The sequence below is a fragment of the Apodemus sylvaticus genome, chromosome 16 (assembly GCF_947179515.1).
Source record: "Apodemus sylvaticus chromosome 16, mApoSyl1.1, whole genome shotgun sequence".
Taxonomy (NCBI): domain Eukaryota; kingdom Metazoa; phylum Chordata; class Mammalia; order Rodentia; family Muridae; genus Apodemus; species Apodemus sylvaticus.
Genome location: NC_067487.1, coordinates 68,204,099 through 68,276,187, shown reverse-complemented (window position 1 = coordinate 68,276,187; position 72,089 = coordinate 68,204,099). Strand labels below are relative to the sequence as shown.

General features: G+C 43.4%; 1 pseudogene; it reads left to right on the top strand.

The window, feature by feature from the left end:
* Positions 1 to 63,097: 63,097 nt before the first annotated feature.
* On the top strand, positions 63,098 to 70,012 carry LOC127666692 (glyceraldehyde-3-phosphate dehydrogenase-like; annotated as a pseudogene).
* Positions 70,013 to 72,089: the final 2,077 nt, after the last annotated feature.

Below are 72,089 nucleotides of genomic sequence, written 5' to 3'. Positions count from 1 at the left end.
GACTTAAACCAGACATGGTGCTCCCAGCATCTCACACGTCTATCTCGGCTATTGTCGGAGAGTGCAGGAAAGAGGGGGATCCTTCAAACAGGGAAATGTGGGGTTGGCTGGAACACAGTACACAGGTGCTCAGGAATCTGGATGGAGCTGGTTCATGAGTTTCAACTGCCTTTCCACGAGTGTGGACAGCCCTTCTCTGTGGCTGGGAAGGAAATGTCAGAGGGTTGAAGCCTGTTCCTTCAGTCATTGCTGGAGTCTTTTTGCAAGCAAGTAAAGAGCCGTCTTATTGTCAAGAGCCCTTATCGGCATGCTATGTGTGCAAGTTACCCAGCCTTGTTTTGTATCTGATGTTGTTTTTCTGACCCACTTAAGACAAACGGGCTTCATGCCACTCATTCTAGCCTGGAGCACAAGAAAAACACATCATCAACATGCTACGGAAAGCCAATGAGGTCTAATCTCTGTGCCTAGCTCCCACTGCCTCAGTCCGCTCCCACCGCCTCAGCCTGCTCCCACTCCCACGCTCCCCCACTTTGCCCCACCATGGCTTAGAAGGGACATCAACTCTTCACACGGCATTCCTGTGTGAACTCTTCCCCCACAAGGCATTAGCACAGAGGTTTCCTTTGCCCCTTGGACAGTTTTCAAAGGGGTAAATTTTCTAAATAGTTCTGCAGAAATCACCCAAAAGATAGAAAACAGGAAATTAAATGAATTACCAGGAAGGTCTGCATATGAGTCTAATTTTGTTTTCCAACAAACAAAGATAGCACAGCCCGCATGCCACACAACAGTATAAACCACAGGCCAACACAGTAGCGGTTATAATTGATTTAGCATCAGAATTCATATTACGAATGTTCTCTTTTTCTCCTAGCACTTGGTGGAAAAGGACATTTTTCTTAAAAAAACAACAACAAAAAAAGCGCAACCAGAAATTTGTATGTTTCTGTCACTGGAATAAGCTTTTAAAAAGTTTCTTGTGACCTTGATGAATAGATTATGTATCTTTAGTTTGTAGAATAAAATGTACAAAATACCAAGAACAAATGGAAATATACTTTTGACTAAGTCATATTGATCCAAATACTGTTGTTGAGCCAGACACAGTTTTTTTCCCCTGAAAACTCCAAGTACAAAAACAAAACAAGCAATCAGACAACCAGTGAAACAACACAAAATCCCAGGGCAGACCTCAGCTGGAGGACCCAGGCTGTGACAAATGTCAGGCCCCCAAAGAGGAGGGGACACAAAGCCAGCATCCTGGGCTAACTGGCGGGCAATCGATAATTCTGAGACCTCCTGTGGTGTCCAGGGCTGTAAGGATAATCATCACCAATATTAAGACCAGCCATCTAGACTCGGAGTCTCTGTACCTGTCCCAAGGGGAGTCTAACCACACAAGTCCGTAACAGCCACCCCATGCTTTAAAAACAAAAACAAAAACAAAAACAAAAAAACAAAAAACACAACTTTTTAGTTTATTTGTGTGTGTGTGTGTGTGTGTGTGTGTGTGTGTGTGTGTGTGTGTGTGTCTGTGCATGTGCCCCGGCATCCTCATGTGTTGTGTCCAGGAAGGTCACAATAGGACATCACTTGTTAGCCTCTTGTTGTAAGTGCTGTAAGCTGAACCCCAGTCCTCTGCAAGTATTCTTAACTGCTGAGTCATCTCTCCAGGACCATCGCCATGTCTTTGGCACCCTGATTGGAAACACTACTGGATGTCCCTGTGAGAATGTTCTCAGGGAAGGCTTTCTCGGAATGTGGGTAGCAGCATCCTATTAGCGGGGATCACAGACTCAATAGAAAGGAGAGGTTGAGCAGAGCACCAACACGTGTCTCTCTGCTTCCTGGCTGTGGATGTAATATGCTAACAACGTGAAGCTCCTGCGACCAGGCTTCCCACCAGGATGAACTGTGTTCGAGAGCTGGCAGCCAAAACAAGCTCTTCCTTCCTTAAGTTGCTTTGTCGGGCATTTCACCACAGCATCAGAAGATTAATAAATACACCCACTTCCTACTTTGTGTCTGAAGGGTGAGGTGCCCAGCTCCAGCTGGCATGCTGCTCTTCCATCCCGGGCTCCACGAACACAGACCCAGGTATGGACAGACAGACAGATTTGGCTGTTACTTAAGAGATTCACTAGGGAGGCTCCGTGAACAATTGGTCTCCATTCCTGGAGCATTCCTTGCAACAAGTTGAATCGGTGTCACATTGGCATGACCAGCCAGGATGACAAGCCACCAGCTTCATGATAGGCCACCTGGGGAAGCCGTTACCTTGGTTTTGCCAACTCTGGTCACCAGATTCTTGACTACGGTAGTTGTTTGAGATCTGCTTAGTCAAAGATTCTTTTCAACACGTAGATTATTTTTAAAAACTGAGGATGTTACAATCAAACTAATTCAGATGGATTGTGCTTTGCCTTTGAAAGGAGAATTGTGGAGTTTTTTTTTCTTTTTAAATCATAGGCCATAGGCTTTTTTTTTTTTTAAAGCTGGGCCACAAGGTGGGCTATGGAATGGCAATGAAAATAATATTGTAGAAGAATATTTGTTGACTTAAAATAAACAGTAAGTAGTGCGTGATTTACAAAAGAAAATGACAGGTTCTGTAGGACAGGTTCTGTTTCAAGCCTTCGTTCCAAAGTGTGACCTGCGCCTCACAGTTTTCTTACAGTTTCTTTGTCTTCCCTATGATCTTGTTTAAGCATCCAGGCATGATCATATTGCTGTGAGGTCAGTCTGCAGACATCCAGTCTCTTGCCATTCCTCTACACGGAGAGCTTCTGATTTGCCTTCATCTAAGCTTTGTCTTGGATGCTAAATCCACAAAGACTAACCTGCTTGTCTACTCTTCCTTTAGCCACTCCCACGCAGGGAAGGCATCTGACCATGCTTCGCCGCGCAGGGCTGCTGAAGGACTCTGTGGATAGACAGTGATATTTTTAACAGATGTTTTCCCAACTATGCATCTCTTAACTTTATTGGTAGTATTTGTGGCACAGAAGTGCTCTGACATTCAGTATGCTTTTGATGGAGTGAGAAAGGAACCGCTGCTTAAGCAAGATTAATATCTACCATTGAGCACTAGTTCCGCAGGTGGGAGGAGCCTGGGCCTTCCCCATCAGGCTGGATGTTGTCAAGGGCAGTCTTGCTTGGGTATGGCACATGTAATTGCAACCAGCTGCTGTGAGCTCCTAATTGCAATGGTTGTACCCAGGAGATGGTATTTCACAGCTCTCCTTGCTGTCGTCACACTCTGAACATTCTCTTGGCCTCCTCTTCCACCGTGTTCCCTGAGCCTTGGGGGGGGGGGTTGATGGTATAAATGCCTTATTTAGAGTTGAGTGCTCAGCTGTCAATTATTCTCAATACCTTGAGCAGTTTTCAGTCAGTGAAGTCTGGTGGGGCCACCAGTCTCCAGTATATAGTGAGAAACTCATGGTCACACAGAAAGCTCTGGCCAAACTCAGTGGGCCACAAAACAAAACCACGTGGGTGTGGAGAAAGGATTTGTAGGGAGGGGAGATAAGAGAAAGGGACAGGGAGATAAGAGAATCGAGGGTTGAGAGTTATCAGACACATCACATTTGTGCTTTAAATTGTCAGTGAATAAATTCACAAATCAAAGCCCCGAAATATTTATACTTATGCTTCTATTAAGAATGTTAGTTTTTCCATCTGCTCCTGGATCTGACCCTGTGCCAAGGCTCTCTATACCCATATCTGGCCAGGAGAGAACTGGTCTCCTGAGGGCACAGGCAAGGCCACCGCTTCTGTTCAAATACCTGACCCAAGATGGACCTGCCTGGAGCCCTCAGGACACAGGAACCATGAAGAAGCCTTGGACAGGATCCTTCTGGATTCCACTTGAACCCAGAGCTGACCCTGTGCCACAGTGCTCCATACCCAAATCCCTCTGGGAGAGAGTTGGTCTCCTAGAAGTGTTGGCCCACAGGTTTACAGGAGGGACAAGCCACAGTCAGAGACAGCAAGACCAGCTAATAGCAGAGATAACCAGATGGCAAGAAGCAGGGCAAGAACATAAGCAACAGAAACCAAGGCTACTTGACATCATCAGAACCCAGTTCTACCACCACAACAAGCCCTGGGCACCCCAACATACTGGGAAAGCAAGACTGATTTAAAATCACAGCTCATAATGAATAGAGGACCTTGAGAGGGACATAGTCGGGTGGTGGTCGCACACACCTTTAATCCCAGCACTTGGGAGGCAGAGGCAGGTGGATTTCTGAATTCGAGGCCAGCCTGGTCTACAGAGTGAGTTCCAAGACAGCCAGGCTGACAAAGAGAAACCTTGTCTCAGAAAAAAAAAAGAGGGACATAAATAACTCCCTTAAAGAAACACAGGTAGAACACAGGTAAACAGGTAGAAACCCTTAAAGTAGAAGCACAAAAATCCCTTAAAGAACTACAGGAAAACACAATCAAACAGGCAAAGGAAATGAACAAAACCATCCAAGATTTAAAAATGGAAATTGAAACAATAAAGAAATCACAAAGGGACACAACCCTGGAGTTAGAAAACCTAGGAAACAGATCAGGAGTCATAGATGCAAGCATCATCAACAGAATACAAGACATAGAAGAGAGAATCTCAGGTGCAGAAGATACCATAGAAAACATTGTCACAACAGTCAAAGAAAATGCAAAATGCAAAAATCCCCTAACCCAAAACATACAGGAAATCCAAGACACAATGAGAAGACCAAACCTTGGGATAATAGGTAGAGAAGAAAGTGAAGGTTCCCAACTTAAAGGGCCAGTAAATATCTTCAACAAAATTATAGAAGAAAACTTTTTCCTCTTGTCATATAATAGTTAAAACACCAAATGCACAAAACAAAGAAAGAATATTAAAAGCAGTAAGGGAAAAAGGTCAAGTAGCATATAAAAGCAGACCTATCAGAATCACACCAGACTTCTTATCAGAGACTATGAATTCTAGAAGATCCTAGGCAGATCTCATAAAAACCCTAAGAAAACACAAATGCCAGCCAAGACTACTATATCAAGCAAAACTCTCAATTACTCTGAATGGAGAAACCAAGAAATTCCATGACAAAACCAAATTTACACAATATTTCTCCACAAATCCAGCCCTACAAAGGATAATAGATGGAAAATTCCAACACAAGGAGGGAAACTACACCCTAGAAAAAGCAAGAAAAAAAAAGAAAAAAAAGAAGAAAAAAAAAGAAAAAAAGAAGAAAAAAAAAGAAAAAGCAAGAAAGTAATCTTTCAGCAAACCTAAAAGAAGATATCCAAACATAATTCCACCTCTAAAAACAAAAATAACAGGGAGCAACAATCACTATTCCTTAATATCCCTTATCACCAATGGACTCAATTCCCCAATAAAAAGACATAGACTAACAGATTGGATAAGATCTTTACCAATCCTATGTACGGTCGAGGGCAATATGTACAATCCAATATATACAAAGAACTCAAGAAGTTAGACTTCAGAGAACCAAATAACCCTATCAAAAGATAGGGAAAAGAGCTAAATAGATAATTCTCAACTGAGGAAACTCAAATGGCTGAGAAGCACCTAAAGAAATGTTCAACATCTTTAGTCATTACAGAAATGCAAATCAAAACAACCCTGAGATTCCACACCAGTCAGAATGACTAAGATCTAAAACTCAGTTGACAGCAGATGCTGGCAAAGATGTGGAGAAAGAGGAACGCTCCTCCATTGTTGGTGAGATTGCAAGCTGGTAAAACTACTGTGGAAATCAGTCTTGTGGTTCCTCAGAAAATTGGACATAGTACTACCTGAAGACCCAGCTATACTACTCCTGGGCATATACCCAGAAGATACGCCAATGTGTAGTAAGGACACATGCTCCACTATGTTTATAGCAGCCATATTTATAAGCTAGAAGGGAAACAACCCAGATGTCCCTCAACAGAGGAATGGATACAGAAAATGTGGTACATTTACACAATGGAGTACTACTTACTCAGCTATTAAAAACAATGACTTCACAAAATTCACAGGCAAATTGATGGATCTAGAAATATCATTCTGAGTGAGGTAACTCAGTCACAAAAGAACCCATGTGGTATGCACTCACTTATAAGTGGATATCAGGCAAAGAGTGTGGAATACCCACAATACAACTCATGGACCATGGAAGCTCAAGAGGAAGGAAGACCAAAGAGTGGATGCTTCAGTGCTACTTAGAAGAGGGAACAATATAATCAAGGGGAGTAGAGTATGGGAGGAACTTGGGAGGAAGAGAAGAGAGGAAGGGGAAAAAGAGGGGAGGAATCGGGTATGGGAGGAGATGGAGGAAATGTGCAGAGGGTCAGGAAATTGAACAGAGGTATGTAACAATGGGGGATGGGGAACTAGGGGTAGTAGCCAGAAAGTCCCAGATACCAGGAAAGCAAGAGCCTCCCAGGACCCCACAGGGATGACATTAGCTGAAATACCCCACACAGGTGAGGGAGAACCTGTAGAGACCCTATCTAGAGGTTAGGCATGGCCCTCTGGTTAAGGGATGGGGCCACCCACCCATCTCCAAAATTTCAACCCAGAATTGCTCCTGTCTAAAGGAAATACAGGGACAAAGAGTGGAACAGAGACTGAAGGAAAGGCCATCCAGAGGCTGCCCCACCTGGGGATCCATCCCACATGTAGACACCAAACCCAGACACTATTGCTGATGTCAGACACTATTGCTAACACCAAGAAGTGCTTGCTGACAGGAGTCTGATACAGCTGTCTCCTGAGAGGCTCTGCCAGATCCTGACTAATACAGATGCGGAGGCTCACAGCCAACCACAGGACTGAGCACAGGGACCCTAATGGAGGAAGGATTGAAAGAGCTGAAGGGGCCTTATCTGGCATCAGTGGGAGGGGAAGCCTTTGGTCCTGTGAAGGCTTGATGCCCCAGTGTATAGGGATGCTAGGGTGATGAGGTGGGAGTGGGTGGGTGGGGGAGCACCCTCATAGATGCAGGCTAAGTAGGGGGGAGATAGGATAGGGCGCTTGCAGAGAGGAAACCAGGAAATGGGATAACATTTGAAATGTAATCAAATAAAATAGCCAATTAGAAACAATTTTAAAAAAAGTTGTAACAAGCTTGGAACCTGACACAGATTGCCTACCTCTAAACTTCTTGACAAATTTGTTTATATAGGCTTGAATGATTAAGACCTTGAAGAAAAAAAGAATGCTAGCGTTAGCCTGTACATTTTGATCTTTGATTCATTGTTAATTAATTTGTGTATTTGAAGTGAGATAATTGTCCTTGTTAGCCTGTGTGATTTTGTTAACTCTAGACATTCTTTCTCATAGATGTGGAGGCAGAAAAGTTCAATATGAAGATACTGGCAGATTTATTTCTTAGTGAAGTCCCCCTTGCCCGCTTACAGACAGCTGCCATTTTGTTATATACTGATACCAGTTCTTGTTTATACTGTTTATATGCAGAAAGAAGAGGGCAGAGAGAAGACATAAGCAGACACAAATAGAGATAGAGAGGCAGAGAGAAGGGGAGGAGAGAGGAGGGAAGAGGGAAAGGGAGGGGAGGAAGGGGGAGACTGGGTCTCTCTGTTTCTCATCTTATGACGACACCGTCTCATTAACCGGGTTCTGACTCCCAATCTCATCTAAACCTAAGCATCTCTCCAAACCTTCTTAATTCCACCATGTTGAAAGTTAAAGATCGAGAACATGAGGACATACTCGGTCTGTAGTAGTGAGGTCCCAACTATTTCCTTTGCATGGTCCCAGCACTGTTTGTTGAGAACACTATTCTTTCTACCACTCAATAGTCCTCACATGCACCTCTGCCTGCAGTGCCGAAACCTCCAGGACTGACATACGTGCGTGCGTGTCACAATCACTTTGTAGGAACTTTTGGAATCAGAAATTGTACAATCTCTATTTTTGTTTGGGTAGTTTTGGAGAATATTTTCCTATTCTGGGTCCCTTTTATTTCTACAGAAATTTAAGACTCAGCTGGTCAACTTTTGGGGGAGAAAGACACCTAAGACTTTTACAGTAATTGTGTTGAATCTGTTGACCTCCCCGCCCCCATTTGTCAAAATCCCAAAACAGAAGCATCTATTTGGAGTTTGCCTTTCATCTATTTGGGAGTTCTTTTTTTCCTACCAATGCTGGTTTCACGATCCTTTTGTTATCTTCATTGACCAGTGTTTTATTATTTTTTGATGCAACTGGCCTATTATAAATCAACTGGTTTATTAACTCTGGTTTTGTAGTGTTCAACGCTAGTGCACAGAAATACTATTCATTTTTATATACTGATCTTTTTCCTTATTTATTATTTCTAAACATGTTTGTGTGAATCATTTAGAAACTTTTTTATAGAAATAAAAATCCTGTCATTTGAAAATAGAAACTTTTTTCTTAGATTATAATAGGCTCATATACATCCTGTTGCTTTTGTTTCTTTGAAGCATCATCCTGCCAGACCAAATTCTGGCTGCTGGATTGGCACAGTGTTGCCTATGGCCTGTTCATGCGCGTCCAAATGCTTTAAATCATCTCTTGACAGCTTATGCCACCTAATGCAACACAATGCTACAGAATGATGCTGCAGAAACAGCTATAACGGGAGATTCTTTGGGGAATGATGGGCACAAGTGTCTGTTTGTGCTAAGTGTAGATGAAGGCTGTTCTTCCCCCTGAATGTTTTTGATCCATGACTGACTGAATGACAGATGAAGAGGTCACAGACACCAAAGGCCAACCGTGCTCGTAACCTACCATAAAAAGATGCAGTAGGATTTTGAGGTTAACCTCAACTGCCTCTTTTTATGAGGCTATGGTGAAGTTCTTGGGCGTGTGGTTAGAGCCAGACCAATTGGCCCAACTCAGGTTTCATCATCTGTTGTCACTCCTGAGCCCTTGCCTTGTGATTAGGGGTTTGCACCATGCTAAGGGGGTTGCAACAGTAGATTTTTTAAAAAGCTTTTTATATTTATTTATTTTTGTTTGATATGTTTGTGTGAGTGCCTGATGAGATGTGTGTGCCTCACTTGTGTGCTTTGTGCCTGAGGAAGCCAAAGAGTGGGGGTCAGATCCCCTGGATCAGAGTTGGAAGAAACCATATGGGCAATGGGAACCAAACCCAGGCCCTCTGGAAAAGGCAGTCTCTCCAGGCCCTCAATAGCAGAGTTTTATATCATGTTCCTCATAATCATTAAAGAGAATGCTCTCTCCTCTGTCTGGACTTTCTAAGGGTTCAGATTTATATTTTTTTAAATTCAATCTGAAATCAGCTCGTATTCTGTCAAGTCTATATTCATGTGAAAGTGTCAAATATGAGAGTCAAAGTCAGATATGTCTTTTTCTTGAGTAAAACAGCTGCTAGTATTTGCTTCTGCACAGTGTGACGTCAGGACCCACCCTGCCCCACCAGCCGGAGATCTGTCGTCAACCTCCCAGTGCTTCTGCACAGTGTGACTGCCTTTGCGTTTGCCAAATGCATCTGCTCATTCTTTCCAGTCTTCCCTCTAGACTGTAAATTCAGATTCTTCGTAAGTCCATGAAGGAGTGGCTCACACCGGAGCCCTGCTGCCCACCAAGCCCCGCCCACCGAGCCCCGCCCACCATCCCCCTCGCCCACCGAACCCTTGCCAACCCCACCGAACCCTCGCCCACCAGCCCCTGCCCACTGAGCCCCTGCCCACCTGGTTCCCTCATGTGGTTCTTCTACTTCTTTTGTCATGGGCCAGCTTCCCATGTTCTTCCATGTTTGTCCCGTTTTACCAGTGAAAATAGCCATTTTATTCCTCCTATAAGCAATACTTAATAACCCCAGCCCTGTTTATGAAGAAAAGTTTAAGAAATTGCCAGAAAGGTTTTAAAAAATTACCATCAAGAAACACAAAGGTTGAGAGAAACAGATTCAGTTATAATTCCACTTCTTAGACATAATTACTACTGATGACTTTTCTGTTGGAATTATCAGACCTTTTTTTAGTACCTGCATTTCTAGATGTCTACAAACATGTCTGTCACAAACACGTAGGTTTTCCTGAATGAAATGGATCACACTGTAGTTTTGCTGTGTGGTACAACCTGTCCATATTTGAACAAGGATGCCTGAGGCTCAGAAGAGCAGTTTCCCAAGTATCCCTGAGTCAGTCATAGGCTCGCTCAGCCTCGGGCACACCTGTGCTTTGTCCCTGTCGCCTGTAAATAAATGTCACTGTGGAGAATTTGGAGGCCATCCTGATCTTTCTTTCTTTTTGGTAACTTTTATTTCTGGGCAGGTGTTTAAAGAATCCTTCTGTGTTAAGTAACTATCAGTATCTATTGCTCCGTGTGTTTTTTGAGATGTAGACGCAGCCCTTCTGTGGGCGCTTGTCTTTCACTTACGGCGTATGTTCTGCACCCCCGTTTTGACAGTCTTCATAGTGTCCTTTCTTCCCACCCGTTGGGTTGTCTAGTTCACCAGAACCGATTTGTGCTGTGTTACCCGTAAGTCTGCCTGTTTCTGAATTGGTGACAGTTTCTTAGAAGCCTCAGGGTTTTCCCGATGCAGACGTTTGCTCAGTATTGATCACAGTGGCGCTGGGTACTGTCCTAGAAATGATGGAAGACAGTGCTCGAATTTTCTTCAGTTTCGCTGTCAATATGAGCCTCTGTTTCTTGTCTGATTAATGATGGATGATCTTGGGAGCCTTTCTCCATTTTTTTATGATAATTCACCATTTGTAAGACACCAAAGAAATGGATTGTTTTTTTCTCATTTGGTTTCTCTTAACCATTTTCACATGGGTGTCATTTCACCATTTGAGATGTATGTGTAAGAATTTTACTTACAAATACATTACTGATGGACATAGAAATAATTTCTTAATAATTGCTTAAAATAACTGTGCAGCTGTCATCTGGGCTTGGTGGTATATCTCTGTGTCCCCAGAACTTGGAAGGCAAAGGATAAGGTGCCCAAGGTCAAATTGGGCTACATAGCAAGAGAGTTTATTTCAAAAAGAAATACATACACATTGAAGGATACCAAGGGAAACATATAAATGGGAAAATATATTATCTCTAGAGATTTTGAGATATGTTTACTTAATATGCCTATTATCCAAAATTGACCTATAGATTATGGGCACTCTGTGTTAGCAGAATTTTTTAGAAATTATCAAAATTCATATATAAACAGGAGTGATGTAAAACAGCTTAAAATGATTCTGTAAAAGAACAAGTTTGCACATCTCACTAATGGGATGTCAAGACTTGCTTCAAAGTGAGTGTTGGGATGTCTTGTGTCTTGGTAGAGAGTGGGCGTAGAGATCAACGCTATAGAAGAAAGGCTTACAAATATTGGTCAGCTTACTTTAATCCTCGTTTTACAAAAGCTTAAGAAAAACTTGTCTTTTTAGGCAGAGTCCTGTGAGTTTTGACAAAGATTCAGTTACAGAAATCTGGCTGTAGTAAAGAGGCCATGAAGCTCATGTGGAGAGCGCCGCCTTCTCTGGAGGAGAGCCGCCTTTCTGTCAGCCGCAGTTCCCTTGCTTACCCTCTCTTGAGTTCTCTCAGGTTTTCCCATTGTTTCTCTGGAGAATCCCCTTGTCCATCTTCCTAACTTTTCTTTAGAAAATAATAACTGTTTCTTCTCTGAGCTGCTTTTATATGTTTTATCTTAGATTTTCTATGGTTTTGCTAGGATGTATCCAAGAATAGTTTCTTTATATTTATTTTTGTCTTTGAAATGTATTATGTTTATTATTATTATATTATTATTTTAGGGTTCACAGACTTTATTGGTTCAACAATGAACAGAAAAAAAAAACAAAAATAAAACATTAACTAGTACATTGGGGGCATCAATGTAGATGTGAAAGCCACCCTTGGAAAAAGGATGTTTATTATTAATAATGTGTTTATGAAAATATGTGTGTGTGTATATGCAGACACTAATGTCTTTTGTACTGCCACTCTCCCCTGGTGGCCAGAAAGTTTAGTTAAATCTGTTACAAACACAGACTTGGTCAGTGGTCACGGCAGAAGGGATCATGGCAGTTTTCAGTGTCCCAACTGGATGTAGTCAAGAGATGATATACGTATAAGAACTCAGGGCCAGACACTCAACTACTCCAAAAGGAACTTGAGAGACAGGGGCCGACTTCCCTCCCTCTCCCAGCACATTAAAACAGTAAAGTGTGTTAAGAGTTATCAGACTGAACCCTGCAAGTTGGGGGACGTCCAAGCTGCTGACACCCAGACAACCACTGGATTCCTCGTGGCTCTTTGTATACTGCCTTATTCTAGGTAGCTAGATATAGCAATGGCGGCTGTGGGCTCCAGCCTGAGGGTGGGATAGCTTGCTGACTTTCCAATGGCACTGGCCTCAGTGTCTCCTACGTCATTGGCAATGGCGACAGATCTCACCCAGACAGTGGTAAACACCAAGCTGTGGACCTCAGCTTAGGGAACTGAAGTTTCCTGGCCTCTGGGCTGTGCCTCCCACCTCTTATCATCCAAGCCAATAGCGATGACAGCCTCCTGATTTCCAGAACCACGATTACTTTGTTTCTGAAATGGTTCTGTGTAGTACCAACCATAAATTTTAGCAGTAAACAAATGTGTAAGCGTCTGAGGTTGGCTAAGTGATTCTAGCCTGCAGGCGGGTTGATCACTATCTAGGCTGTTTTTCCACTGTGGCAACTGGACTCCTAGGTAGCATGAGAACATGAGAGGGTGTTCTCATGGTGACCACAGGTCTGTGAGAGGACTTGGGTGATTATGAAGAGCCTCGTGAGCCTGGCTTCAGCATGCGCTCATTACGACTGTCCCGTAAGTCAGTTGCATTGAGTGGGGGTGTGTATTCCACTCTCACTGGAGGCAGCTCTAAGTCACAGGCCACGGGTCTGAACCGCAGGAGGCGTTAAGGCTGGGATCTAGGAGTGCTCTAGGCCTGCTCCACCAGGCCACACACCTCCCTGGTGGGTCCTCCAGCCCTTCTTAATGTGTCCATACCAATCTCATGCATTAAATCTGTTGTATCTAGAGTGATCTCCCATTTCCTGATTGGACGTTGTCTGCATCAGTTGCATCTTGTACATTCTGATTGGATGTTGTCAGAGTCAGTTACATCTTACATGTATTGCTGTGTTCATCTCCCTTTGTTGTCACTGGAAATCACCAACCCTTGGCAGCTTGAAACAATTCAGATTTATCTTACTCATTTCTAGGTCAGGACTCTGAGGGCTCAGCTGACTTCGCTGTGGAAGTTTCCTAAAGCTAAAGTCAGGGTCTTAACAATGGTATATTTATCCCTGCAGGCTCCCAGAAAGTTTCGGATCTGTGTCTTTTTGTTTTTGTTTTTGTTCTTGGTTTTGGTTTGGGTTTTTGGTTTTTCGAGACAGGGTTTTTCTGTGTAGCCCTGGCTGTAGGATCTGTGTCTTGACCATGCCGGTTATTGACACAGAACTCCCTGGGCTGAAGGACTGAGGCCTCTTGCAGGCATCCTTAACTTCTACAGGTTGCTCAGGTCCCTCAGCCATGGCTTCCCTCCTCTGTCCTCTAATCTACCAACAATGGTCAGCTCCCTCTCCTGATTCACATTTTCCCGTCCTCTCTTCTGCTTTGCTTGTCACTATGAGGTGATGTTGAGCTACTTTCTCTCCCAATAACAAGGTCGTGACACCCATTAGTGACACATCCACAGGTTTGGGGATTTGGGTGTGAATCTTTTTTTTTTTTTTTTTTTTTTTTGATTTTTAGAGACAGGGTTTCTCTGTGTAGCCTTAGCTATCCTGGAACTCACTCTGTAGACCAGGCTGGCCTCAAACTCAGAAATCCACCTGCCTCTGCCTCCCAAGTGCTGGGATTAAAGGCGTGTGTCACCACCGCCCGGCAGGTGTGAATCTTTTAGAGTCATTATTCACGTTATATTAACATTGTATTACGGCACTATTCATAATCGCGCCTCTTGCTAGAGAATCAGCCCTGTGAAGTCAGAGATCATGCTGAGTTTGTGGCGACATCTCAAGTACCTAGGGCAGCGCCAAACAGACAGTCAGAAGCACCGAATAAAGAAATGAAGCTTTTGAAGAGTCGAAGAGTTAAGTTGCTGGCATTTGTTTTACCATTAATATTCCTCCCTCTTGTTTTTTTTTCATATATAAAATATAGTTAATTGCACTTATTTCTGGGGCTTTTCTATTGTTGAGGGTTACATTAGACAACTTATATGGTGGATATTTATGTTTAGAACATAAAATGTGGTTCTCTCTCTGTCTCTCTCTCCCTCTCTTTCTCTTCCTCCCTCTCTCTCTGTCTCTCCATCCCTCCTCTCTCTGTCTCTTTCTCCCTCCCCCTCTCTCTGTGTCTCTCTGTCTCTATCTGTCTCTCTGTCTCTGTCTCTGTCTGTCTCTGTCTCTGTCTTTGTCTCTCTCTCTGTCTCTCTGTCTCTCTGTCTCTGTCTCTCTCTCTCTCTCTCTCTCTCTCTCTCTCTCTCTCTCTCTCCTCTCTCATATTAACCCCATTCAGCCAGAGATAATTATCTTTTCTATTCTGGAGAATTAAGTTTATTACAAATGATTGCCAAAAAGATGGGCAGTTATATAAAGCTTGTTATATTCCAAGTATGACTTGGACAGAAGAGTAAGACCTTTTAGGCTAGCCTTTGTTGGAAAGGAAAGAATTTCAAATACTTCTCAGGAGCATGACCCCAAGGACATGGCCACAAAGTGTCATGCCTGGATAGAGGGGCTCACTTCCCACAGTTGCCATTGCCCTGTGTGCCTTAGAACTTTGGGGAAGAAAGAGAAGATGACAATCATAAGAGACATGAAAGTGAGGTAAGAAGTTCACCCTTCCACTGCAAATATACCAGAGTGAGAGCCTGGGAGACAGAGGAGGAGGAGTGGGTGGGGGGAGGAGGTTTGGGGGAGAGGCTGAGTCAAAGCTCAGGGGAGGGGGCAAAGCTGGGGAGGGAAGACAGGGGTAGGTAGGTACCTGACCGCATGTTGCCCTGGGCATAGTTTGGTTGAAGCTGCCGTGTCTCTAAGACACTGTCCTATAGAACCTTCATATGAATCACACGCATAACTCTGATTGTTTCAACAGCTACATTTTAAAAGTAAAACAAAACAAATCATGCTTAGCTGTAAGAAAGAATAGAGAATATGTATATCTTTGCTTTAATGGTTTCTAAATGGAGCTAACGAAACAGGAGGGAGTTAGGAATGAACCAAACCTTGGCCATGTGCAGAGAGAACCACTGTGTGGCATTGACGTGAGCCACCAGTCCTTTGCTAGGGAACCCAACCATGACCACACCTTGTTTTGCTTCCTCTTGTGGCCTTTATGTGTATTAGATTAGCAGATCTCAAGACTTCAGGATGCAGGCATATCCTTAGGGCACTTCCCTAATGAGGTTTAATTATAAGTCTGCATAGGGAAATAGACAGGGAGTTAGTTGTCTCCGGCCACATGGCCCGCCTCTGTGGAAACTAGGGCATGGTCCAGGATGTAGCTATGTCCCCTCTGTCCTGCTGGGCTGCATGTCTGCCTCGCTGTTGGGGTGCCCAGAGTGCCCTGGCATGCTGCTCAGGGGAGGCAGAAGGTAGTCCATAATGGGGGTCCTCAGCCCATGTTATTCCAGAGTGGGAAACGGCAGAGTCTGGAATGATTGCTATGGATTCCCAAGTACTGTTGGGAGTCCATGCTTTCCCCAGGGCTCCTACACACCAGGAAGGGGAAGACTGAGCCCTGGCGTATGGAGGAGTGTGGTTTGAGACAGTCCTTCTTTGTTCAAATGGCTTTATTTTATGGAGGATGTGAATGCGTACACCCTATTCAGAGGGAACCAGGGATTAAATACCTTTTACTGGAAGGACTGCCCAGGAAGGAACGTTCATTGGCTGAACAGCCGAGGCCTATCTATATATCTCATTAGCATAGACAACTCCAGAGTTTTATGCTATGTGACTGACTGCCATGGTTCTCTCAGTGGGGTGTTGTGGTTAGCGTTCCAGAACCGGTAGAGTTAGGCAGGGAGCGGCCCCACTCCTACAGTCCTCAATTCTGAGATTCATGGGGTCTGAGCTCACTCAGCCTTCCTAGTCCACTTGTCCCGCACTGTCCCAGTAGCTGCTCTGGTGACATGGCTAGTCCATATCCAGTGGTTGACTTCAGTGAGCCCTGTGGGTCCCTGTGGGGCTCACCATGGGAGAGGCACACCTTCGCCTCTGTGCTACTTGAGCAGCCTATCTCAGGTGTCAGTGTGGGACGCTCTCTTCTGGCCTGTCAGCCTTCACCAGTAGAAAAGCCTTTACTGGTTTGGTTGCTGAGGCTGCCTCAGGCTTTCACTGGTCTATCAATGGCTTCTTTACTTTGATAGTGATGGGTCAAAAGTTGTCACTCTCGGTTACACTCAGGCAGGGATTGTCACTGAGATGGGCGCCAGGGGAAACTGCTGAAAAAGGCTGACCCATGGTGTGGTTCCAGATCATCTGCTGAGCTGGGTCAATCTAGGCCATGTTGGCATCTGAAATTGTTTTATTCTTTATGGTTATTCATTTTTCTATCTCCCTTCATTCAAGGCGATAGTCATCACTTTGACTACCCAGAATACCAAAAAACATCAAGACATGTAAGCAAAGGAAACCATCACTACCAACAAAATCCTAGCACAGGCCACAACAAACTAACAAAACAACAATAACAACAACAACAACAATAAGAAAGACATCAATTTCAGTAACACTTTTTATTTAAAACCCAGTATGTCCCAAATGATTTCATCATACAAGCAATTGAAAGCAAGGTATTTTAGTCTTTACTTTTGTCCCAGTCCTTGAAACCTGATGTGTATTTGATACAGCACATCTTGATTAAAAATAAACTCTTTTCTAATTCTTAATGAGGACCAGGACGATGGCATAGAAGATGGCATAGAAGGTGAGGCACTTGCTGCACAAGCCTTACGTCCCGAGTCCAGCCCTAGAACCACATAAAGGTAGAGAGACAAAGCTGTCCTCTGGCCTCTACTAGTGCGCCCTAGCATGCACACACTGATGACCACCACCACCACTGCTAACAACAACAACGATGGCAACAACAACAAGTTCTAATCTATAGGAAAGCTTCTAGAATCCCTGCATGGCACATACAGACTGTGTACTGGAAATGCAATTGTAATAAAGGCTTCGTATATGGTTTCCATCTAGAGGGTAAAGGCAGCACTGTTCCTGGTTTCCCATGACTTGGGCATAGTATGTAGGGGTTCTAGAAGCTCCCCTGTGTTTAAGTAAGGAGACAGAAGAGTGGTTTGCTGATTGAGTATTAGAGTCAGGCTTGGCAAACCCTGTGTCCATGGATACCATGACTGATAGTATGTATCGAGGACCAAGGAACCCAGCAGCAGATCTTCCCACAGCATCACAAAAGGCCCGACACCTCAGCAGTTGCCTGTCTAAGAGCTAACCCAGGGCATTCACAGTGTACCCAAAGCTGAAAGGATACAAATGCCATCTTGGACCCAATTCTCCTCATCTCTTCCTATATCCAGCTGTGTGTGGAAGGTGTGCCCAAATAGGCAGAACCCAGAACTCTTGCTCAAGTCTCCGAGGATTTGAGTCCTCTATTCTGTCACTGCATAGAGGCTTTGGGTCTAACCCCAAATAAATGGGGCAGAGGTAAAGGAGGGGGGTCTTTTTACTGCCAGTGTGCTTTGAAGAGCGAGAGTCATAAGGGAGAGTGTTTATTAACAGTGGCTCCGTACTGTAAGCTACAGAGCTCAGATTCCATTTGTTTTTTTCTCACACGATTCAATGGCTGAGAGCAAAGGTGTAGATTGTTAGATCAATAAAACCAATCGTGTGGGTGGCATTTTCATTACATATTTGAGTGTACTGTTTAAATTTGGTGCGAGTTCTAATGCATATGCATAACACCCTGAGACTTACTTAAGCTTAGGACTCAATTGATGACTTAGTAGTGAGCAAGTCGTGGCAACCACAGCCAAGCCTACCCATGTAGAATTTCCACAGACTCTGAAGTTTCTGGTCACCATTCCCACAAATATCCTGCCTCACATGTCACCTCCTGAGTGCCAGATGCCCCTTGCACTTTCTAACCAACTGGATAATTTAGAAGTTCTTCTGACCTCCTCAGACTCAGAAATCCCCTAGGTGACTCTGAAAACTCAAGAAATGGTACATTTGGATTATAGCTTTGTCATAAAGAACACAAACCAAAACCAACAGGACACAGTCCGGAACGGTCGCACGGGCACAGAGTCTCTGTCCTCAGAACTCGCCATTCTCTGGGCACCACTAGCAAGGAAGCCTAATCCAGCCTTTGTGTTGTTTATGCTCCCCAGATCCCAGAGGTTGGTCTATGCCACAGGCCTGAAGTTACAATCTTTGAATGGAGTGATTAATCTTTCTGGAAAAGTCAGCCTTCATGCTGAATCAATCACAAGCATACATTCAGGCACAGTCCCAGGTGCCCACCATCAACAATTACCTCTTGCTCAGGAAGCCAGTGAGTTCAAGGCTACCTCTCAGGAACTAGAAACAAAAGCCAGCCATATTCCTCACCACACAACAATGATGGTAGTAAAGATGACAATGGTATTGATATTAGTGTATCTCTCTCCTCCCACTTCAGAGATACACCACTTTGACCACTTAAATGCCCTTCTTTTGAGAGAACACCTAAAATGTAATTGTTTTAGGCACATCTATGCATAAGTGTGGATCTGCCCATAGATCCTGTTTGGATAGAGGAGGGTCAGGGCCTCCATCAGTTAAGAAGCTTCCTGGTTGCTTTATTCTCCCCCGGAAATACCCTGAAACTCCATTGAACTGTTCATTTATTTTCTTGTAAATGTTTCGGTTGCTAACCAGTCCTTGGGCATTTTTCCAGTGGAAAATGGAGTTATTGGCTTTCCCTGGTTCCTGTTCACCATCCAATAAGTTGAATAAATAATTACTGTAGCCCATGCTGGTGGAATACAGGAGGAGGACTGAAAGCACGAGAATATCAAACTCATCAGAAATCACTGAGATCAGTGGAGGGAACGAAACCTGCAAAGGAGATGCAAAGACTGAGGCAGGAAGACACAACATCTAAATAGGAGCTGCCTTAATGAGACTGTGTCGCCTCAGAGCCAACATGAAGTCTGCAGATGGGATGCACCTGCCTCCCGAGAACCTCACAGAGCAAAATCAAGCATTAGAGCCCAGAATGAAAGCAGGAAAATCCAATCAGACTCCTCAGAGACACTTCAGTAAATAACCTCTCAGCTTGCAAAACAACAGGTGCATCCCTAAAGAGATGTGGCCCCTGCCTCCACCCTGTAACTCCCAACTCCCGCATCCCTGAGACTGAAGCACTGCTCTGGACTCTCTGATTAAGCCTCTTCCTTTGGTTACTCTTGAAGTAGCTGGCTTCCAGCACTAACCTCACTCCTCCACTGAAATTAAATCTTAAAGCTTCGGCTGATGTTAAAACAGCTTAAGTCTCTGGGGCCTCTTTTGGGAGAGGATAATTTTAATGTAGGTGATAAATCCACCAGAATTTCAGGGCAAGAGGAGCCTGGTGGAGCCTTTAGTCAGTTGTTGAAGACAGGACATGGGAACTCTTGGAACAAAGCAGTTAGGAGAGGAACTAGTTGGCATTTCATAACCAACAGATGAACCCAACTCAGCCTGCAGTGCACAGTGCAAACACGTACTGAGACCAGCAATCTGAGGAGGCAGGAGGAAGAAGAGGTCTTTAACTGAAACTCTTGCCCTGTCAGCTCAGAACCCCACCTTTTTTACCCAGCATGCCTGTGTTAATCATCTCATTGCACAGAAGAACGATTTTGCAAGCTTCCATCCATAGGTGGTGGCCACATTCTCCCTTCCCCTGTAATAGAATTGCTGACCCCAAGAGTATACACAGACATCATCAGTAAGATTATTCCAGAAATTTCCCACTTCTTTTTTCAAATGGTGGTGTTCCAGGGACCAGTGTAAGCTTTCTGCTCATCACAACAGAAGCCAACCATGACCTAAGGAAGACGGGAGCCAGGGCACAGTAACAGTGATGACCAACCCCAGAGCGGAGCAGACAGCCACGTTCCCACCAGAAGGGAACTCCTGCCGCACTAGGGCCTCTGCTAAGATCTGTTACTGAGCGAAGAAGGTGTGGCTCCCCGCAGCTCTCTTCTCTCCACATCCTTCATTCTGCAAAGACAACAGTTGTTCCACTTTCAAGCCCTGGGATCTTGTTAGTCCCCTGAGAGGCTTCAGAAACACTGCTAGGAGAGGCATGCTGATCCTCGTCTGTTCACACTGCTGCTTAGTTACAAATATCCACGCTGTGTGGTAACAAAAACTGAACAGAGGCAGGAGGCAGGAGGCAGGAGGCAGGAGGCAGGCCTCAGACTGTTTCTATCCCTGAGGGAGTCTCAAAAGCAAGTGTGAAAAAGGATGACAAGGTTTGTTTGTTTGTTTGGTCATTTTATTGTTTTTGTTGTTTTGTTTTGTTGGGTTTTTTTTCCCCTCCAATCCCCATCTTTAAAAGTACCTGAAGGAGGGACTCAGGCCCAGGCTGAATGAACCCCTGAAAAGTGGGGGAAGGACGCTGGACATCTGCAGATCTACAGCTCTACAGTTAGCTCCCTTCCCTCTCCCTACCCATCCCTCCCCTCCCCATTGCTCATTCTTTCTCTCATTTTTCCAGAATTATACCACTGGGGAATTGTGTGAATGTCAGTGATTGATGTATTTCCCAATCCCAGAAATACCTGGAAACACTCTTGTAACAACAACAACAACAACAACAACAACAACAACAACAAGCTTCCATTCTGTATATTTGCAATGTCACTTGGTCATAATGACAGATTCAGGGAAAGCTGTAGATGTGAGACTACTTAGCTATTTATTCATTCAAAAAATAGTTATCAAGTACACATTATGCCCTGGACCCTGATAGAGTCAAGATGGAGGTGCCTAAGTCTTAATTTGAGGTCAGTCAACGTCAATGATGTAGCCATTTTCACTCTAGGGCAACAGTTACCACAGTGAACACTCACTCCTTTTTCCAAGTCAGCATATCCTGTTCCTACTGAGGAAATTACTAAGGCTTTAAGAAACATTTGGATGTTCTCGGGCCAAATGCTCTCACAGAGGTCCCCGTTCTAGTTGAGAATGACTACATATGAATCATTCACAGTTAACTCAGATTTATACGCTTGGATTGCGCACGCTCAGATGTCCTATAAGCACCTGTAACCTTGTGGTTAATGTCAAACTCACTAGCTTCCTTAAAAACTGGGTCTCCTCTAGATACTCCACCTCAGTGAACAGCCTCACTACTCCTGCCTAGTGGGCGGAGCCAACATCCTGGATATTGGTCCTAAAGAGTTCTTCTTGCTCGCTAAGTCAGTTGTCTTCTTGGTGTGATAAATACTTGGCAAAAAGGAATAAAGGTTCTGTTTTGGCTCAGGGAATGTGTTCCACTGTAGCAGGAAGGCCCAGTATAGAGTGAGGTCCTGCCCCTACTGTCTCCACCAAGTCCCCACCTCCTGAAGGTTCCACGACCTTCTGAACAGTACTAGGGATGATCAACTTCTCCCCCATGAGCCTTTGGTGGCATTCCACATAAAATCGCAACTCACATTTTCAGACCAATCCCCAAGTCACAGATAAGCACGAAGCTTTGCCACTTGTTTGGTTCACAGTCAATCGAATGCTTTAACCCTAAACATTTTACAAGGGAAAAAATAACTAGAATAAGCTGTCAGATGCTGTCTAACATAATGCTCTGGATGGCGGATTGCTTAATGTAATTACAGTGTTCACCTACAATTTATACAAGTGAATTTGCTTTCCATACCAAAACGTTTATGATTTAACTAAACAGCTTCTTCAGAGAACATTTTTTCTGTCCTCTGGGATTACTAAAGGCCTTTAAAGCTCATGTTTTGAGAGATTAAGTTATAGCTTTGCAAACAGTTGTATATCTTCACAGACCTTTTGTTCTTTCACACTGTAGGTCGTAACCACAGAGAAGCAGAGCTGTAACTCATCATTCAGAACATGTATATTTTAATCTTACCTGACACCGAATTAATTTTTCATTATATTCCTGTAGTAGCTAGAATGCAAATATTTCATAAATTTTTCTTTCTACTTTTGCTGAGAAGGGCAATAACTAACACATTTAATTTCTTAAAGTAGTCGTGTCAATGGTATGATCTATTTTTTTATAGAGATACCTATAAAACAACATTGGGAATTCAATTTTAACTGAGGTCAATAGGCACTTGAGACTCACAATCTTTATATTATTTCAATACAATGGTTTTATGAATTCCTTGAGAATTTTATACAATTCATTTTGATTATATTCATTCTTATTCCTCCCCCAACTCCTTCCAGATCCAACCCTTTAATTCCAACCCCTCTCTAACTTGATATCATTTATTTATTCATTCATTTATTTATATTTAACTATATCAATACTCATAGGTGTGGGAGCATCACTGTAGTGTGATCAATCTACCAGGGGCCACACCCCTAATGAAAGCCATCATTTTCCCATCACTCTTCAGTTAGAGATAGTCGCTCTATATTCTTAATGCTCCCTACTACACATCTTCCTCTAATGTCTACACTACCCTGGGATAGTTCGCCCAGAGCACTAACCAACAGACTCCCTGACAGGTTTACCCTTCCAGCCAAAGCTACTTTTGTTGCTCTTTATTCTCCTCCTCTTCCTTCTTTGTTTTATTTTGCTCATTGAAGACACAGACGCATTTCAGAATGGCTAGAGCTTTACCTCAAAGATCTGTCCTTTATGCAGATGGAGTCATAAAATCCCAACTATCTTCGACATGCTTCAATCTATGGGAAAACACAAATGGTTCCTGTCATCTGTCTTGTCACTAAACTGGAACCTAGATAGATATCACTCCCTGTGTCCACCATCTCCTAACAATAGCAATGTGTTGTCAGAAGAGGGCAGTGTGAACTGTTGCATGTGGGTGCTGGGAACTGAACTGTGGTCTTCTGCAAGAATAGCAAATGCTATTAATCAATGAGCCACTTATCCAGCCTTTGGTGAGGTATAATCCCTATCTCAAACATCTTTGTAGGACTTAGTAAGAAACTAATTAGCAAGAATTGTGGATGGATGGAAAAGGAAGAAGCACAGCGAACCTATCTCCCTGCATAGAAGAACCTACCTGAAATTAATTGGAACCTGTTTGAAGACAGTTTCCCTGATGAATGGTAACTCACAACTCGTAATATCAGCTCTTTGTATGAACACCATTCCTATCTGTGAGATTCATGTTAGGCAACTGTATACATAATCCCCAGCAGTCCACATGAGTCATGGGAACCCAAATAGGCGATAAAGACCCTGTTCTCCAAATATCAAAAGCCTCTGTTCTGACTGTTGATTGTGATTTCTGACTGGTCATATGCATACTAACCCACACTGCCATTTGAAAGGCTCTGATTCCTCTGATTCCAGCAACTTTTGAGAGACTCAAAGTAATCGTGTCTTTCCCTGTGTCTTGTTGTGTGTCCCACCCCCAATTCTGTCTCTGCCACTGTCTCCGTCTCTCTGTCTCTCTGTCTCTCTCTGTCTCTCTGTGTGTCTCTCTCTGTCTCTCTCTGTCTCTCTGTCTCTGTCCCTCTCTGTCTCTCTGTCTCTGTCTCTCTGTCTCTGTCTCTGTCTCTGTCTGTCTGTCTCTCTCTCTCTCTCTCCTTTTGAAAGCCAGAAGCATGAGGACTTAAGCAACCAAAAGAAAGTCACCATGCATGACAGAGAAGAGCTTAGCTCAGGAAGGACTAGGGTAGACTCTTAAGTTTGTATCTCAGTTTAATCTTGGATGTTCTGCACCAGTTTGAAAGAAGAGGAGAAGGAGAAGGAGGAGGAGGACGAGGACGAGGAGGATGAGGAGGATGAGGAGGACAAGGAGGAGAAAAAGAAGGAGGAGTAGGAGGAAAGAAAGGAAAGAAAGAACAAAAGAACAAAAGAAAGAAAGAAAGAAAAAGAAAGAAAGAAAGAAAAAGAAAGAAAGAAAGAACAAAAGAAAGAAAGAAAGAAATTGTAGGGAAAGGCTGAAAACAGAACACTAGAGTTATAATATTGTAAGATTCAAAAGCCCCATTTTCAAAAACAAAAATCGTAAGACATAGAAAGAAACTATAAATTATATCTTACTTAAAAAAAAAAAAAACTCAAAAGAAACTCTCTGAGAAAGACCAGATGGTGAATTTACTAGACAAAACCTTTAAACAATTGTTGCAAAGCTATCCAAAGGACTAAAATAAGACAGGGTAAAATGGTTTTTTTTAATGTTTGAACAAAACAGAAATATCAATAAAATATGAAAACTAGAAACAGAAGTGAAAAGGAAAACCTAGAGATAAAAATATACAAAATGAAATTTTTTAAAGAAGCAGATTTGAACAAGCAGCTGTGGGTCATGGAGCGTAAAGATGGCTCAGCTGGTTCGCCTCCTAGAGCATCACCAGGAAGAGCTGTGAGGTCGCTGGCTTGGGAAGCATGGTGGGTGTTTAGTTACTTAACTGTTTCCTAAGCTGTGCTTTTGTCTATTTCCTTAGTGTGTCCCATCAGTTGGAAGCTAAGTCTGATGGCTCAGATATTCAGGTCATACTTTGGGACAATAAAGCCTCATTGATTATTATTATCATAGATTATTATCTCAGGGGAATACAATTTGTCTCCCTCCAACTCATTTGAACAGTTTTTGTTTTGATATAATTATAATCATACTTATTTTATAATTATAAAAATGATAGCTAGAATCCCTCAGATTCCTTGCCTAGTTTCCCAGCAGACACCTAATGTTCCCATAATACAAAATCAAAACTAGGAAATCGGCTGTTGTATAATGCTGTTTATTGAACTACACACAGACTTTAATTTTTGCTGTGGTTACATGTGTGTGTATGTGAGCGCAAGCATGTGCCCAAATTTTTCTATGCAATTTGATCACGTTTGAATCCTCTTTTAATTCTTAATAGAATCCCAGGGAGATCCCATGGCAAGATGACTGCACCGCCCTGTGAAGAGAGAGCAATATCTGAGCACATGTGGATTGTGCCTGCCCCTCTACAGAACGAAGAATTCACATCTAGGAGAAAACTGCTTTGGGTGAGGGGCTCACTGAAAAGAACCTTCCCAGGGGCCTTCTGATTATCTCAAGCCATACACTTCATTTTGTAGAATACAGAGGTGAAGACAAGGAGGACAGAACACGCCCATGAAGCCCCAAGTTGGCATCTTTGGGGTACATATACCACTCAGAGTTCATTATCCTCTAACAAGAGGCTTCCTCCTTATTTCTGAGGAAAATAGAATTGGGAGTCTGAACCCAGAGACTCATGAGATGTTCAAAACAATGCCTGCCTGGAGAGGTTGTTTAGTAGCTAGAGACCATTTAGAGACTCTCTGTGAGGTGTAGAGCTTCCTAGAAGAATCATTTGATATTGTATTTTAAGTTGACTGTGTTTACCTCTCTTCTGCTGCCATTAGACTCCATGAGTCTATTTGTTACACCATCACCATTGGATGTTTGCTGTGCTTGGAGGAGTTAAGGAAGCTGTGTAGAGAGTCAATCTAGAGAAAATGCTCAAAGGCGGCAAGTGTGGTTCACAGTCTGGACACCTGTTAAAATGGGATGTAGCATGCCTGCACGGTGTTCAGTCCTTTAACAGGAATAAGTTAAGATTAGAACGGCAGTCCCCCCAAATCCAGTACTCCACACAACGTCACCATTACATTGAAAGCTTTGAGGTGCTGTCTGAAGAAGGCAGATGGGCTAGATACTGCATATATTCCTGTCAGCTTCAATAAATTAATGGTCTTCTACCAAAACAACCCACAAGCTAAACTGCCAAACTCAAGTGGACACTTGTATTTCTTATATTGCTCTCTTAATTCAATCAATAATTCCTTCATTAAAGATTCTGTATGAGTCAAGATTAAATAAGAAAAAGAGAAGCCACTTGATATTTTAAGCAAAAGGGACTTAATCTAGGGACCAAGTGCTTATTAAAATGCTGGGAGGTGTTAAAATGCAGCTGAACCTCCAAGAATATCCATCGTCAGTGGACTGCAAGGGGCAGGGTACCTCCATCCAAAGCGAGAAGATATGGGAAGGACTGGGAGCACACTACTATGGCTACTGTCTAAGAATGAGCAAACTGCTACTGTCACCATGACAACCAGCAGCCACGAAGCTACCTAGGAAACTGCTGTTGAAAAGTTCCACACCTCCACCTTGTGCCTGCCTAAAGATAACAGCCCCCAGCAGCAGGACTGCCCTCTACCTCAATCCCACCGTCTAAATGTTGAGCAGTGCTTATTGGTGCAATGCAGTTTGCACCCTGGCCTGTGATTGTGTGGTCATGAGTTATAATGGAATTAAAATAGAAAGGTTATAAGGTAGGACGTGCTCATTAACTGTGCCCAGCTTAGCACTCTCCTGCTTTCTGTTACAGCCCAACATCCCTGCCTACTTCCAACCCTCCATACCGTAGCTCCACATGTGCCACACACATTGCCTTTCCTCTGCACCACTCCTTTCTCTGTCACATTCTGTAGTTTCTTTCTGGGAAATTCCATTCATCCAGTGTGCAAGGTTTTCAAAATTATCATCTCCAGCCAGGCCAGTTTCCCCAGGTATATTCTCATCCATGGAATCTCTGCCTGGATATGTCTTAGGTATCCCAGAGTGAGCATATCCTAAACCAGACAGATCAGTTCCCCTCCCCAAAGGCATCTATCTATCTAGACTTCTGATTTCCCTATGACAATGGCAAATGGTTAGATATATTCAATCCAGTGTTCTCTGAGGGAAACCTGGAATCATCCCTAACTCTTCTTTTCCGTCACTGACCACATCCAATCGATTGTAGTCATGAGAATTATATGCATCAAAGCTCCTCTCCCCACCTGACCTCCTGAAGAGGCATTGAAGCTGCCTAGCCTCCAGCCTGAGTTTCCCTCATACATTCTCAGAGAACCTTGCTAGAAGCACAGCTCAGACCTCTGAAGTCCCAGTGGCTCCACATCCCCTTAAGATGGAGTTCAGAGCCATGAACCTGACTTTCTAGGGTAACATCCAACTTTGTGTTTCTTTGTGGACTATATTGTTTAAACACTGGAATTCTTCCATACTTTGAAACTAGCTTCCTACCTCCTATCAAGTAAAACATTACTACTGAATTTGTTCTGATTGGTTAATGGTTGTGCAGTCAGGTCCTTTAAAGGATGGATGGCTATACACTGACATTGTTTCCACCAGAAGAGGATTATCTCATGTCTATGCCCTGTGTCCTGGAACTCTGCTCCTCCTTGCCATTGGATTTTACTACATATTATACTGTTCTTCATTGACAAGACCAGCTCAGAAACTCCAATCATGTCCCCAATGAGGTCTCCTAAGTACAATGCTCTCAAACCTCGTGGTAAGCGGTAATTGTATCCTTGATAGAGGAGATGGTACTTAAGGTTGTGATCAACTACTATAAGTCAGGGCTCTCTCAATGTTGCCTGGCCACATGTAAGTGGGGTCTGTTGGACTGGTTCCTAGAATATGCAGCAAACAGTGAGACAGTAGATGGATATGCTATGCTTTGTGCAGAAACTAGTGTGTGTGTGGGGGGGGAGGTGTCTTCAGGAACAATCTGCACACTCAGGGGTGCCTGGGAGGCCAGTGTAAAAGTCATCTCTATCAAATTCTTCAGTTATTGCAAGGCTTGGCTAAAACCTACCCAAGGCTCACTTGGCCTGGGCATTCACAATATTAATTTAATTCCTGAAAGTGAGAGCTAATGGGCAGGGAGTGCCAGCTAGTAATGTACGTAAATTCAGTTGAGGACTATAGATGCAAAGATCTCCATCTTCTAAATGAGAAAACTGGGAGTGCATAGAGGTTAAGCTAAGTGACTGAGCCAAAATTCCAAGCTCCCAGCTCAGCACTTAACTGCCGGCTAGAAACCCTCATCCAACCAAGGCATTGCATTACTGTATTCTAATGTGAAAATTTCATGATTTAGTCAATATAGAGATATTAAATAGATAAAAATCTAAGACAGCATTATAAGGGCTATGAAATTTTGCTAACACAATTGTTAGTTCAGCCAATTCTGGCATCTTGAAAAGTACTGTTGAAGTCGGGTGAATTCTTTTCCTCCTGAGATGGCTTGTTATTTAATGCCTAGCAATTTAGTAGGAAATCATTGGAGCAGATTTATCAGAACTCAGGGGCATTGTTTATCTAGCGGCAGGTACATAGCTGAGAGAAAATAGACAAATCTATGAAAACTCTGTATGATGTCCTGGGACTCTCTTAGGAGGAGACTGAACAATATCTCGCATCTAGCCAACTTTGAGGGTGAGGTGGCATACATTTTAAACTTTGGAGTTTATGTGTTTATGAATTTGTATTCATGCCTCGGTTGTTAAATTTGTTGTTGTTGTTGTTGTTGTTATTCTTTTTGTCTCCGCCTATGTCTAAAGACTCCTCTCATCATCTTCCCATCCATTCTGTGTTCTAACAATTCTGGAATCTTCAGCTCCTAAAGGTCTTGGGGCCTCCAGATCCTGTTATCCTGAAGCCTTCTTGTCCCTACCACCTCAATGACAGTTTTAGATTCTGAATCACTGTCATTAGCTTACAAACAACTTCCTTCAGGAAGCCTTCCCAAGCCCTGATTGTACATTCACACAACCTTCTGGATGTCCTAAAGCAAAACCCTCATGAGTCATTTTGGGGGTCACTTTTGGGGGATCTGCTCTTCTTTCCAGACTACATGCCCCATAATGGAGAGGTGGCCTCTGTATGTATCCTGCTGAGTCCGCAGGACCCAGCAGAAGACTATGAACATGTGGGCAGCTTCATAGATCTCAGAGAAATGAACCAGACTCTATATGTAGCTCTACAAATTACTTTACATTGCTGTTAAGTTAATAAAGTATGTCTGTGTTTAAAACTGATCATTGACATTTTCCTAAAGTTCAGGTCAAATGATCGTTTAAATGGATTAAAATTGGGTTTGCAAGTATCCCAGGATTTTGATCTATTATTTTTTGAGGCAGGGGTCTTATTTTCTCATGCTGGCCTTGAATACCCTATTATTCTGAAGTTGACCTTGAACCTCTAATCCTCCAGCCTCTGCTTCCTGATGGATGAGTATTTGTTTGCTGTTTGGTTTGGGCTTCATATTTTTTGTTCTTGGTTTTTGTTCTTTTTTTCTTTTCATTTCTTTTTCTTCTTTAACATGCACATGTAGTGTTTGATTGATCTCTGGTTCAACATGTCTTAAAATTTTCAGACCTCAACTTGCTTATTATAGTGATCTCATAATATTTCCAATAGACTGTGTGTCATTCACAATCTAAGGATTGGTAAGAAACCCAGCTTTCAAATGACCCAGTGATTTCAGTCTGAAAGGTGATATGTCTGTTTTTCTAGAATCTCCTAGTCTCTGGAATGCACATTGGCAAGACTTTTAGACCAGAGTTCTTGGGACCTGACTCACTTGCCTCTGAGACACAGTTAAAGACACTAAAATCTTAACAAGCCTCTTGGCTACTTGACTTCAGACATCCAGATGACTGCTCTGGAGACAAGCATGTATATTAGCCTAGCGAGGCAGATGTCTGTCCAGAAGAGGATTGTCCATGTGATACAGATGCAAAGCTCTGGAAAGCCCCTGAAGAACACTGCTCAAACCATAAGCAGTGTGACTGTTGGCTGATGGAACTCAACACGTCCCCACTCATTTGCATTCTGCTCAGGGACCATGGGCTAGCTCCCAGCTCCCAGGTTGACCCGGAACCAAGGACCATGACGACCAGTGAAGACAACCACATGAATCTGATACAGTCTCCATCCTGGAGAAGTTTGGAGCTCAGTTGTGTACACAAGTGCACATTTACTTGCAGACAAGAAGACATGGGGGGTGTGCTTTATAAAGAGGAAGCAACAATCAGCCTTGCTCTGAGAGGTAGGGAGGGCTTCTTAAAGGAGGGTCTATTTGAGCTGGATTTGACACCTAAGTGGCAATATACCAACTAAGGAAGGGTGGGAAGAGAAACTAGAAGCACAACAAGATACCACCATCCTGCAGAGAAAGGAGACTCTGTGTTCCCAGTACCTGGAGGAATGTAATGTGGCTTTGATGGATTCCTCTAGAGAGCTTCGAGAACTTTGCTGCAGGAACATGGTGACTTGTCTTTCATAGGTTGATCCTAATGACCAGTACAGCTAATATCAGTGACTCCTGGGGCCCTTGTTAATTTTTACCTCAGACACCATGGGGGTGATGGGTTCCATTCAAAGACTCCGGGCTGTGTAAAGATCTACTTCCTTTTAGTGTTCAAAAATACTCCCTCAAATAATTCCCCTGCTGGGTGGTTTGTTCCTCTCTCTGTAACTGCAGTGCTCTGGCACTCCTACCTAACCTCCAGGAACCACACAGATAAAGAATGGATCTGAAAGACACCATTGAAATCCTGATAGGGCAGCCACACCCACCAAACAGCCCCAATCCAGCCTTACTTACCTTCACCAAACACCCACAGGTTCCACATTGCTTCCTTGTTACTCCAGTTCTCTCGGAAGACCTCCCTTGGTGTCAATGCTATTCTTTTCTTTGTTTATAAAAATAAAACCAGAAAATCAATTTAGGAAAGTACAGAGAGAGCTACCCTTGCCAAGTGACTTGTGGCAGCCAGAGCTAGGATGTTCTCCCCAGGCAACCACGAGGGATCTGAATCTAGGCTGCTGGTTAGAAGGATCTAGAAGCTAACTGGCATCATTTACAGAGAACCCAGTGTTCGTTTCCATACACACATGCCAGATTCTTGGACTGGTCCATCCTGGAGTCTAACTAGGTTTCTAGTCAGGAGTTGGCCCTACCAACATGAGACAGTAGACTCTTCTTCTGCCTTCTTTTGCCACCATAGCGGCAAAAAAATTATTGGAGGAAGGAAAACAAAATCTTGTAGGTAAAATAAAATAAAATAAATGATTCTACAAACAACTTTCTTGGGCCCAGAATCCTTTGGAGTTATGTCCTGAAACATTCTGCTTCCTATAGAAAACGGTCTGGAATTTGTAAAGGAAGGGCCTTAAAGGGTTGACATTTCTTCTTCCTGGAGGAAGAGGAGAATATGCTGGTCTGCCCTGAGTCCCTGCCCCTCCTTCGACTTTTGTCTTCCTTTGTCAGCTAATTCTTTCCCCATCCCTGAGTGATGTCATCCACTCCCATAGCACATAGGAGAACAGAGCAGGCTGGCTCCAAGGGAAGAGGCACATGGGAAATAGCTGGGCAGAAACAGCTTAGAGCACACAGCAGTAGAAAGCGGGTCAACGGGGTTGCTGAGGTATGTCAAAGGTGGCCACCAGAGGAGCATGTCCCCAAGGAAAAGGCTGCCTTGGCATCTTAGTCACACTCAGTGGCCAGGAGCTGCCCGCAGGAAGCATGACCCCAGTACAGAGGTGGTAATGGATCGTGGAGCACAGTAGCTGGGCCTTTTGTCAGTTAAGTTCCTTGTTCACAGTACTTGTCAGTACTTGGTCCCTGAAAGACAAATTTCAGTGAATGAACGGACGAATAAATGGCTTATCACTGGTACTGGTGGGACTGCTGAAACTGCATGGCAATCTCAGTGTCAAGAAAGAGGCCTTTGGAATAGATCGTTCTGGAAATAAGCTTTACTTTTACGTCTATTTAGACTCTCAGGCTGAGTTTTTAGGACCCTCAGAGGGAAGTGTTTCAAGTTAGGGCAATGTCTCTGAGTCAGAGTGGCTAGTGACTATCATGAGAGATGTGGGCACAGAGACATCCTGGGGAAGCCTATGTCTAGTCCTGGGTGCATGCTATCCATGAATGCTATTGGCTCTTTCTCCAAGTCAACCCAACTGTGGACTGTCTTGCTATTGCCCATGGGTGACAGAAGGAGATGGGAGGACTAGTGAGTGACGATGCTAATGGAACAATAGTAATTGTCATACTGTGCTTTAGAAGGTAGACAGAGGTCCAGAGAAGACAGTAGTAAAAGCATATCAGAGCTATCCAATGAGGAGGGAGGGGATATAAACCATGGAATCTCACCGGCATGACTTCTCATCAAGTGTGCAGTGGACACTGGACAGCCAGACTCTAAAATGACCAGTTAGTTCCAGCCAATATTCTTCACTGGGGAAAATGTAGACAGCTTTGTGTTTCGAAGCAGTGTCCTAACAGTGGATCTGTCGATCCACTCAGGATGCTTAGAACCATGGCCCTCAAGATGTCTAAAATGCCCGTGCCAAGTTGGCCAAGGCCTTAGGAAACATTACGTGCAGCTGAGAACAATGTGTTGGCAGAGCCTGTTGTGTTCTGTGTGTGCAGGCCAGTTGAGCCTCAGAGAACCACAGACAAGCTGGGGCCTCTGTCTGGAGACAAGAGAACTGTCAAAAGCACCTAGGGACAAGTGTGTTATCCTGAATCCCTGAAGTTTCCAGTCACATTGGCCTGAGTACTAATATCAAAGGACTCAAAAAGACCTGGGTTCGAAGCTAGACTCACCAAGTCGGTTCACGCGTGGCCCTGAGCTGTTTGCCAAGCTATGAGCTTTTCATCTGTAAAGTGATCTCGGGAAGCTTTCTCCCTGCTTGTTAGGAAGATTTCAGGTGTCATATTCCAAAGAGCCCAACATCAGGTACATGGGTATTCACCAATAACACCTATTATGACAATTACTATTGTTAAATTAGTATTATTATTGCTAGCAGACAATGTAAATTAGACTTGGCTTTGACATTTACTATTTTGCATTAACCAGATTATTTAGCCTCTCTGGACCTCATTTTTCTTATATTGAAAGTAGAGAAAATATTACTTAATCTGGCATAGTATTACACGAATCAGAGTGAATCTCAGAAAGCGCTTAATTATGCGCCTAGATCAAAGCAGTCCCCAGTAAAGGCCATCTATGATTAAAGCAAGCAAGAAAAAAAAATATCGATGTTGGTTCCTATAAATCAATTAAGGATCACAAGCTCTCGGAATTATTCTTTGGGAGATAAACGCTCTTTTGAATCTGGTTGCTTTATTCTGGAGGAACCTATGGGCCATAGAGGCTGAGGCTGGCTGGTGCCTCCTTCACCCTCCCCTTCTCTGGGAGCCTCCTCCCTCTGTGCACTTTCCAGGGAGACATTTCCCAGCCAGCCTCAGGTCCCCTGAGGAGAGCTGGAGCAACACGCCACTGTTCTTTAAAGTGCTGCTGAATTTTCAGACCATGAGACTCCAGTCTCTCTTCACTCTGGGCTGGCCCATCCTCAAGAAGAAAGCACGCCAGGAGGTGGAGGAGGTTATAAAACCATTTTGTATCCATCCTGTTTTTAATTGATTTCACAGCAGGGGAAGAAAAATCAGAATCTTTCCCTTGTAACCTTTCCATGAGGGAGGTCTTCTCTGGTCAGGAAACCCAGCTGGGGAGAGCGTGGCTCCAAATGTGAGCTCTCAGTTTTCTTCCCCAGTTTGTAAACCTCTCTTTGCCAATGTCATGATGCATGCTAATGGTTTCTAAGGGTTCTTTGGGGAACCGCTTTGCACACTAGCTCCTGGCAGAGGAAGCCCAGCCTCTATCCACACCTGAGCTGATCTGGTCTCCATCCAGGGATTGTGCCACCGGTCTGCTGGGGCACCCACCCAGTGCCTCACATCTGGGTCCTTTTCCTTTTGGCTCAAACCACAATGAATGCCCTGTAGGAACCCAAAGTGTCTGAAGATTTTTGTGGATTTCTGGGTGGGGGCAGAGATAATTACCTTTGGTCTCAAATTTTCTACATCTTGGGACAGGAACTTGGCCCACGAAATGGTGTGTGGAGTCTTTTGTGTGGAGTAAGAGGTTGGAAAGAGTCACCACGTGACTTGCCACAGAGAAAACAATGGAAACATGCGTGCTTGATTCTGTTCTTAAAAGATGGTTCCACCATCCAGCCTTGAGTGGGGGAATGGAGGGTTTTCTGTATTTACTAACTACATCCTAATATTAACATTACCTCTAGAGAAAGAGTTGGGCTATGGAGGACCCAGGGCACATAGACTGACTGTGTATCACCCCATCTTCTTGTATTTTGCACTATTTTACACATATAATTATATTACACATATGTGCAATATATTACCATATCCTATATGCTATCTTCTTTAATTCATCTAGATTGTCTTCTTGAACCCTCTTTCTGCTTAGCTAATCCATTAAGGGCCAATTTCAAAAAGTCTTAGCTACTTGGGAGGTTGAGAGACTGGGTGCCCTTCTCACCTGAGCCCAGAGGTTTAGACAAGCATGGGCAACACAGCCCACATTCTGTCTCTAAAACAATGTATTAATAATAATAATAATAAGCTTTTATTATTGTTTTGTCTCTTTTTCCTAATTATTCAAGCCTCTACAGTCCCCTTTGCCCTATGTGAGCTCTGACAGGATCTCCAGTCAGTCTTGCTCAGTTGGGCCTTGCTTACAAAGTGTCTCCCTCTAACTGTTTCTGTTTGCTGAAAGTAGCACTTGTCACTTCCTCATGGGTGAAGACTCACAGAACATGGCCCAGTGAAAGAATGAGAGATAAGGGGACATGAGACAGGTCTAGGGAAAGGTACAGCTAACACAGAATGTCCCTTAGAACTGAGTTAAGCCCCTCCTTCACTCTCATTGCTACTTGACCAGTGGGATTTCCAGTGTGAGAAGCTGCTTGTCAGTGAGCCCATCACAGTCTCACCTCTCCTCTATTGCCAAGAGCACTTGTGTCTTTTCCTGGATATGCACGTCGGACCATCAAAAATGATAGGAATGTAACTCTGTGGATCACTGTGAGCTAGGTGTCTGAGACCAAGATTCGGAACAGCTCATTTTCTTCACTTAAAGCACATGAAGAAGAAGAAGGAGGAGGAGGAGGAGGAGGAGGAGGAGGAGGAGGAGGAGGAGGAGGAGGAGGAGAAGAAGAAGAAGAAGAAAGAAGGAGAAGAAGAAGGAGGAGGAGAAGGAGAAGGAGAAGGAGAAGGAGAAGGAGAAGGAGAAGGAGAAGGAGAAGGAGAAGGAGAAGGAGAAGGAGAAGGAGAAGGAGAAGGAGAAAACTGCGAAGTGCTTATTTCTGCCCAGACTTTACTCTGAAGACATTTGAGGAAAGCAAATAGGAGGAAATCTTCAAGGAGGCACAGTGTTGGCACAAAGGGAAAGGGTGAAACCCCTGAAAGCCAAAGACCCTCATTAAAAAATCAGCTTCCAGGAGATCCCAGGATACTCCTCCCCTCTCATTCTGACAACTAAACCCTGTTCTGCTACTGAAGCATCCACCATATGCCTTGGAAGAGACCAGGAGGTCTCAGTTCCAGAAGAACCCCTGGATCAGTGGTTCTCAGCCTTTCTAATGTTGTAACCCTTTAATACAGTTCTTGAAGGTGTGGTGACCCCAACCATAAAGTTATTTTTGTGGGTATTCCATAACTGTAATTTTGCTACAGTTATAAATCATACTGTAGATATCTGTGTTTTCTGATGGTCTTAGGTGACCCCTGGGAAAGAATTGTTCAACCCCCAAAGGGATCAAATGTTGGAAGTCCATCCCCAAGAGATAAAGATTCTACTTCTTCTGTAGATAGATTCTTCTGCCACCAGCCCCTCAATCTGGGAGCTCTGCCTTCCAAATAAAACCTGGGTGTCTGTGTCCCCCCAGACTTAAATGAAGGTTCCTTTCTTTGGTGTTCAAACTCCCACCTGTCTACCATTCTTTCTCTGCCACTCCCAAGAGTCTCCCAGGGACTAACCCAAGTGGGCACTTGTATTTTTCCATTGCACTCCATGGGATGTGATTTGCCCATCCACATAGTTGCTAAATGGGGGAAGTTGTTGGAAGCCTAACTCCTCTGCTTAGCTAGGTGGTAGTGTTTTCTGATTGTTCTAGATGAATATTCACTGTTGCCTGGGGCTTGGAGATCCTCAAAGTCCAATCTCTCTGGCTGCCCCTACCTCCAAAGAAATCTTTATTATAGGTCAGACATCACAGAGTCTAGACTCTTATGGTTTAAATAGAATGTTACCCACTCCCTATGCCCCAACTTCAAACCCACAAAATCTCGTGTATTAAAAGTTTGGCTTCCAGCTGGTGGCCACCATACTGTAACCACAACTCCTGTCCCCGTGTCGGCACCTTCCGAGTACAGGGATTACAGGTGTGACCCCCCTGTCCTTATTTTGCTTTTCTCCCTCTTGTTTTTGAGGTTTGATCAAGGGTCTCATTACCAACTCAAGCAGCTCCAGATCTCAAAATCCTCCTGTCTCAGTCCTTGGCCTCCTGTGTGGTAGTCTTAGAAGCATGTTGCCAAGCCTAGAAATGTGTAAAAGTAGAGGACAAAGGCAAAAGAAGCACTGAGGAAAGGTTACACGATGATGGAAGATGGGTCAGAGAGATACTGCACAGACAGCTTTGAAGTGGCAACAGGCCAAAGAATCTGAGTAGCCTTAGAGATGGAGAAAACCATTTTTAGCGTACCTTAACTATAACCTTGTGAAATCCACATTAAACTTCTGACCAATCCAGCGAGTTCATGGTTCTTTGTTGCAGCAGCAAACAGTAACTGATACTCAAGATTCCAATGATCTAGGTTAAGTCTTTGCTTGAGAGGCTCTTCCTGTATCACTCTGCCTCTGCCATTTCACATCTCACACCAAGACTGCCACACTCCGGTGCGCCATGTCACCATTTTATTCTAAGAACAAGTTGCATTATTTTGGTATAACCATATTGTTTATCCTGGTGACTTACTAGTAGACAAAATTCGCTGTCCCAAGATAAAAGTGCCCATCTCCAGAAACCTAAATGACAGCTCTCCTTGCCAAGAACTCCAACTACAGCCCTAGATCCCTTGGCTAAAATAACGTGTACTTAGTGTCCTCTCATGATGGCACCTCTCAAGTGTGGGCACTTGGTGCCCTGAAAGGTTTATCAGTCATGGATGCTTATCCATTTCATCTTCTCTGTATCCCAGTCACCCACTCTGAAGGAGCATACCAGGCCACCTCCATTCCAGGTCTCAGAACTAGGGTAGGAGGAAGGATCTTTCTAGAGCCTGGCCACCCTCCTTCTGCTTATAAATGTTCAATGGTTTCCACTGCTGTTTGGATAACATACAAAATCCTTACAAGGTCTCCAAAGCCCTGTCTGATTCACCAAATGTCCAAATCTCTGGTTTATTTCCTCACAGTACCGAGGTAGTTGTGACAAAAGGATCTATGTAGGATCTTCAATGTATGGTGCTGTGGGATGGGCTATACAAAGCAGACCCTCTTCGTTCTGTGGCATTGTTTAGGTAGGATATAGTTGAGGCTGTCCTGGATTAAATTGTGTTATTCCAGTCCAACTAAGGTCATATGTTGAAATATTACCCAGTCCATGGACATATGACCTCCACTGGGAGTGTTGTGGCCAATCGTGAGTACATTGGGACGCAATTCAATCATAGGGATTCTTAAAAGTAGGAGTGAAGAGCAGATGTAATTAGTTAGATGATGTCATTCTGGGCTGCTAATACAAAGTGGCTGGTGTCCTTATAAAAGAGAAATCTGGACACACATTAGGATTATGTGTGTCCAGACACACACACTAGGAGTATGCCACATGCAGACTGAGTTTATAGTACACAAGCCAAGAACTAGTGGATCTAGGAGAGAGGCCAGATACAGATGCCCCTCCCTAGCACATCCTACCCACCACTGCCCCACATCCAGAGGTGGTGAGCCACATCCACCCTGAGTCTCAGAACTGCAGGGTGGTTTGTTTCTGTTGCACTAAGGTGTTTGATTACTGGCCTGTTGTTATAGCACTACAAGTAAATAAACAGTGTCCTCACTGCTTTCTCATTTGCTTCAGTTTCTCTACATTTTGATACTAGTGGAAGCATAGAGTTCTCCATGTGTAAAAGAATGTATATGTCAGTGTCAATCTGTGTAGCAGTCCATAAAAATTAAGTGACAACTGAGAGTACCAAAGTGGGCTGTTACAGACTCATTCAGAATGGCACGTTGGCCAGCTTGCCCCCATGGGCTGGGTTTGTTATCCTCCCCTTCAGACATTACAGTGAACGCTCAATAAATCAATATCCTCCAAACATTAAACTTCCCAATAAGAACAAAGCACAGCTTTAATCTCCTTCCTCAAATATCTTTCTCCCACCATTTATCCAAGCTCTGTGTTCTTTTAATTAAAACAAAAATGAGCTAGACTTTTTGCAACCAGTTAAAGAGAGGTGAAGTCAGCTTAGCATGTCAAATTCTCGTTTGAGAAAAGAGTTTTCCAGAGACCCCAAGCAGCTGCTCATCACTTCCTAGCCAAGTGAGCTCTTTCCGGCTGGGGAGGCAGCAGCTGAGTTTTCAGGGCAGAGTTTGCTGGGCTCCAGAGCTCCATTTTAGATGGGCAAGGGGGCATCGTGGGAAGCACTCAGGGGCCAGTGACAGGCTTGCTTCCAGAGTCCCAAGCCAGGAGGGGAAGCCTCAGGCCCTGGGACACTCAAGGGTTGGGGCTTTGTGTGAAGACCCAGCAGGGGAGAGGAAGAGGAAGTTGGAGCCAGGACAACTAAAAGGAGTAGGAAGAAACCAAAAAGGAAGAAGGGAGTGTAACAGAGGAAAAAAAGAGCCACCAGCATTCAGATCCTGTGTCCTCTGATCAAGCAGGAGAGACTGTCTTTAGGATCCTCAGGATAGCCCTTGCTGACACACCCACCCGCCCAGAGATGGCTTGTATTCCAGTAAGGTGAGATTTCCACACCTAGAAGTGCACATAAGGGATTGATTGGGTGACGACCAATCCACCTGATAAATAGGTTAGAAAGGCTTGCCATGTATCTGTTGGCGTAATCTGTGTAACAGTGTTGAGAAGTGTATGCAAGGTTATTGTTATGTCTGTATTTCAGAAGAGGAAACTGAGCCACAGAACAGCCAAGTGATCCGTCCACTGTCCTTAAGCTGGTAAATGGGAGAGAGAATTTGAACCCAGTCTGGCTGACTCAGAGACCACATTTTTCCATTGTGTACCACTCCAACCTCTGAAATGAAAACCAGTGCAGCACGAATTTACCACCGCGGCTGTCTCAGCCATGCGCTGCTCTCTAATTGGGGATTTTAGGCTGAGAGTTTGTTTTGAAGATAATTAATGAAAAACATTCAGAACACTGGCCTCAGAGCATCTCCCTACCGTCCTCCAATTGGGCTTACTAACAATTACCCTTGGCGCTCTGTGCCTCTAACTGGTCGCACCGTTCATCAAGTACCATTATCTAACTACAACTACAAAAAGATGGGGACTCTTGTCTGCTTTGTCACTTGAATTTATGGACCCCTTTCTCTCTCAGGAAAATACTATCCAAGCTTCTAAAAACCAGTGAAATTACATAATGGTGTTAGTAACAAAAACAACCATGGCAACTGCTACAAAAGCAGCCAGTCCTCTCTCAGGCAATTGTTATGGATTGGAATCAAAGACTACCTCTGCAAATTGCCTGCTTCCTGTTATGCTGAGGACACCATGACACAAGAGGGGTAAGGGTCAAATTGTTATTACAAAGTCAAAGTGTCTTTGCCACCACTGCTATTGTCATCATCTCAAACTCAACAAGCAAGGGCAGTTTCCAAATGCCAAGAAGACAATAGAAAAGCAAACCTGGAACACTGAGCAGACGCTACAAACGAATGGACCTCAGAAATATGGCATAGGTGCAAGGAACAAGAGACAGAACTGATCATGTTGAACAGAGCTAAAAGCCAGATGGGGTGTTCCCTCCACATAAGGACCAGAAAATAAGGACCAGAAAAACCCTGTCCCCTGGTGGAAGGCGGTGGCAAGAAGCTGACTGTCTGCCTGACATTGTGGGTGGCAGAAGAGGAGACCTCTAAAAATCAAACTCCCAAAATTGTGCCATGTGTGGGTGTTCGTCAGAGTTCCTTCTAACCATAACTGAAGAAAGTTATAGTCAAAAAATAAACATTAGAATTATCTAAGAATGGAGCCAGCAGAAGGAATGAAAACCAAGTCACGAAGACAGGCTCGTGGGACTCCACAGGAAGCGGTTCCTACTGCAGATGTGTCCAAGAAGAAATCCATTTAACCACGTGGAAAAAGATCTACCTTTAAATACAGTCATAGAGGATGAATCAGTAACTTGTACTGTCTATAAACTATACCTAATCTAACAGTATGAAATGGGTTTTAAATAAGGATCCTTATAACACTCGAAACCAGAGGGAAGAAAGGCATTATCAGGACAGTATGAAAAAGGAATTCAAATTCAAGAACACACAACCACCAGCAGCTACAGTTGAAAAGACATCCAGCAGATGAGTGAGGAATGTAAATACAGTGCATCAGTTGGGACAAAACTAATAAGAGGAACAGGTTTCCTACACAAAGCAGCATCACAAAAATATGAAGGACCTCTGAATATAGTAAGAAATGTTTAAGACCTGTTTGAGGAAATTATTTGAATGCTACTAAGAAATGCAAATGGACAGTTGAAGCAAAGGTGAGAACACAAGCTTGCTTCGTGAACATGAAGGTATAGGACCAGAAAAATGTTAAATCACCCCCAAAGGAACCTATAGTGGAATTTAAATAAATATCAACAGAATGTTCTTTTAATTGGACAAGATTTTGAACTTATTGCATGAAAAAGAGAGAAAACAATTAAGGAGAATTCACCCTGCTAGATATTAATTCACAATAAGTCACAAGTATTAAAGGTAGTTACTCGAGGAAAAAAACTATTAATCTAGAATATGCATCCAGCAACTGAACAATTTTAAGCAAATAAGCTATGCAGAGTCATCATCTCCAGGCATGCTTGCAGGGAAAGAAATAAAAGGGGATAATTTAAAAAAAAAAAACAGATATAAACAGTAGCAGAGGAGGATCTGGGTCTGTACACAGCAGTAAAGGAAGTTGGGCAGTAAATGTGTGAAATACAGAATCTGTAATTTAAGCCTTAAAAATAGGGTATTTGGATCATCCAAACTTCTTGGTAACAATGCATGTTACATGCATGTAACGTGTGGCAACAATGCGTGCAAGGTTTACATGTCTGTGTCACGTGTGACAAGGATGACGTGAAGATTGGAAGAAAGAAGCAGCGATACACAGCTGGGGGAACAAATTCTCTGAAGATATTTCTGAGAAGTTAAAATTTCACATTGTAGCAACCTTTACAAAATAAGATTAAAGGGGGAAAGTTATGACCAATGCCCTAACAGGGGAGAAAGAGTAGAATATGGGTTTCTTTAAGTCAATGAATTCAAAATTGAATATTAAAAATCAAAGAAAGAACAAAGATCAGTTGGGGCCATTAGAAAGCAAACATCAAGTTATTGTATTTTTAACCCAAGTATATCAATAATCTCATTAACTATAAATGACCTAAGTCTGGAAAGACAGATACTGTCAAACTATGGAAAACATCAAGCCCACAAATGTCTTCTATAGGAAACCCCATTTCTTACTTAAAAAAAAAAATAATAAAAACCTCCAGAGAAGTTAAAGGATAGACAGAAGGAAGGTGTGCCTGAAAAGCAGTAATTGTAAGAAACCTGATGGAGCCGCTCTGTATGTACTTCATTGTCAGGTGGAAGGGTTTTAAGATGATGCTTTTCACCAAAGACAAAAGAAACATTTCACAACTGAGCGGTCAACTGTCCCCGAAGACGGGACAATCCCACCAGAGTACACAGTAGTCAGTGGGTGTCTGTGGGGATTGTTTCCAGTGTCTCCCAGTGACACAGAAGTCTGTGGCTGCTCAAAGACCCTTGTAGAATACAAACTATACTTATGCCTGTGTGCTTTAGATTACCTCTAGGAATGACACAATTAAGATGATTTTCAACAATCACAAGTAAACAATCTTGCCTGTTCAAGTGAAGATATTGTTTCTCAGATATTTTTAACTTGTGGTTGGGCAAGTGCACAGATGCGTGACCCATAGATTCAGAGGGTTGTTTACCTGAAATCAGAACTTTAAAAAGAGACCAACAAGGAGCTGAGGCCATGACTCTGCGGTAGAGTGCTTCTGGCATGGGTGGAGCCCTGTGTGCAATCTCCAGTCCTGGGAAGGGGAGAGCAAAATGAAAACTTTTCATAAATGAAAAACTGTGACACATGCTCAGAAATTTACAGGAAACTGGGAGCAATATAAAGGTGCTGACCTCACCTGACTTAATAAACACTTATAACTTCATACTGACTTTATGTGAATTTCACACCAGTAGTCACTAGGATGACAATTGTATTGGTCATAAAACAATCCGTAATATATTCGATCTATTTAACAGAAACAGTTCTTATAATGTTTCATTAATAAATAATGAATAGACAATAAATAAATAATGAATAAAGGAATACATTAGAATTCAGAAATCAAAACTATGTATCTGGAAAAGGTCTAACTATTTAGACATTGGAAGGCTAGAGAGGTGGATCTGTGGTTAAGATCACTGGCTGCTCATTCAAAAGAGCCAGGTTACATTATGGCACCTATATGCATGGATCACAACCATCCGCAACTCCATTTCCAGGAAATACAGCATTCTCTCCTGTCTCCATGGGCACAAAGCATGCATATGGTACACAGACATACATGCAGACAAAACAACCATACACATGAATAAAAATTACCCTTTGAATAAATAAATAAATTTTTAGAAATTAAAAAAGAACACTTTAGGTTGTGGGTCAAACAAGAAGAAGGAAATTAATGAATATTTAGAACTGAAAGATATTAAGGACATAGTATATCAAAATATGTGGGAGTCAACTAAAATAGTACTCTGGGAATTTTTTATAGTTTTAAATGTTTATTTGAGAAAAGAAAAATGGGAAAAGACCCTAAAATCTATAGCTCAAACTTTCATATTAAGAAGCTGCCAGGGGAAGGGAGGTTAACGACAGAAGAAACAAACTTTAACCAACATAGAGTAAATCCATTGCAGTCTGTTACATTTAGCTTTATAACTAAAATCACTAGACAAGGGAAGAAGGCACAGGCCTGTAAAACCTACAGAAATCAGTCTCTGGGATAATATTCCTCCTTTTTAAGGAACATATTTTATACATTGACAATTTCATACATATAGACACTGTATCTTGATTCTATACACCTCAATTTTCTCAGGACACACTTGTAGTTCTTGCTACCCCACCTTAAGCTCCAGGAAGACCAAGCTAACAGCCCTGCCCAGGTTCCCTCAAATCCGAAGATGAAACACACACACACACACACACACACACACACACACACACACACACACACACACACTAGCTTATTTTTGATATATTTAGCTCAATGTCTGGATTCTTCTAAACCTTCCTCTGCTATCACGCCTTGCTTTTCAATCCCAGCTCAGCACCCTAAATCTGCCCTCAGCTTACGTTGCTCAGTTACCTTTAGTCAAGATCTCACATGGCTAATGATTCTTTCTCCCTCCAAAGCATGTTGAAATCTTTTTCTCTCCTCCTTTGTCTCTGCTAGCCTATATGTGGGAAAACTGGAAGGTACCATAAGGCACACATATGTGGTAGTCATACAGGCAAGCAGACAAAAATTCATACAAATATAATAAAAATTAAAAATAAAATTATCTTTTTTTGTTTTTTTGTTTTTCAAGACAGGGTTTCTCTGTATATCCATGGTTGTCTGTAAACCAGGCTGGCCTCAAACTTACAGAGATCTGCTTGCCTCTATATCCAGAGTGCTGGGATTAAAGGTTTGTGCCACCACCACCTGGCAAAGTTTCTCTGACCAAGGTTGAAAACAGCTCTAGTTTATAGGAATAACTGTGTGTGTGTGTGTGTGAGAGAGAGAGGGGGGGGGGAGGGAGAGGGAGAGGGAGGGTGACAGGGAGAGAAGGAGAGACGGGGTGAGAGGGAGAGGGAGAGAATAAGTGAAAGGGAGGGGAGAGAGAGATGGGGGTCAGTTACTTTACTTTGACAACATATCCATTTAATAATAGTAGTAGGTTTTTTGTTTGTTTTTGGTTTTGTTTGTTTGTTTGTTTGTTTTTTGCTTAGGGTCTATGACCCTCCCAGCTATGGACTTTAGAACATATTTACAGTGTAGGCATGAATTTCCTCCTGTAGAGTGATCAAGTCAGCTCAGTCAGTCAACAGGGACTTGAGAGAGGGGGTGAGGATTAAAAAGAAAAAGAACATAGACAACATTATAGTATGACCCCAGCAAATACTGACAAGGGTTTATTTAGTCCAGTTGGCTTTTATACCATTCTAGGTACATGCAAAGAATAGGGTCAGTTCTGGGTCAAAAACAAAGTATTTAAGGAACAAAGAAGGCATAAGCAAAGGTCCCATGGTTACTATATTCAAGGTCTTAACAAGACGCTCAAGATACAAAGAACACATTCCTCAGCAGCATTTGTCTTGAGCCTTGTACTAGCCCAATGTCAAATTCTTGCCTGAGCCTACTTCCTTGCCCTAGCCCCATGTCAAATTTTTGCCAATTTCCTAGAAGCAGCCCCAAGAGCTCTCCACATCCCTCCTTTTTTGTTTCATAAACAAGGCTTGTCCGTCTTAGGTTGTTCTGACAAGAATGCCTTACTGACCCATCATTGAAATTGCACTATCCAAAGCAATACATTTCTGTCTTAGGTTGGTAAGGGTCTGTGCAGAATCTTACCTGTCATTGACTGCTAGCCTGTTCAATTAATGGTTCTGTCTGGGGATCCATTTTAAGTTTCAAGCTATGTATTTTGGCTGCTAACATGGTGATGTTGTTAAAGGCAAATTTTATCAAAATAGACAGGAATAAAAGTATTCCCAGGAAAAGAAAGGCCAACATAATAAAACTATGTAAGCCCTTGTTGAAGCTCGGTCAAGACAGAAATACTGACCTTAAGCCATGAATAATTTTATCAGCAGTATCTGCAGCATCAAAACTCAGTGGAGCAGCATTCTTTAAATTCATAATCTTGGTATACAAAAATATCCAGAGAGGTGTTAGAATTATGCCAAACACCCTGCAAGTGTCTTTGAATTTTGTCCCAATTATGACTATCATTGCAAAATTTAGAAATGACACAAATCCAATGATATTTAGCGTGACACTTGAAATGGCTTCTTACTCTTAAACTCTGAACTTCTACTTCTTACTCTTAATTCTTACTCTTAAACTCTCCAGTAATTTGAATAATATTATGAAGAGCATCAATTTGTTGTTCCAAATACCTATCTAAATCTTCTTGAATACTAAGAGTATTAGTAACTTTTTTTGCTAAATGATTAACAAAAGTGGCTATCTTAACTTCTTGCATCACAGAAATTGCAGAAACAGTAGTGTTGCAGGAAATATTAAAAATAAGCCTTCCAACTCTCCATGAGGCTGGACCACACTCTCGCACCCCTGCCAGCCTGCCAACTATCTGTCCACATGGGATCACAGGGCTTCCACGGGGCCATCTCTCTGGTGCACGAGGGTGGGGGAGGGGGGCTCCTAGTTCGTCTCACTACCATGCAATGCCCATGCACCCCACAGTCAACCATCTTAACACCTAATTACCAGATAGAATCAAGACTCTTAAAGCTTAATTAACAATCAGATTTATATATCAAAAAAATCACAATTTACAAGATGTCAATACAGTCATTTCAGAGCCAATTGATAATGATAAAAGCATTATCCCAATATTTCTAACCTTGTAAAATCATAGCTACTTGTGGCTGTTTAAAACCACAAGGAACTTCTTCCTGTCCGTCTGCCTCTATCTTGGTTTCCCCTACTCTGAGACACTCTCTATCTCTGTAACTCTTAGCTTTTCCTTCCTTTTCCTTGTCCAATCACAGGCCTCCCACTGCCCTCATGTGATTGGACACAGAAAATCCTGAAACACAATGGTGCTAGCTATTAATGTCATCAAAGATGCTATACCAGCAATAATCAAGCCCACTACCCTCTTGCTTCTGTTTAAAGCCTGACTCACTTCTCCCAAATTTGTAAGCCTTTTTCAGAATACCAAGGTCCTGTCATGGTCATAGGCAATAGAACAAAAGCTGGCTGATAGACCACCATAAAAGACATGCCAGGTTTAAACACACTAACACAATTAGAAAGTTTATAATCAATACAACTTACATTAAATACCATAGAAGAAACAAAAATAATTTTAACATAGCCAATTAATAAAAAATTAGGAGCCTTAACACATGAACTAACACTTGCTTGAAATCCAGATCCTATCCCAATTTTGCCTATTGTTAACACAATTTCAGCGAGAGCTGCAGCTCCAAATATGCTACATGAAATATGAAAATGACTTGAACATAGTGGAGCATGTGTCCTTATTGCATGCTGGGGAATCCTCTGGGTATATGCCCAGGAGTGGTACAGCTGGGTCCTCCAATAGTATCATACCCAGTTTTCTGAGGAACCACCAGACTGATTTCCAGAGCAGTCAGCTTGCAATCCCACCAGCAGTGGAGGAGTGTTCTTCTTTCTCCACATCCTCGCTAACACCTGCTGTCTCCTGAGTTTTTTATCTTAGCCATTCTAACCAGTGTGAGGTGGAATTTCAGGGTTGTTTTGATTTGCATTTCCCTGATGACTAAGGATGTTGAACATTTCTTTAGGCGCTTCTCAGCCATTCGGTATTCCTCAGGTGAAAATTCTTTGTTTAGCTCTGTACCCCCATTTTTAATAGGGTTATTTGGTTCTCTGGAGTCTACTTTCTTGAATTCTTTGTATATCTTGGATATTAGCCCTTTGTTGGATGTACGGTTGGTAAAGATAATTTCCCAATTTGTTGATTGCCATTTTGTCCTTTTGACAGTGTCCTTTGCCTTACAGAAACTTAGTAATTTTATGAGGTCCCATTTGTCAATTCTTGATCTTAGAGCTATTGGTATTCTGTTCAGGAAAATTTCCCCTGTGCCTATGTGCTCAAGACTCTTCTCCAGTTTCTTTTCTATTAGTTTCAGTGTGTCTGGTTTTATATGGAGGTCCATAGCAGCCATATTTATAATAGCCAGAAGCTGGAAAGAACCCAGATGTCCCTCAATGGAGGAATGGATACAGAAAATGTGGTATATTTACACTATGAAATACTACTCAGCTATTAAAAACAATGAATTCATGAAATTCTTAGGCAAGTGGGTGGAACTGGAGAATGTCATCCTGAGTGAGATGACCCAATCACAAAAGAACACACATGGTATGCACTCGCTGATAAGCAGATATTAGCCCAGAAACTCGGAATACCCAAGAAACAACTCACATATCAAATGATTCCCAAGAAGAAGGAAGGAGTGGCCCCTAGTCCTGGAAAGGCTCAATGCAGCAGTGTAGGGGAATACCAGGACAGGGAAGCAGGAAGGGGTTGATTGGGGCACAGGGTGAGGGAAGAGGACTTATAGGACTTTTAGGGAGGGGGGGTCCACAAAAGGGGAAATCATTTGAAATGTAAATAAAGAATATATCGAATAAAACAAAAAGAAAATGACTTGAAACTGATTGACAAAGACCATGGACATCTTCTTTTGTCCAATGCTTGATTGATTCCCAGGCACTCCAAATGCCCAATTATTCCTTTAAATAATTGGTCACATTGAAGGAAAGAGAAGGGTCATAATAGCAACTTCTCTATTTGATTAATTTTCCAAAGGAAGTTTCCACAGTCTCCATGTTCTCTGTCCCACAAGGTCTGAACACTTGAAGCAAGGCAACTTGTCCAATATGGGACATAGGCAAGCACATGTGGGTCAAGAACATACGCAAATACAGCTTCCCTGTCACCATTGTCAGGGCGCTCAGTACGCTCACAGTCAGCATCATTTTTTTTGTCTCAGCATCAGCATGTCTCATCAATCGCTCTGGAAGCCACCACACTCCTTCAACATCCTGCAGGAGGGGAAAAACACAAACATGCCCTCTTCCCCATATCAACATCCGATCAGGACCATGCCATATGCCAGTAAGTGGATCCTTCAATTTCATCTGGACGTAAGTATGCTTAGTTGTAGGGTGCTACATATACTCAGCAGCAGAGTTCCTTGGCATCCAAGGTCAAAAGAATTCAAAATAAATTTTGTGGTAAAGGAGTATATACAACTTTACTCCCAGCCTTTGGTTTTGTTTTATGTAACTGATTTTTTTTTTTAGATTTATTTATTGTTCAGATGTGCCAGAAGAGGGAGTCAGGTTTCATTACATAAGGTTGTATACCATCTTGTGGTTGCTGGGATTTGAACTCATGAAAGAGAAGCAATCAGTGCTCTTAACCACTGAGCCATCTCTCCAGCCCATGTAACTGATATTTTTAGAGCTCCAATGGCTTGTTCCATAATTCCCTGTCCTTGAGGACAAGTGAATTAGAAATATAGTTAACAGGCAGTTAGACTTCTATTGTCTATAGTTAAACAACAGGAGTAGTCTTATGCCTTTGAGACCTAGCAAAAGCTATTGGTTTGGGTTAAAAGGCACAAAACATTTTTTCCTCAATCCAGATGACTAGATATACAGATTGAACAGAGATGTTTTTAGCATGATTTGTAACATTTTTAACGTTTATATTCAGAAGACAAAGGGAAATTAAAATCTTGAGCTTGTAACTGAATTGTAAACTGCCAATGTTCCATTAGCTTTATATATATTCAGCTATAATTTTTAAAAGTTTCTTTTCCAATACCATAGCATACCATAATTTTGGAAGGAAAACCCAATGTTTAATAGTGCAAATGATCTAGTCTGTCTAAAATCAATACCAAGTACATTATTTTCATGTTACAAAGTTTGGCTGCCAGTTTTTATATATGGATACATGACAGTGCAGCTTTTAATACTTCATTAAAGAAACATTGTTTTCAATCCTATCTTTTGCAAATATGGTTTTGAGGACAGGAATTACATAAAATATTCCAATTTAGAGGTCTCTTTAGAGACCTGTTTCCCTGGGTTGGCTCCTGCCATGTGTTGTTGCCTAGAATGATTCCCTCCTGAGTTGCCAGTTTTAGGCCAACTTTGTTTTACCAACGTTACAAATTTTTAACCGTGCCCAATAGCTATACATAGCCAATAATCTATAGACAAGACATGCAAAGCATTTTCATATATTTAGGACTAGTCAGAAACAAACATGAAGTGGCTAAACACATTAACACATTTTGGCTAGACAGACAAAATTTTCTTACTTTTCTAGCTATAATTTCAAACAAGGAGTACCTTGCCACCGGCTGAGCCCACATGTATCAGCAGATAAAGTTTTAAACATTTTTTCTTGAATATGAAACAGAGAACAACAATCAAACAATGAAATGGAACCATAGACATAAACTGACAGACATGGACAGACTGCCAGGCCAAGGACAGACATTAGACAGAGAAGGAAAAAAGCCAGATGTCCCATTAAAGGTACCCAGGACCAGGACTAGGCATTCACACATTGGGAGCCAGAGAGGAAGCCGGATGGGGTTTTTTTCTTTTTTTCTTTTTTCTCCCCCCCCCCTTTTTTTACTTATTTTTGGTCCTCTAGACTTTAGTATATTTCTAAGCATACATACAAAAAGCATTCTACTATCACCCTGCCCCATTTTTATAGGGTTTACTCACTGCTGGTCCACATTTTCTTTAGTTTTCTTTGTGTGCTCTTCCTTTTCCCTCGATGACCTTCACTGAATCCCTTACACTGTAGTCCCTACATTGAGGATGCCACCTGACCAAGCCCACTCAGTAAGCCAGCAGGGTCTCGAGGGAGGGAGGGAGGGAGGATTAAAGAGAAAAATAACAACTAGACTACATTATTGTATGACCCCAGCAAATATTGAAGTGGATTTATTTTTTCCAGTCTGCTTTTATACCATTCTAGACACATACAAAGAATAGGATCATTTCTAGGTCAAAACCAAAGTAGTCAAGGAACAAACAGGCATAAATAAAGTCCCCATGATTACTGTATTCAGGGACTTAACATGATGATCAAGATACAAAGAACACATTCCTCAGTTGCATTCATCTTGAGCCTTGTCCTAACCCAATGTAAATATTCTTGCCAACATCCTTGAAGTGGCACCAAGACCTCTCCACAGTGGAGTGGACCTAAAATACAATATTTAAAAAGTCTTTTGGTTACCTCAATACCAGCCATGCCACTATTGCATTGGTATGTATATTTTGATGAGAAGGTCAGTATTGTAGTATACAGTACCCAGTGTTGGGTGAAACTATTCACGACCTTCTCTGGAGCCCTCTTAAGCAACAAGTCATAAGAACATATGACGGGCACTAGAATTTTCATCTAATAACCTCTGTCTTCTAGGGAAAGTCACATCAATACAGGGACCTCCCTCAAAAATACTTTGTAAATGTATACTTTAAAATTAGTTTACCAAGTAGGGGACTTACTGAGCTTTTCATTTTTGTTTTTTTTGACCCAAAAGTGGGGTCTAATCACAGTCACCATGATGCCCTATGCCATGAAGGAAAAACAAAAGAATTTATAGACAACAGACCTCCTCAAAAAGAATTGCTGATGATAATTTTTGAGTGGAAGAGAGATGGCCTTAGAGGGGGCCTTGGGATGTAAAGAACAGCAGAAGGAAACACTATCTATATTAGTGAAAACAATCCCTCATCAGATTTTAAAGCAGGTATGGCTATTGAAAAGAAAAAAACCCCACAAACTATACAGTGAATGTTTCACTGTCTGTAGACATAAGAAGGAAGGTAAATGGATTGATAGAATTTGAAGAGACCTGCATTTCACTTGAAGCGGTGGAATGGCACCTGCTGGTAAGGTGAGATGGTTTAGGAATGTGCATTGCAACCCTGAGAACAGCACTGGGAACTGACAGATAAATTGAAATAAAACACTAACTATCCAAACATGGGTTAATCAAATGTAATGCTGAATATTCACATAATTCAAAAGAAAGTAGAAAATAGAGGAATAAAAATTGGGATGGAAAACAGAATTCAAGAAATCTACTTTTAATATAAGGACAAAGGATGGGGAAAATACACTGAGCTGAAATGACCATGTTACCAAAGTGGGGTTCAGAGCAGGGATTATTTCAGAGACAACGGGGGGCATTTCATAATAACAGGGTTCAATTCAACAAGAAGACACAGCAAACCAGAAAAAGATTTGTAAAAATGTGTGAAATTGCAAGTGACAGAACCTAAAGAGGAAATAGACAAATCTATTACTATAGTACAGACTACAACACCCTTGGTTGGTAAAGTTGCAGACAGGGCTGGAGAGGCAGCTCTGTGGTAAAGAGCACCAGCTCCTTGTCTACAGGACCCAGGTTTGTAGGCGTTGACCTTTCAAAACCAACTTTAATAAGGGTTCTTAAATGCTTTAACCTCCCTTCTAGCCTACCACTCACCACAGGTAATAGAAAAGAAATGTTAGTAGGGCAAAGGGGGATGTGGACCTGTTTAGAAATAGTTCTTTGGGTGAATTCAATCTGTATTGTCATGTAATCAGCGGTTCAGTTCACACGAATCAGCAGCTGTTGTTTGCTGCACTCACAAATACCATTCACACATCAGCAATGGCTGTTCCATCCAGAAGAAACCAGGAGGCTCTGCCAATCAACCCAAGTCCGCAGAAGCAGCAAGAAGCTGAGGGAATATCACAAGAAGATCTTTGGTGTGTTTCCCTCTAAGAAGTCACAGTGAAGAAGGCAAGGCAAACCAATGCCACAGTTTGTCAATGAAGACCAACATCCACAAAGCCCAATGAAGACCAGCGAAGAGTGCCAAGGTGAACCAATACCAGAGGCCAAATGATATTTATCCTTTCCAAACATCACGTGTCCTCTTAAGTGTCCACTCCAGCAAAACATTGCATGCCCTTATCCCAGGAAGCTTCCAGAAAATCACCCACATGTCTGTTCTCAGCAAAACACCCTCTCATAAGACAGTTTCCAGAAAAATATCACATGACATAACTGACTTTCCAAAGAAACCAGGCATTTCCTCTTCTCAGGTTCAATTCTCAGCACCTACCTGGTGGCTCCCAGCCCTCTGTGACTCCAGTAACTCCAGTTCTGGGGGATCTAATGCCCTCTTTTGGCCTCAGCTCCTACCAGCACACACATAGTGCCCACACATACATGAAGACAAAATACTCATACATAAAATGATAAGTATTTAACAGAAAAGAAGAAGAGGCAGAAAATTAGCAAGAATGTTGAAAACCTGAACTCTGTCAGCCATCTTAAGTGTATATCTAGACACTTCCTTAGTCATAGCACAATAAACATTCTTGTCAAACACATAGGAAACAGTCACAGAGATAGACCACATCTAGATATACTATCACCAAAACATAGCAAAGGTAAAGTCACTGGAAAGCTGTTCAAAAGTCTTTACAGAAGGCCAAATTCATGCACTAGGACAAACAGATCAAACCAACACAGACTAAGAACGGAAACTGAACCTTGGCTGGACACCCTAGACCATGTAGCCAGCTCAATAATGAAGCTCCTGGGACCATTGACAGGTTGATTGATGAGGCTGTAATTGATTCAGTTGTTTTCTACTTAGCATCTTTGTTTTTCTTATAAATGCCACCTGACTGGAATTCCTAGAACACACTGGGGGTGGGGGGGGAGATGGAGCTGGGAGAAGGCAGGGTAGTGGGGATGGGGTGGGGTGGGGGCATCAAGTTAGATAGAAGCAACACATTGTGCTGCTGTCACTGAGGGTGACAGCAAAGGACAGTGTATTCAAAATAACTAGAAAAGGAGATAATTGAGGACAGGTATGTTTAATATAAAACATTATACAATGTATACATATATGGAAATATCATATGGTACCCTATAGTATATTTTTATGTATTGGTTAAAAATAAAAATTTAAAGCCCACACACACACCAAAAAACCTTCTTTGTTTCCAAGAGCTGCCTAATTTGTAAATCCTTCTTGTTTGCTTTGCTCAAAGAAATTTCATGAAATTCAGTTAATGTAGGAATGTTCCTTTCAACAAACCAAGGCATAATCTCCAAACATCATGGGGTTCATTTGGAAATCAATAATGTAAAGGAATCTGGAAAATGCTACTATGTTAAATCTCATGTGAAATGTCTGTCTGTGTCACTTTCCTTTTTGTAGGACTATTTCACAATAAAAAGAAAACTTGAACTATTTTAACCTGACCCAAAATGAAAATTTGGTGATATTGGTGATGACAGCCCCCTATTGATAGAGACCTGGATGAAAGGACATGGAGAAGCAAAGAGGTCTTCCTGCAACCTCTGGAAGGACGAGCCTGTCACAACCAACTACAAGACAGAGTGAAATCAACTCTCGTGTGTCATCGCAGCATGAGACACAGGTCAGGGCTCTGTGTGCTCTGTGACACTGATCCTCCTGTGGTTCGGTTCCACAGGGAGATGTAGCAATGTTAGAAGAAGATGAGGAAAACCTCTAAGACCCCTGCTCCTTCTCCAGCCCCTTCTTGTCATTTTTCTTTGTTACTCCCTTCCTTCTCAACCCTGCCTACCCTTTCTGTTTTAGACTCTCTGACAGAGACTGGAACAAAGGTTTTCAGGTAGGATGACCAATGCTGACTTGGGCCTGGTGCTGTGGGACCTGGTTCTTTTCATAGCCCTGCCTGCGTCTCTTTTTGCTTGGTCTTTAGTCAAGTGTCACCTAAGATTATTAACAGCCTCCATTTTATGGGCAGAATAAACGACTGGACCCAGCTGTGAGAATATGAGCAGAACAACCTGAAAGCTTGGCCTTGTTTTCCTTACTGGTGAAGTACAGGCAGATTAGCTGCTTCTCAAGGTTGTGAGGTTTAAATAAGATGGAGGATACAGAAGTTCTTCATCAGCAACAAAAGAATCTCACAGATAACTCAATGCTGATCTGGAGAGCAGTGAACCATCTTATACTAGAGAGATGGTGGAGATGGGCAGCTGGCCATCAGAATCTCTGCTCTCCCCTCCACAGAGTGGGCTTGGTACCCATAGAGCTCTGGGAACATGGAAACAGGTGGGCCCCGGGGCCAGCCAGCCAGCCCTCAAAGCTTAATTGTCAAGCTCTAGGCCAATGAATGATAGAACCTGTCTTACAAAGTATTAGGAATATGGACTGTGCCTGAAGAATGATAGTCTCTCTCTCCCCCTCTCCCTCTGTCCCTCTCCCCTCTCTCTTTCTCTCTCTCTCACCTGTCACCTATACACACATACAAAAATTAATGTAATGTACAGAGGGTACCAATGAATGCATATTCAATTCTTGTCGGTCATTACTGTTACCTTCATGGAATTATCAGACAGTATTCGAAAGTTAGTTAATTCTAGGCAACTCTTCTATGGTTATAGCCTATCTCCAAGTGACTGCGACCATTACACATACATCAAAATGTAAAATGAACAAATCCTTTTCAATCCCTTAAGGTTTTTCATAGAATGCTTGCCTTATTAGAACGGTCAACTAGAAAGTTTAAAAACCAAAGCTGCAGATTCCATTCTTTTTTATTTTTTTAAATTTTATTTATTGAATATAATCTTCATTTACATTTCCAATGGTAAAACCTTTTCCGATTTTCCAAAGAGCAGTAGTAGCTCACCAGATGCCACCGCCATTCAGGGGCAGGTCTAGCTATGGCCAGCAGAGGGCAGGGTTGCACATAGATGTGGCCACTTTGGAAGCTCCACTGTCCATAGTTTGGGGTAGTCTTTCCCCCCTTATTTTTAATCGCCCGTCTCTGAAAGAAAAACCACGGTATTTCAAAGTTACTGCTTTTTCCCCAGGCTCTTCACTGCTTGTGCTGCATTTTGTTACCTTGCCTGTTTCTGCTGGCTCGCGTGACGCTCTAGGCTGGGAGGGTAGAGATGGGCCCTGTAACATGTGCACCCTTGGAAAGTGGGGGTGCCCCCAAACCCCCACCTCCTCCTCAAATCTGCTCGTACAGCCACATCCTCTCCTTGTCTTTTCTTGGGTCTCCTCTCACCCACCCACCCAATTCTCTCTCACACTGTAGCAACCCTGGGACTCCAGTGACCCCAGTGATGCCTAATTGTGGGGGTACTATGAGCTTTTCAGAAGCCTGTGTGTGAGACTCTGGGATGCACTGGTGAGTCCAGTAAGGAAATATGTGGCTCTTTCCTGTCTCTCATCTCTTCATAACGCTTCTTAAAGGAGCTGAACTCCGACTCCACCTTCCCTGCAAAATCTCTCTGGACCTTGGACTGATGCCCGCATCCCCTCCATGATGCCTACGACAGTACCAGCTCCTCACCGTCGCCCATCCCTCTAAAGCCTGCGAGTCAGGGACTCTTTCTCGCCCTCCCCTCTCTGCATTGACAGGTCTTCCTCCGCTGCAAGCTTCGGGGACCTTGAGGACTGAAACGGAGAGTCTAGATGTTGGTGCTCCCAGCATGGTAGGCTGCCTCGCCTAGTGACTGGCAGGCGGAATCAGGGCCCGGCAAGTTTTTTTTTTTTCCTTCCCTAAAGACTTCTATACACAACAGCCCCTAGCCTTTGTCTCTGGAACTCCCACTCACCCTCGCATCCACTAGCCATCTGTCTCCCTCCCATATTTCTGACCTTTCAGAGAACAGATGAGTCAGACACCCTGTCTAGAGTCCACAGACATTCGCTTCATCTTCAGCCTCGCCAGATCACGTGCACTAGTGACTGCATCTAACTTTATCCTTGAACTTCCTTCCTTGCTTTCTCCAGTGGTCTCATCTTGTCTGTGCTTCGGGCCCACTTCCTCCTGTGCGCAGCCCGGGATGTCCTCAGTCCTGGGCACAGCCCGGGATGTCCTCAGTCCTGTGCGCAGCCCAGGATGTCCTCAGTCCTGTGTGCAGCCCGGGGTGTCCTCAGTCCTGGGCGCAGCCCGGGGTGTCCTCAGTCCTGTGCACAGGTCCGGATGTCCACAGTCCAGTCCAGTGCACAGGTCCAGATGTCCTCAGTCCTGTGCGCAGCCTGGGATATCCTCAGTCCTGTGTGCAGCCCGGGATGTCCTCAGTCTTGTGCGTGGCCCGGGATGTCCTCAGTCCTGTGCGCAGCCCGGCCTAGCCTCTTTTCAGCTCCGAGGGCTTAAGTGTTGGGTTCTTTCCTTGTGACCCAAGATGAGTCTGGACTCAGTTCTCAACGTCAGAGTAAAACCACAGGTTGGCCCCAGAGATCGGCTTAAAGGTAGACAAGTGAGGGCAGCTGTTCCATCAGCCAACTGCAGAGTCGGTGGAATTGGGAGAGAAATTCTTCTTCCTGTTGGAGGAGCTCGAGCAGAGGGAAACTGTCATACAGAAAAGGACGAAAGGAAGAAAGTAAAAATAATAGCGCAAGCCTGGGCCTCTTGGGGCTTTTCAATGACACGAATTTATATATTCCATCACCCCGCCTCCTTTTAAAACCCAATTAGAGCTCCTCTCTCCAGCTTTGCCTGCACCTAGACCTGTCTCCTGTTCGGTGCGGTTGTAGGAGCCGCGGGTAATCCTGCTGTTTCAGCCAGATTGTCAGTTTGGTGTCTCAGTCAGTGGTTAGAGTGATCTCTGCTGACTGGCTGTTCTTAGCCACGCCCAGCTCCAATGGGGCCTGAGGCTGTCACTGTGGCACTGGAGATTAGGGCGACATAAGGCAGCCCTTAGGAGATTCTGGCGGCCCTTTGTGCAGTTCTCGCCTCTGGACCAACCCACCTCCTTCCCAACCTCTGTCGGTTGGTTTGGAGCATCTGTAAGAAGAGACCCGGGGCTCCCCGGGCATCTTCCTCACCACCCGGATTAGACTGTGACCACTGTCAGTACATGTCTGCTGTGGGGGTCTTTATTTTAGGAATCTGCTTCTCTCTGGGTACACTGGTACATGCCTGCCAATGCAAACATTCAGGAGGCCGAGGCAGGAGGATCTGGAGTTTGTGACCAACTTTGGGAGACCAATGCCAGCCTTAGCTAAACAGTGAAGCCCAGTCCAGAACGTTCCAGACGGGCAGATAGCTCACAGTTGAGCACTGGCCTCCTATAAAGAGGGCTCCGAGTTTGGTGCCCAGAATTGAAGGTAAAACAAACCACCCTGTTTTCATAGTGTTCTGGGCACTTGGCTGTGAAGCTCTCTCTGCTCTTTCAAAAATATGAATTATAGCTTATTTTTCTGTGCTCTAGTTTCAAAATCCAAATGACTTGCTGAAAATAAGAAACCTATGGCTAGTAGTGCTGTTAGCTGAAAGGCTTACACAGGAAGTCTTTGTCCTAAACTCTAGTTTCTCTGACTCCTGAATTGTTTACCCCTCTGTTTTAGGGGGAGAGGGGTGTTTTATTGCTTTCTCTAATAAACACTTTAAACAGAGTACCCAGATTACAGGTCCTAGGATCTGAATAGTATATCAGGACATAATTACAGAGGATGCTCCCAGAACTATTTAGACAAGTGGTACCATGGTCTGCCTTCCCTAGAGAAAAGCAGATATGAAGTCTTAGCAACTAAGAGAGCCTTCCCCAGCAAGACACAAAGGACTGATCTGCCAGAGAGGCTTCTGTCTTCATTAGATGTTCTACCAAAATAAAGAAGCCACCATCAAAATTCCCCATCAGGCAGCAGCCTTTCAGTATCTGGACAGATTTTTTATGTCTAGACATGTGTTAAGCAAGTAGAAGAGTAATCTCAGGTCCAGCTCGCCAAGATTTTTCTTACAAAGCTCCTGCATTGCAGCATATTTAAAGTAGCCATCACTGCCTCCGGAGGATGCGGGGCCTGAGGGAATGACGTATCAAGCACTCATATTTGAATATCTCTCTGATCCTGCTGCGTATGTGCTCTGTCAAACTGTGGGGGAAATGCCCAGGAGGGAAGCACTGTCCCGGAGTTCACACAGTAAGGCAAGAGATGGGATACATACCCACACATAAGCTTCCTTTGAGCTGGAAGCCTCAGATAGGAAGTCAATACCTAGAGAAACTGAGGAAGAGTCTCAGTACCTAAGCCTCACCCTGGGCAGCTGAAGGAGAAATAGCCAGAGGAGGGCCTGGGCATTTATAGTTCTAATCGTTCCCTGTGATACAATTGCCAGGTGCCATCTGAGCTGAGACAATTTGGCTTAAATCCAGCTTGCCTTCCTTGGCATCCCCCCTCAGCAGTAATTAATACTATTGATTGATCCTCAAGTTCCTAGAGCTTCCATCCAAAAATTGATAGTAAACCTTTCTGAGGAAGACAACACACAGGACAATCAGCCCTCTGCAACCTCAGTTCACACCCAACACTGGAAGACCAGGAGCCCTTGGTGAGGCCCTAGAGAGGGTGTCATAGTCCTGACTGGAGAGGGGTAGGTCAGTGGCAGAGTACTTGCCCAGAATGCGTGAGGCTCTGGCCATGAACCTCAATATCAAAGCAAACTCACGGCTGAAATCTTTGGGAAGCAACAAGGATGACCTAGCTCGTACTCCCAGACCTGGGTCTGTGGAACCCACTGCTGTCCCGTGCAGGTGCAGTCTCCCTTCTCACAAGGCAAGCTGGACCACGGGGGCCCAGAACAGACATTCTTAGGAGCTGACACAGCTGCCTGGCCAGAGAAACGAGGCTCAGTCTTGATTAAAGCTGTCTTTTATTTTTCTGTGTCTGAATGACTGTGTTCAGCCAACACTAACTCACTTGGCCAAAGGATCTTAGTCTAATCACCAGTACTCTCGGCCAAAGCCTCTAATGCCCTGACCCTCCTCTCTAATTGTCCTGACCGGTATGTCTGCCTCCTCTTGCTGACAGATTGAACTGGCCAGGCTCCAAGCTCCCTCCCTACCTCCCATCCCTGCCCCCAAATGTGATTAATTGTGAACATCAGTGGAGATGCAGACTGGAAACTTCTTATGCATTAGCAATAGAAAAGGCATGACTCTGAGGGAAGAGATGCCAGCACCCAAGTCGTTGCTCCTAAGTGTCTGGGCGGACATTTGTCCAGATGCAGCAAGCATTCCAGAGCTTCAAAGGCGCTCTGAAGGCTTACTCAGGACCTACTGTTTCAAGAAACAAGAATTTTCTCATCAGTGAAAAAAAAAATCCTATCCTCAGGACCTATTCCAAAGAGAGACAGGCCTCTCAGAGCAGATCTCAGCATTACAGATTTTTCCCCTGGACTCCAAGCAAAGTTTTTTTTTTTTTTTTTTTTTTTTTTTTTTTTTTTTTTGTGAGTATTGGTGACATGTGGTGCTGTGGTCCCACACAGTGCTGACAGAGCTTCCCTGGGCCAAGCAGTAAGCTCAGACCACGGGACCACCTCTGTTCTCAGGTCTCTTGCCCTGTATCTGTTGGATTCCATAGCTGCCTGCAGCTATTACAAAGTGGGTTGCTGGAACAGAAGCTGAGGGATGGATAGGGAAGGGGCAAAAAGAAGAAACTTTAATGGCGCCAGACCTTTTAACAGTTTGGGCAAACCCTTCCCCCCAGACTCCGGGCTGAGTTCCGGTGGAAGTTGTCTAGCTTCTCTTGGAGGTCCTTGTCTTGACTGTTCCGGCAGATGGGTGGGTCACCTGCTTAATTCAGGAATTCCTAGACCGGGAGGAACAATGAACTTAACCTTCACTGAACTTCTCCACCCTAAGATAAAAATTCCTGCTTTAACCTACTTCCCTATTATATCCTAAAGGCAGATTCCTGCCTGAAGCCAGGGATTGTCCTTGACCAATGTCAAACTCAAACCATGTGCATGACTGCCCCAATAAGGCTCTGTACATGTATCCACAAATGTTTTCACTTCAAATTGCACTTCTAGAACCTTCTAGATTCTGCCACCAGTCAAACTCAACATTGTCCTGCTTCAGCAGACACTTGATGTATATTAATGGCGAATATTGGCATCCACATGGGTGTACATAGGCTGTTGCTGGGTGGGTTACCTTAGAGGACTTCTGAGACAAGCTTTTCCAAAGGATGATCAGGTCTCCAACCTCCTGCTGCCCCGCCACCTCAGCACATGTTAGGTGTCTGTGATGAGTCCACACTACAGTAACACAGATACTGAATGTCTTTGTTTCTCTAGTAATTTTGACTGAGCTGGAGGACAGTATGACTGAGGTCTGTGTTGGGCCAACTGTTGTGCTGGGTACCAAAATTTCACATCTCCAGCAAGTGGAGTTTGACCTAGTTTAATAAGGTTACACTTTAAGAAACTGATTTACCATCCCTAACTACATTCTAAATATTTATTCTTAAACCCACAGATAAGTGTAGTCCTCGGTCCACAGTCCTCTAGCCCTGCGCGGTGTACAGCTGTGGAACCCAGAATTCTGGAATAAAGAAACCCTCATGTTATTGCATTGAGACCGTTTCTCGAAAGTGATTTGGGTGTCGCCTTCCAGGGCGTGGGGTGCTGGGGCACCCTCGGTTTTGGGGGTCTTACATTTTTTGGTGCATGGGCTGGGAAGTGCGATTTCCCTTCACACACAAGAACCAACTCGGAGGTAAAGGGGATTCCCTCTGGAATGTGTGTGTGCCGGCGATGTTTTCGTTCTAAATGTCCTGAGTGTTTGAGTGCAGCGCTGCTGTGTATGTGCCTTGGTTTTTGTTTGTTGGAGTAACGGAGCAGATGTGGAATCCTGCTCCATGGCTAGTTCACAGCCATCGCTGGGACATAAGGACCCAGTGGCTGTGGAAGGGGATGCCCTAGGGCGGCAGGCTGTAACCCTGGAGGACGCTCTGAGGATGAGAGACAGTCAGGGGAGCCTGATTGTGGTTTTTCGGAAGAAAGGGGACAGAGTGCTCCTTCTACCGAGAAAAGAATGGATGCGGAATCCCACTCAGAGGTTGCGTTTGGTCAGAGGTTGCGTTTGGTCAGAGGTTGCGTTTGGTCAGAGGTTGCGTTTGGCGACTGTTTAAGTCCAGATGCGGACGAGTGTGTTTGGAATACTTGTCAGTTTTGTGTGTCTCTGTCTACAGTTTGACCACTAGACAGATGCCATGGTTTGTTTTCTGTCTTTCTCACTGTGTGTCAAAGTCTGAGTCTATAAGCCTTTCTGAAAATTTCGGTTTTGCTTGCAAGCTTCTGGTGTGGTGTGTTTGACTGGCAGCTGCTAGAGTCGAGACTGTGAGGGTCTGGAGGAAGCGTTAGACCCGGGAGAGAGCTGAATAAGGCTCTCCTCCATCTGTAAACAGCAAGTCAGGAATGGTGGAAGCCATGCTTTGCTGGAATCTGTTTTATCTGATCCCTGCTATGTGTGCAGGGACGCCTGGTGTCTGAAACTGGGCCCCTCTAGGGGAAAATTGTGTGATCTTCCTTGCTCTGTGTTCTTGAATCTAGAGGCCTGACGGTGGCAGGGTCAGGCTGTCTATGTGGTGTTGTTTTGTAATATGTTTTGTGTTCTTGGACTTAGACGGACGATATTATTTTGACTTTGACTGAAAAGCAACTCTGTGGTACCAAAATCAGGTCACGTGACTCAAGCGCGCCCCAAGTGCGCCAACTTAGAACAAAAGGAGAGACAAATACTTGGGCTCTGATGCCCCCTGAAAAGGAAAACAAGTCTTAACAAGACGCTCAATGTGGCAGGTGCGAGAATTTTTGGGTTTAAGTTGGTACAAATGGTTTATTTCTTTTATTTTAACTTGTTTAAATTGTTATGATCGATGTGATGTTAAACTTTGTGGTTATATTGTTCCTCTGGGAGAGAGGTCAAAATAAGGGAGACCTCCAGAAGACTAGATTCTAAAATACTAAGTGAAAAAAATCTGTCTTTGTGATACTAAAATCTTTATAATTGGTATTAAGTTCAAGGCATAAGTTCTTATTTGATTCAGGGTTTATTTTGATAGAAAATCAAGGTTTTCATTGGTATAAATACTAAATTTAAAAGTACAGGATTTACACCCAGTTCTTTGTTATTATTACCGATTTAAGATGTTTAAGCCTGTGAGTTTAGGGCTAAATAGAAATATGAGTTTATTGTTAGGGTGTTTTCTAGGTTTTAATCAGAAATAGCTGAAGATAGTTTAATAGACAACGGTACACATTACTTTACATAGATAGTTGGTTTTCAAAAACGTCAAAAATCCATGGTATATGATGTTTATGTCTTAAAAGCTATGTTAAGCTTTCTCTATATTTTCAGTTAATATTGGTCACTCTTAGATTTCTGATGGGCTTGAAGACTGTTAGTCTCACAGACAGCCCAAGCTGTTTAATCTTGAGAAAGCTGATATAAATTTAAATAAATGATTTTCAGGTGACATAAAATTTAAAGCCAGGACATAAGTCAATTCTTACAAGGTTAATTCTTAAGTTGCATTGCCATATTGGGTATGGTCATGCCACATGGTAGGAACTTGACATTGGTCAAGGACAATCCCTGGCTTGGGCAGGAATCTGACGTTAAGGCATAATAGGGAAGTAGGTTACAGTAGGAATTTTTATCCTAGGGTGGAGCGCAAAGAGTGTACTTGACATTGGTCAAGGTGAACTTCTCCCAGGCTTTGTTGAGCATGGATTCCTGTGCTAGTCAGGATCCTGCCCCACCTAGGGTAGAGAAGCTCAGTGAAGGTTAAGCTCATTGTTCCTCCAGGTCTATGAATTCCTGAATTAAGCAGGTGACCCACCCAGCAGAGTCAATAACCGCCAGATGACTTCGCCGGAACTCAGCCTGGGGTCTGGGGGGAAGGGCTTGCCCGAACTGTTAAAAGGTCTGATGGACATTAAAGTTCCAGCAACCCAGTTCGTACTAGTGGCAGGCAGCTATGGAATGCAACATTAAGTGTTAATTCTGACAGTCTTTTAAGATAATACAGATGAAAAGGGTTCTGTTTAATTGACAGGGATGATAAACTAAGTGTTATGTTTATCTTATAGTTTATAATTTACAAAATGGTAATAATTATGCTCAATTGATATTTAGAGAGGACCACAGAATGGAGCAGGAGAGGACCTGAGACCACCTATCCTGACACCATGGTAGCTCTCTCACTAAGGGTATATTTCCCAAGAGACTAATTAATCTCTTTGAGACTGTTTTATTTGTAATACAGGAAGCCAAAAAGATTACCCCCTGAGACAAAAGGTAAGAGGCATCTGATAGACCAACACCAGACTCCATTGGCAGGTCTCGAGGGCATGGCAGCCCACGAATTTGACCCAGGTATGTAAGATTAAACAGGGACCAAATGAGTCACCTGCAGCTTTTCTAGAGCAGCTCATAGAGGCATTCTGCCAATATACACGCTATTACTCCAGGGGCACAGAATATAAAGTTACTATGACAATGGCTCTTATAGACAGGCCTAGTAGAGATATCAGGAAAAAGCTTCAGAGGCTAGAGGGATTTGGTGTAGGTTGCTGAGAAGGTCTGTAGAAGGATTTAGTAGTGTAGGTTATTGAGAAAGTCTGTAGAGAAATTTAATAATTTGCTGAGACAGGGAGACAGAGGAGGAGAAGAAACGGAGAAAAAGAAAGAAAATGACAGAGAAGGAAGGAAGCTACAGAGAATCCTGGCTATAATAGTTAGAAAAAGCAGAAAAGGGAGACAGAAAAGGACCAGTGTGCATACTATAAAGAAAGAGACCACTGAGCCAGAGTGTGCCCTAAGAAATAGAAGTCGGGAGCAGGAGTTCCCAGGTCTTGGGAAAAGTCCCCCAAATGGCAAACCCAGGTGTTAGCCCTGGGTGAAGACAGCGACTAGGAAAGATGGGTTTTCTGACCACTTCCCCCAACCCAGGATAACTGTGTGTGGGAAGCCGTCCTGAGCTATTTGGACTAATGCTTACTCATGGCCCTAAGGTGGTGGCTGCTAAAATATAAGAACAATTAACTAGAGCCTTCTCCTTGAGCTATCGGTGTGAGAAGATTCCGAGAATACCACGAGATGTTCCTGCCCAGTGTGAGAAGATCCCGAGAATACCACAAGATGTTCCTGCCCTAACCACGGAATGTACCTGCCGGCGTTAACTCCGTTAACTCCGGGTGTCCTCTCCAGATGACCAGATGACCTCCTCGCTTGCTTCCTGCTTCAACCCCTAGGGGTGTCTCTGCCCTTCCCTCCTTTGTCTGGTGTGAAGGTTATTTCCTTCTCTGTAAGCCTTAAAACCCACTTACCTCCCCGACATTAAACGAAGCCTTGACATACCCAGACTGACTTGTCTTTCTTAGCATGCTTGGCTTCCCTTTTCTCTCCCCCCCATTTTTGACCCTCAGGTAGTGCCTCTTCGGGACCCAGGAATAACTGGACCTGCTGGACGGGTTAACTGTGGGAGTGAAAGAGAAACCCACTCAGCTCTTGGTGGACACAGGGGCTCAACACTCAGTCTTCCAAACCAATGGCACTGTTTCCAAGAAAAGATCTTGGATCCAAGAAGCCCCTGGCACCAAAATGTATTCATGGACTACCCGAAGAACAGCAGACCTAGGGATGGGATTGGTCTATCCATTTAGGGTCACCCCAGACTGTTCCTACTCTCTGTTGGAGTAAGACATACTCTCCAAAATGGGGAGGGGGGCAGATATGCTTCCTGCCCAACGGGCTGCAACTAACTGGCCCAAAAAGAGAGACTGACCCCTGCTGAAAGTTGCTACAGACCGGAGCAGTTTTCTCCATGATGGAAGCAGTTGCTGCTATGGTGGACGGCACAAATGTCATCTGGGTAGAAGAATCTTTACCCCCTGGCATGTCAATGCAGAAAGTGGAGCTCATTGCCCTCACCAAGACCTTGGAACTTGGAACCAGCAAGAAAATCAACAGCCACATGGATAACAGGTATGCCTTTGCCACAGCCCACGTCCACAGGGATATATGCCAAGAGGACTGCTCACATCAGAGGAAACCAACAGGAAATCTTGGACATCTTAGATGTCCTCATGAAGTCAGCCACTGTGAGTATTCACTGCCCAGGATGTGCAAAGGGAAAAGACTCAATGGGCAATACTCAGGCAGAGCAAGTGGCTCCAGGAATGGATATGCAGGAGCCTATACTGATTATGGGTCTGTAAGAGACACCCATTGGGAAATGGGACAGAATTAAGGAACAGCCTCACTTTAAAAGGACTGAGATTGCTAGCAACTCATTGGACTACCAACTATTACCAAGAGAAGGTACACACAGGAAGGGAGAACTATACTCCCCAGAAAGTAAACCAAAGACTCACTAGGCCAAATGCACAGATGGACTCATCTAGGGAATTAAAAACCTTGTCCTGGCAGTTACGGGACTAAACGTATATATTTATGACTCAGGTTTTAGGCTAGAGAGATAATAGAACAGTGTAAGATATGCCAGCAAGTAAATGCTTATGCACTAAAGAGTAAACAGGGCAAAAGACCTAGAAGAGAACAGTATATTTAAGAGATTTTATAAAAGCTACGGCAGGAGAATATGGTTATAAAATATCTTATAGCATTTATAGATACTTTTATCTATATGAGTTGAAGCAGGAAACAGCTGCCAAGGTTAGAAGAAATTTTTCCAAGTTTCAGAGTGCCCAAGGTAATTAGATCAGACAATGGTTCTGGTTTTGTTTCTAAGGTAAGTCAGAAATTGACAGAGATATTGGGAACTAATTGGAAACATTATTGGATGTACTGTCCCCAGGGCTCAAGGCAGGTAGAGAGAATAAACAAAATGCTATGAGAGACCTTAACTAAATTGACCTTGGAGACTGGCTCAGGCTGGGTGGTGCCTCTCCCCTTGTTTCTGAACAGCCCCTACCATTTTAACCTGATTCCCCTAGAGATCTTCTTTTATACCCCAACTCCTTTGGTGTCCACTGGGCCCTCCAAGGAGGTGTCCCACAATATGAGATTTGCCTTAAATGCTCCAGGCTTGCCAGAAACTCCTCACTGCTTCCAGATGGGCACTGGATCTGTATAAGAAGGCTTCAGGAACTGTTACTGGAACCCTGATGAAAGAAACACTCACCAAATTGACCACAGAGACTGGTGTTGATGATTAGATAGCTCGCCTACCCTTTTTGCTTCAGGCTTTTGTTCTCTAGCCTTGAGTGGGTGAGGCAGCAAGCGTGGAAGCAGCTCTGGAAGGCCTACTCAGGAGAAAGAGACTTGCAAGTTGTTTCCAAGCTGGAGGTCCGGTCTACGTTAGACGCCACTGTGCAGAATACCTTGAGACTTGATGGAAAGGCCCTTATCTTGTTCTCTTGACCACCCTACTTTCTGCTCTGATGAGACCCCTTGTAATTTTACTCCTTTTGCTTACAATTAGAACATGTGTGATTAACTGGTTAATATTTTTTATTAGGGAAAGAATAAGTGCTGTGCAGATTCTGATGCTATGCCAACGGAGATTTAGGGCAGGACAATCCAGAATATATAGAGTCAGAGATTTAGCTCTATAGTTCCAAGATTAGAACTATTAACAAGAGAAGAAGTTGGGAGTAAAAGGATAGAAAATAATACAGCCTAACTCTAATGACCCCAAGAAGTCAGATGTTTAAAATGCTATCTCGCTTTGTTAAAAACTAGGTAAAAGGTCACATTCCAGAGCCCGCCCTTTGTTTAGAGCTAGCCGAAAGGCCTTGAATAGGTGATCCTGGCCCCATAAGGTAACTGGAAATGGGCTAAACTTATCTTGCTTATGTAAACTTACGCCATTACCCCTATGCAGGAGTTCACGCAGCTGTAGACATTCAAGAAAATAGGAAACTAATTGGTCCACTGAGCATGGGCTCCGATAATTTAAACTGATTGGCCTAAAAACTATGGAGTGGTACAAATCAATTGGCTCGTATTTCGTGTGCTCTCCATGCTAAGAAATGATTGGTTTGTGATTCGCGGGTTTTGTTGTAAACTTATAAAAGCTGTCGCAATTCGGCACTCGTGGTCCACAGTCCTCTGTGCCGTGTACGCCTGTGGAACCCAGAATTCTGCAATAAAGAAACCCTCATGTTACTGAAAAAAAAAGTGTAGTCCTCACCCCTCAACAAGGAAACTTCTCCTTGCAGCAGGCATAGACCATTAAAGAAAATTCCAACCAATCAAACATAGAGTTGTAAAGCCCTGCACCAGTGGATATAACTACAAAGTAACCATTGCAGTAGCTAAGGCTCAGGAAACATTGTGGAAGAGGAGGTGGAAAGATTCTAAGAGCCTGAGATCAGGAAGTCTGCTGTGAGATTGTGTTTCCTAGAAATGTCAGAAGCTACAATCACAAAGTCTTCCCAATATGATTTCCTAAATAAGAGCTGACTCATAGAGATGCCAAGGTGAAAGGAGAAAGCCCAGGAGGTCTCAACCATGCACAGAGAACTACAGGCAACTAAGGAATTCAGGGCACAGGAGAAATATTCTCACCCAGGGAAGAGCACATCAATTGTTTGTCTAAAATCAACTGGTCAACCCTGAAAACATACATGCAAGTAACATAATGCAAAATGAGCAGATTGTACTCATCATTTAGGAATACGTATGTATATGTGTTATATCATAATGTAACACAGATTATATTAATATTATAATTGTATTGTTATAGCATATTATATTAGTATTATAAATATGTGTTATACTATAATTTTTTAAATAAAAGAAGAAAAAAGAAAGGTATGTTGGATAAGAAGTAGCTCATCTAAAGGGCTATAAGATCAAATACATCCCCAGTAATAGCCCTGGACTCAGGATGAACCCTGCTCTCATGAGGGTTTCAACAGTGCTGACCGTTCCTTACCTATAGTCTCTAATATATCGAATTGCTGTTTATTACAGCTTAATCTGAACTATCCTCCCTTCCCCCCTCACCCAGGCTCGAGTTTTAAACTCTCATTCTCCAGCTTGTGGAACTGTTTTGGGAGAATCTGAAATCTTTGGGAAGTAAGACCTCTGTCAGAAGTGAGCCGCCAGGGGCAGGGCTTTGGATGTTACAGCCTGCCTCTGGTTCTGTTGTACTGTTTCCCGATCCGCCAGCCTGTGAACAGCTTCAGTTATGTGACATGCTCCTGCCAGTAAGAACAGAGATGTGCTATTGCACCCTCCACGTCATGATGGGCTGAAATCCTCTGAGACCAATGGGCCAAAAGAACAGCCTGTCGGTTGTTTCTATGAACTGCTGTCATCATAGAGATCTGAATGTAAATAGCTATCAAAAGAACTCATTGGTCAATTTCACTCTTTGCTTCCATTTTGAATGTGGTTACGAGAAGAGGAAAGAGGCCTCCTTGGAACCTGTCCTTACAGAGCATCACCATTTATACTGTCATAACAAGAGGAGCTGGGAAATACTCTTCTAGGGCATGTGGGGAGTCAGCCTTCCAAAGGACACTAGCTACACTCATTTATCAACCTTAGTTTTCTCAACACCTTAGGTTGATTTGTTTTTGTAATATATGTATATGTAATTAAATAATTATAATTTTGAAATACAGCTTGCATCTGTTGACTCTTCTGTTTACTAAGACATTGGTTTATATCTCCATTTGATTTCATAAGGCATGGATTAGTCACAAAATAATGAGCTTTGTAGTAACGTTTTCATACATGCGCATCACAGGTCAGCTGTTCCTGCAGGAGATGCCAGGCTGTACTTTCAGGGCAGGAAGGCTGAATCAGCACAGCTTTATGACCCTCAGACTGTGAGGAGAGCCCTGACCTACTGACCATCAACCCGATCTAAAAAGGAAAAACAAAATAAAACAAAACCAAACAAAAAAACAGGGCTGCTCCCTCTTACAAAAGAAAAAAATTCTCATCTAGACTCAGTCTCAGAACTAGTACAGGAAATTGATGTGCTTTTTATTTTCCTCACACAATACCCTCCACAACTCTTTCACCACCCACTTCCTTTAGTCTCCCTCGAGTCTGTGGTGGCAGACCATGGCACTTTCCGCAAGAGAAGGGCCGACCGAGGGGTCCTGCAGAAATGTGTTCTGTCAGGTGAGACTCCTTCCTTCCCGACTGCTCTAAGGTGGAGTGAGGCCCAACGGAGACAAAGCAAGGCTGGACGCCCTTCCTCCAGCTTCCCAAATGTTTCATTAGGAACTAAGGTTGGTCTCTCTTCTCCTCCCTGTTCCAGAGACAGCCGCATCTTCTTGTGCAGTGCCAGCCTTGTCTTGTAGACAAAAATGGTGAAGGTTGGTGTGAACAGATTTGGCTGTATTGGGTTCCTGGTTATCAGGAACTGCATCTGGCGAAGTGGAGATTGACCTCAACTATATGGTCTACGTGTTCCAGTATGACTCCACCCACAGTTCAATGGCAGAGTCAAGGCTGAGAATGGGAAGCTTGTCATCAATGGGAAGTCCATCACCATCTTCCAGGAGCAAGATCCTGCTAACATCAAATAGGGTGATGCTGGTGCTGAGTATGTCCTGGAGTCTACTGGTGTCTTCACCACCATGGAGAAGGCCGGGGACAACTTGAAGGGTGGGGCCAAAAGGGTCATCATCTCTGCCCCTTCTGCCAATGTCTCCATGATTGAGATGGGTGTGAACCACAAGAAATATGACAACTCACTCAAGATTGTTAGCAATGCATCCTACACTACCAACTTCTTGGTGCCCCTGGACAAGGTCATCCATGACAACTTTGGCATCGTGGGCCAAAGGGCTCATGGCCACTGTCCATGCCATCACTGCTACTCAGAAGGCTGTGGATGGCCCCTCTGGGAAGCTGTGGTGTGATAGCCATGGGGTGCCCAGAACATCATCCCTGCATCCGCTGGTGCTGCTACGGTTGTGGGCCAGGTCATCCCAGAGCTGAATGGGAAGCTCATTGGCATGGCCTTCCGTGTTCCTACATCCAAATTATCCATTGTGGTTCTGACATGCCACCTGGAGAAACCTGCCAAGTATGATGATATCACGAAGGTGGTGAAGCAGGCATCCGAGGGCCCACTGAAGGACATCCTGGGCTACACTGAGGACCAGGCTATCTCCTGAGACTTCAACAGCAGCTCCTACTCTTCCACCTTTGATGCTGGGGCTGGTGTTGTTCTCCATGACAACTTTGTAAAGCTCATTTCCTGGTATGACAATGAATGCAACTACAGCAACAAGGTGGTGGACCTCATGGCCTCCATGGCCTCCCAGGAGTAAGAAGCCCTGGACCTCCCACTCCAGCAAGGACACTGAGAGCAAGAGAGAGGCCCTCGGCTGCTGAGGAGTCCCTGCTCCAACATGGTCCCCAACACTGAGCATCTCCCTCTCAATTTCCATCCCAGACCTCCATAATAACAGGAAGGGCCTAGGGAGCCTTCCCTACTCTCTTGAATACCATCAATAAAGTTTGCTGCACCCCCCTCTTCCACCATAAAAAACAAAAAAAGAAAGTAAGATTGGCTAAGACAAAGGCACAGAACCGCTGGGGAGGGGAGTTTGCCTAGCATGTACAAGGTCGTAGCTTTGAGTTCCCAAACCACCACACACAAAAAGAACCCATCCAAAACAGCGAGTTGTATGCTGGAGCACACACCTGAGACTGAACAGAAATGTCATGTGTTCAAGGCCAACCTGGACCGTATATGGGAGCCTATCTCAGAAAACAAAAGAAAAGCAAAAGTCATCAAGTCTTCTTATAGTCACCTTTCCATTCAAGTCCCTTGACACCCTTACACACACACACACACACACACACACACACAGCCTGCGCTCACACACACCTTTGCCCACAGAAGGGCAATCAAGCCAACACTGGCCACCTTTGGCTACCATAGCTGGCCATTCTACAGTTTGGCTTCAGCATTTGTTCAATGCACCTTTTCTTTCTCAGTCAGTTTTCTTGGACAAAGCTCTTAAAATGACTCTTTGACTTTGACTGCCCATGACAAAAAACAAACAAACAAACAAACAAAATACCAAAACCAAACACAAACACAAACGCTTCAATCATATCATTAAAAAAAGAACTACAGTAATTTTTCATGTTTACTTAAATGGCTTCTGATTCTCTTGTTCTTCTAAAGATATTTTTCTTTGGAAGGAAAAGAGATGAATTGTTACTTAAGTGGCCTGAAGCCAGATAGCAGAGACAGGGCAAGGCAGACAGCAGTGACTCAGAAACCTGGATCATGCTATCACTCAATAATCAGGTGCTTGTGGCAAATGTCACTGATGCCCCCTTTCCAGTCTCTCCATTATAGGATGGAAGACACCATCTGCAAGACTCCATGACTTAGACCCAAAGGTCATTGTGAATGTCTCCTGACTCATTGTTTCTGACTGTAACATAACATGTTGTTACATATTGATACCTTTTAATCAGGTGAGTTTGAGGGTCTCCACAAAAGAGCAAAACTTCCCCTTAGTTCTCTGGGTTAGCACTGGGATCGCTTTGGAATCTCTTGCTTGCATCCATGTGGCCGAGCTCTCGCTGTCCTACGGGAAGTTTTTCTTTTATTTTTTTTTTGACAAGGATGTTCTGCAGTTTTTCAGGGCTGCTTCATGGACGTTCCATTTCAGGAGGAAACCTGGTGAGCTTCCATCTCGACATCTGCAAATCACATCCACAGGGAAAATGTGACTCACCCAAATTACTGTGTCAAGTCTTCATGGATATTATTCAGAGAGTGGGTGTTGTCTCAGAGCCAAATCTCTTGAAATCAGAATGACATCAGTCCTGTTGCTAAAAAACTGACTATATACCCACAGGAAGCGGGGAGGTGGTGGGAGAGGGGACTCCAGGGGACTCCCGTAAAAAAAGTCACTGTCCTGGCCATCTGGGGTATTAAAGCTGATGCAGTCAAAGAATGAGGCAGACTGCTCAGCGAGGGGCAAGAGAGCCACAAAAGTAGACCAGCAGCCCAGCAGCCGTGCTTTATAAATAACCATACCCAAAATACAAGTAAGATGACTCAAGGCCTTCTGGGAGGAAAAATACAAATAAACCATAGGTTAAGGCATAGACGGGAAGAACTATATCTGCTCCCTTCTCCTTAGTAGGGGACATCTGATGGGTTATTGCGTGGTTTCCAGGTGACCTTAGATGCATTTCAGATTCTTCGTGATAAGACTTAAGCAGCTCCTATCCCAATCCAAGGTACCAATGCTCGTGAAACTGTCAGATACCCCCGTTCTACACCAGCAACCTAAGCAATGCATGCACGGCTCTTGGTCACTCAAATCGCACCATTGTGACGAGTGGGTTTCCCTCCTTGTCCTTATCATGGATGCCATT